This window comes from Anomalospiza imberbis, chromosome 4 (genome assembly GCF_031753505.1).
Source record: "Anomalospiza imberbis isolate Cuckoo-Finch-1a 21T00152 chromosome 4, ASM3175350v1, whole genome shotgun sequence".
NCBI lineage: Eukaryota > Metazoa > Chordata > Aves > Passeriformes > Viduidae > Anomalospiza > Anomalospiza imberbis.
Window position 1 is genome coordinate 46,687,792 of NC_089684.1, and position 72,089 is coordinate 46,759,880.

Below are 72,089 nucleotides of genomic sequence, written 5' to 3' on the forward strand. Positions count from 1 at the left end.
GAGGCAGCAATTCAAGATTAATGTGCAACTAAGGAAGAAAAAGGCCTGCAATTAATCAGATGCTTCAGTAATTCCTAAACACTTTTTCTTTGATTCTGCTTTCCTCAAGAATATGTAAATGAGACTTTAAAAATACACTTAATATTTTTTTTCTTTTTAATGAAGATAAAGATTCTGCTGCTAAAATGGGAGACACACCTGTAAGGAAATGAAAATGCAGCTGGAAGGTGTGCTGGCATTTGCTGTCTGCTGTGTCACCATGCATTTATCAGCATGGCAGCTGCCACTCATCAAACTGAGGAAGAAACTGAGTAAAAAACATCTGTTGATTCCATCACTCATTTAATACTTTGATAAGAACTCAGAGTTACTGCCCAGTAACTCTGCTTATAAAACACGACTTATGGAGAGACTTATAGGAATAACACTAGATTAGAAAAGCTCTTTGCAGGCTTTGTTAAACTTAAACAAAATACAAGGTAGGGCACTGCACATAAAACACATTATTTCACAAGAAAAGAGAGGCTGGAGAACTGGACATTTCCTCCAAGACAGTATAAAAACATAAATGGAAACATGAACTTGCAAAATTAGGACCTGAAACACACTAAGCTGACAGATGTAAATTCAAGCATTCACACAGATGTCACAAATAGTGAAAATAGGGTTTGTTCTCCAGCACCAGCAAAGGTTCTAACTGAGAGAAACCCTGAGACAAAGCCCATCAAGTGACAAATGCCAACTGCTTATTTGCCTTTGAGGGTTTCAAACACGACCTGCCACATCATCTCAAAATGCCCATGGCTTTGTGTTATGCCCCTGGAAGAGCAGCAAGGCCCAGGCTCCAGAGCAGTGTGAACAGAGACACTCACCTGAAGCAGCTGCTCTTCTGGCCCCCACCTGAACCAGGCTGTAGTGGCAAAGGCCATTTTAGTCCACAATGAGTCAGAAACAACCTTGCTAAGGCTTACAGAGCCAAGGATTTGGCTCTCTGGCAGGTGTGTTTTGCAGCCAAGCAGTGCACTCCTGCCTGTGGACAAGTGCAGAAGCTTGTCCCATTGCCACTGCTCTGGATGGAACTAAACAGCTCTGTCATTGGCTCCATCTAAGGGTCATTCCCATCAAGGAGCTCCATTTTGTTGTACCAGCAGTGCAAACACCTCCCAGACAGCTCCAGAAAGTCACCTGGTGAGCACACAGCAGCCTGGACTGGGCATGGAGCAGCTCTCACCAAGGGGAAGTGCTCACTTTAAACCCTCAGAGGAGCTGACCAAATGCCCACACCCCAGGAAGGAACTCCTTGAGTAAAGATCTAGGACAAGAAGCACATTTTGTCATTATCTTCCAAGAACTTGGAATAAACTGCTCCTGGTTCCCAGGCTGCCCCTCCCCAAAAAAACCCTATCCCTCCATGTAGTATGAAATACTTGGGTTCTCTAGTGGGACATAAAACGTAGAACATTTCTGTAGATAAACAAGTGAAAGTACTTCACAGGTTAGGGAAAAAAGAGAAATTCATTTCTGCAGGTGATACAGACTCTCAGGGTGACAAAGACAATTACTTTTTACAGAGTTTTTCTCTGCAGTTTCAGAAGTGGAACAGAAGGAATTTTCCATTGGGGTATGAGCATCTTATCATATATCATTATCTCAAGCTTATTTCCTCATGTGGAAAAGTTACTTTTCTGTTACAGGCTCTTCAGAAATAGAATTAAGATGAGCAAATATATATTATGAAATCAATTATAGCCTTAATGATGTTTTCCAATGGCAGACTAGAGAACAGCATTGTTTTGCTTGTCTGTTATACTAACTTATTTGAACACATAAAATACACTGTACACTGCAAGAAATAAACAAGATGGATGGATGGATGGATGGATGGATGGGAGGGAGTGACATATTTTCCTTGTTCCCTAAAAAAATTGCCCATCTCTTAGTAAGTATAATCCCTGTTTTTCCACAGACTTCTGGTGAGATTGTAGCTATTAGTCCTTTTAGGATGAAATCCACAATAAGTGCTACACACACAAACTGATTTGTAGCTGACATTCAGATACATACAGCACCAAAATAACAAGGCCCAGTTAGCTCAGTTCACATGAATCCACTAAAAAACAGTGACTTGGGGGAACTGACCCACACATCCAGGGGGATTTAGCACATGCTCCACCTTTTCAGAACAAAGTGCAGTCCCCTGATGCATACCTCTAGTTGATTTTTCTCTGACATGACACAAATTATATTAATGGACTCAATACAGCCCTACTGTATTAGACTGCCCTACATAATTACTCTGAATAACCTTTATTTTACATCCACCATGTCATTTATGACAAGTCCTCATGTATATCCTTCAAGGTATTCAAGTGCTGCTGAAAGGGGCTTCACTTCTTAAATTATGGGAATGTATTTTTTCTTTCTGTTCAGAAGATCCTCCTTACCTCATTAAAACAGACATAAATCTACATTGCTGACTCATCTCCATGGCTTGTACTAATTCAGATTTCATGTACATGCATGAGTGGTCATATATTTTAATGAAGTCTTTTGCAGTAAATACAGCCCATGACAGAAACTTTTTAAAAACAAAAGTATAAAATAGAACTGGATTTTTACATATGATTGGGAATATTAATTCATCAGGTTACTACCCATTTACTCAGGAGCCTTAAACTAGTTTTCCAACTCCTGCTCTGCGTTGTGAGGGGTCATGGTTGGACAGAGAGCTGTGGAATGTTCACTCAAATAAGTTAACGTGTGCTGGGACCTTAGAAAGGTCCAGCTGTAAATACTGCTCCAGCTGTAAATACTGCTCCAGCTGTAAACACTGATCCAGCTGTAAGCACTGCTCAACCTAATCACACACGCAGCAGTTTGGCTCTTAATGACTAACATCAAACCTCACCTTCTGCCTCACCAGTGCCTTTGGGAAGGCTCCAAGCAGCTTCCACTTGGCAGGGAAAGCAGTCCATGGTAAGCTCTTTGGCAGAACAGATAATGCTTGCCCAGTGATGTCACATTATAAACAGCAGGGGGAAAAGTGCTGATTTTTCCATCACAAACACAACAAAAGAGTCTTCCTCTGAAATACCTCTGTCTGACATCCCAAAACCAAAAACACCATGGCAAATGACTAACTGAAGTGCAAAGAGAGGAATAATAATTTCCCAGAACAGCAGACATGGTTCTTACCCTTTGTTCAATGCTCTCAATAGATGTTGTTCCCCGAGCTGGACTCCCCCACTCTTCTGGATCTGTGGTTTCACTGGAAGAGCTGAGTCCCACAGGATGACTGTGTTGATTGAATTGAAAGGTGAGCGGTGATCTGAACTGAATCTGTTAAATCAGCTGATGATATCCTGGGCTTCAAAATAAAGAATAGAAAAAATATTGGTGAAGGTAGGTTTTCATTAAAACCCTTTTGGAATGAAACGTCAAATTCAAGCTTCGTACAATTTGTAGAACTGATCTATAAATTGAACCTTTAGCACTTGCTTTAAAATAGGCCTGTACTAGTGGTTTTTTTCATACTGTGAAATCTTCCAAGAAATCATAAACAAATTATCATTCAGCAAACGTATTGATAACAAATCTGACCTGAGAGCCTGGGGACAGGTTGCCATGGCCAGCTCCACAGGGTGGCAAAACAAGAGGCAGAAGGAAAACAGTCAAAAAGGAGGAGCTTTCCCTATCCTAGGAAAATCCCAACAGGAGAAGCAGCACCCTGCCATAAACTGAAGGCATACCTGTGGTTTATCCTCCTTCATTCCAAGGTCTGTTTTGATCTCCATCTGATGCATGGATCTTAAGGAAGGATGGATCTAGCTGTTGCCTTTACAACAGGGGAGATGAATGCAGCAGCTCCACACAGAGACATTCTCTGAGTTTTGGAAGTGTCTGGGGCCTGACCAGCTGGAAGGGTTTCCTTGCCCTGTGGCTGGATTTCCATGTAGGAAAAGCAGAGAAGAGAATTCACTTAAGAAGAGCTGCTGGTTGGAGAGTCTCCCTTGGAGGTGCACTCAGCAAGGCAGAAGAGGCAGAAGCTGTGATATAAGTAAGCTCCCGTGTCTCTGTGGGCATTCAGCCTCCAGCCTTTACAACCCATCTGTCCCTTCCAGAAGCAAGCTCAATTTTAGGAAATTTGTGTGACAAAAGCCTGCAAGGGAACTCCTGTCTCTTTCCATCTCTCTGTTCCTTCTTCCAGCCCTGCTAGATTTCCCCCATCTAATCTAATACTCTATTAACAAACACCTTTTGTTGACATTCCCCCCAGAGAATTTAGTTCTCAGCCTCTGAGAGCAGCAGCTGATCCCTAAACCTGCCTTCTGTTCCCTGAGAAAAGGCCACTCTGATCCCTCATCCACCTGGTCAGGCTTCCTGTTGTGAAGAGGATCTCCGTGGAGCAGGGAGGAAAGAGCATCTGAGCCTTTGCACCCAGCTGTGACCTTGGGGCTAGGCAGAGTGAACTGACCCAAGAGCAGCTCAGGAGCAGCCTCAGCGGTGCTCTTCATCTCAGGCAGCTGTGGAAAATGGCCATAAAGAAACAAATAAATAAAGCACAAAATGCTTACACTTAGAACTGAGCTGAGGGTCTCAGGTCATTACCCTGTCGCTGATTGCTGTGCCTGATCTCCAGCCTGGAAGCAGCTCCCCCATTCCCCAGCCAGCCAGAAGTCGGGCAGCCCACGCTGCCTGCAGGAAATGCTCTGAGCCCGCTTGCCCTCTGCCACCACCCAAATGTCTAAACCAAACTCCAGGGCTCATCTGGAACCAGAGCCTGCCTTTGGGGCCAGGCTCTGCAAATCCCACAGGAGGTGTGGGATATTTCTGAGTGGTGAAGGGTCCTTGGCAAAGCCAGCTTTTGTACCACTGACTATCAACTGATTTTCCATTAAAACTTCATTTGTTTCCTGTCTAATTCTGCCTAGCATGAACAGTTTTAAACAACCTACTGCAACCACTTCTCCACTTGCTTGCCTTTCATTTTCTCCAGGAATTAAATACATTACAGCAGCAGATCTTTGATGTTTATTATAGAATAAATGACTTATTCAGACATAAAAATATTTTGAGCCCTGCTGTTATATGTACAATGGTATCATAGATAACCCAAAATCACACAGTAAATCTGATGCCAGAAAACAGCAATACATATTTTATTGGGAGAAACTTGTGCTCTTCAGATGTAGCTTTGATTTAGTATCTCTTTGGGCACTGCAGTTTAGCTGATTTAACTTTTAGTCAAGAAGATGAGTAATAAGGATTCAAACTATGTGATTTTCAAACTGCAAATTAGTTATCTGACTGGTTTTCACTTACAACAATGCAAAAGTACTGAAGTATTTAATTTACTAGAATAGCAAACAGTGCCTTAATCAATTTCAATGTCTTCTTCTCTTTTAATGCTTTCAGTAGATTAACAGAGCTGTAGAAGTGGATACAGCTCATACTACTTTGACTGAGCTTTTAGACTGAGGGAAAGGAGGTGACCACTTACAATGTAAATGGGGGGGTCGGAAATTCTTTCACAAATTAGGATCTCTTCACAGATCCTGACCTGATTTGTACTGCTGCTGAAATCAAGCCTTTCTAGACTAAGAACATTGTGATCACAAGATGAACTTTTGAGGAGATACCTAAATTAAAGCATGCATATCAAAAAGAATGAATCAGGTATGTCTTTAGGAACGAAGATAATGGATGAAACCTACACTGATCAGTGGGAAACCTCAGTGAAATAAGAAAACTTTCATATTGGACCAACACATTTCTAATTTGATATTACTCTCTTAGTAACCTTGACTAAGTATTACAGACTGCAGCGTGGACATCCTCCAATATTTGCCTGTAATATGGAGAACAGACTGTGCCCACTGGAGGAGCTCAACCAGTGCAAGATACTTTTCATCAGAAGCACAGCTGTTCATCTGGCATTCCCCATCGGTGCAAAGCAGATGTTTTAAGGAAGGTACTTTAAGCAGGAGTGAGAAGATCCATTCTGGCAATGGGAACCCCTACCCAAAGGGCAGAGAGTGCTGGTGGGCAGCATTGTGCACACACACACTGCTGAGCTCTGCACAGCCAGTGCCCTGCCAAACACTGGCACTACCCGAGGTGAGGGAGCCCCGTGGTCCATCCTGCCCTGGTGATGGATGCATGGACATACAGGGGCAGAGAGGTGAGAGCCAACAGCCCCAGAGCAGCATTCCTCCAACATCCAAGCACAATTCCACTCTGCATTCCCTGCCCTTTTACAGAACTGAACTGCTGTGGGCGTAGATCCATAGCCATGGCTGATTCCCCAGTAACTGCAGTAAAAGGCTGCTCCTTTCTAGCCCTGCTAGGGCTGCAAAGCCCATGGAGTCTGAGAAAAGGGAGCTGCTTTCAATTTTGGCTTACCAGCACTGGCATCAATTCAGCTCTCCCTGCAAAATCTTCAGCACTGATGAGGCAGAAAGCAGGAAAGGCAGAGCTCTGGCTTTCAGACCACAGATGAAGCTTCCAAAGGTTTCTTCTCTTTCTGACAATTAAAAATGTATTAAAGCAGAGTCACTGTAGGCAGCATATCTGCAAGCTCATAACCACCTTTGTGCTGTACACAGGCAGAATCCCACTGTGAGATGGAGCACTGAGACACAGAGTCCCTCCTCAGAGTCTGTGTCCTAAAGCAGAGTCTGCTTTAGAGAGCTCTCTCCACCCCACTGATGGCATTGCTGACATGGCATCAACTGCCACTGCCTGCTTTCCTGCTGCTGTCCCTCTACTGTGTCTGACAGCATTTTTAGCATTTATCTGACCTAAAAATGGCTTCTGCCTGCTCCTGAAAATGCAAAAAAAGGTCCCACTAAAAACAGCACTTAGGGAGAAATTAGGATTAAAGTGCAGCCAGCACTCAAACCCTGCAAACCTGAGTGATGCCAAACTGACTGCAGTGACAGAGCTCAGGAGCAATCTAATGGATGCTTTCTGCTGTTTCAAGTGAAGCATTTAAACACTGCAATGCAAGGCTGTTTAAAATGCATATTGTATGCCACTTTAATTCAAGCTACAGCACTGGATTGATAGATCTCCTACTTCTGACTGGCACACAGAAAAAATCTCCCAAAAAATCTTTTTTTTTTTTTTTTTTTTTTTTTACACTGTGTATCCTGCAACATTTTTGTGTTGGAAAACCTGAAGTTATAAAACCAGTACTTCTAAAATTTTTGCTGTACCCTGCAGCCAGACCATAACATGTTGCACATCTGATGGCCTAAAATTTGCAGCTTTAAAGTTTCTCTGACTGAAAAATTAGATACCGCCTTGGAGCCTGCTACAATGTTTTGCGCATAAATTACTTATAAACCACTGTGAGATTCAAACAAGAATTGACAGCGAAAAACAGGTATTAACTCCTGTAAGTAATTCAGGCATGTCAAAACTATAAACTGTTGCCTTACTTTTTTCTTTTTATGTCTTGTGACACAAGAATGGATTACCTCTGCACTATTTTCTACTTTGGTTATGATTTTTGTCATTCAAATAAAGGCAGAGCAAGAAAGAATGAAAATAAATTATTATGGCTCAGTGTAAACTTTCTGCAGGATGCTGTTAAAAAGGAAATTAATAGAAAATGTATATTCCTAAATTTCAATACTAGTAATGAGAATTGTAGCCTTGGAAAAATGGAAAAATCATGTAAAATTAACTAATGTACATCTAGCTTTGGTGCAATTATTTATTTCTCCATGCTGCAACATCTGACAGCAACTCACATACAATGACCTTGAAGTTCTAAAGATAATGACTAAAACTTTCACCTTTCCTCTCCACTGCTACAGTTCAGTGTCACTACAATTCATCAGCTGGTGCCATTTTCCCAGCTGGCTGTACTTCTTGTCACAGAAATGAATAATTTGAAACCTTTCCCAGACCATTTGTAACTTTCTGCATTTGGTTCCATTGCTAATTCTATCTCCACATTCACTTACAGGCACAATCTCTGGATACATATTCCAAGGGCTCACTGAGCCAACCAAGTGAAATATGGAATATTAACAAGATGAAACTTCTCATTCCTTGCTGAATGGTGTGTTACCACATATCACTAGAAGACATCCCAGTTCTTATAAATCACACTGCACCATGCATAAGAAAGGGGAATGACTCAGGAGAAAAGGAGAAATATCATTGGCATGCTCTTAAAGTTACATCAGTGTCACTCATAGACGCCTACAAGTGAGACTGCACTGTGGCATACAGGTGCATTTCACCAGCTGTGCAAGAGATTCTATCAGTGTACTCTGTTTTAACAGCACAGTGATGCACTGCAGGTAACTCTGCATCCAGTTCTGAGCCTTACTCAAAATTCCATCATAAAGCCAACGTTCCATGAACTCTGTTGTACAAAGGGTCAGCAAGCTCACCGTGCCAGTCACAGAGCCTGTTAAGATTTCCTGAGGTGACTTTTCCTTCAAGTACTGAGAAGTTCCAGGAGGAGGGTCACAGTCCTCTGCTTTGCCAATGGATTTGTCCTTCAGCTCAACCTCTCCCTGCAAAGAGGTTTCCTGCAGCACAGAGCTGCCCCGTGCCCCTCTTGGCCTTGCAGAAGGTGCAAGTCTCCCAAGGCCTACATCTCTCAAGGACAGAATTAACAACAGACGGCCGGGAAGCACCACAAGACAGTTCCCATCCCTCTTCCCTCCAACACACGTACCAAGGTCTGAAACACGCTGCAAACTCAAGCTGAAACGCGGGGAAAATGCAAAACGTGGGTAGCCCGTGCTACCCCTACATACAAATGTAACTGCCCGGGGCAGAACTCTCTGAGAGGGCTTGTGCTCAGCTCAGCCCAGGGAGAGGCCAATGCTCAGATGAATTTCTCTCCAGGCTGCAGAGCTCAGTGCCCCTCCCTGTGTTTAATGGGTGCCCCAGGCTCCCTTTTCTGATATCCTGCCCTGAATGCAGAACCCGAAATGGAATGATTCACGGCCACTCAACCACCTAAACAAACAAGGAGCATAATGACATCTGGGGAAAAAAAACTCTCACAAGTGTCCCTCATCATTTCAAACCAGGGGTTTTCATATGGGAAGCTGCCCTGAGAATTGAGTTCCTTCAAGAATTTTTCTCCTGTTTTAAGATGTTACCTATCTTTTGTGTGCAAGAAGGACCTTTTTAACCCTGTTCATTTCTGGCTTCCTTGGTAACTCTGCTGTGAAGGATTTGTACAACGGTGTAATACTTGCCAACAACCCTGTGGGTCCTAAACCCCACACAATTCTGCAATTTCAAAACATCACGGACTCATTTTAGTATTTTCCCACCACCCCTCTTTACAGAGGTGCAAAACACAGAGCATGTAAGAATTCAGTCACACCAAGAGGTGTCATTTGTGTCACAAACCAGGCTTCCTAGGTGTCTGGAAAGGTTTCAATATTGTTACTATTCCACTTAAAATGCTTCTGGTTTTATGTCTAACATGAGATGTTGCTTCAGTGCTACCAATAAGCCAGAGAAGCATTTGCAGTATCTCTGCTGCATTTTTTGAACTTTTATATGTACACAGATCCGTCCATCCAGTCATCTGCAAACCTGATGTAACAACTCTGTCCTTTGTCATTCCATCAGAGCTCCACTACTTATTCAAAGCAATGTCACAAAGCTGTTCTCTGCTTTTACTCTTACTAGATGGGTAACTGCAGAAGGTAAACAATATGAATTTAACTTGCTTCTTCTAACAGAAATAACATACACTGTTGAACTACAACCTAAAAAACCAGATTTGCTGATATTTGAGATGCACTTATAATTCTATTTTTCTTCTTAGCAAGGACAGAACAGAGCATCATGGGCTGGGAAGTTTGCCTTTCCTTTCCATTCCTATGTATTATCTTTGCAGTTTAAACAAGAGTGTAGTGTTTAAAAAACTCACCATAGTACCTATGCAATATGGTATTGCATCTGGACAACACCCATTTTCAAGAAATGCCACCTACAGGACTGCATTTGGATCTGTTTTGGGGAGAAGCCAGGATTTCCAACACTCAGCTTAAAATTTGGCTATTTTTCTCTCCCTTTGTTTATAAAATCCTGTCGATTTATGGGAAGAACAAGCTCTTCTGAATATGATGTGCTTATAATCAACAAGAAGGTCTAGAGAGATTTGGACTTTCACACATTTGGACTGAATTTCAGCTGTGTCTCAGCACAGGAATTGATTATCTCAAAAATAATTCTACCTTCAGCTCAAGTCTATCAGACCAGACAATTCCAAATGTTTTTAAAAGCCAGGCTCTTTTAACCACTTTGCAGCATGCCAGTCTACCAGATGGAGAAAGCAAGCCCTAGCAAGGAAACAATGGGATTATTACTTTACTTTAGACCGTGGAAGTCTCTTCACAGATAGAAACATCTGCTGTGTCTATGTGTGTGCATGTGTTTAACAAAAAAAGGCTGGCCTGTCTGTGTGCACATGTGTACAAGTCCATACACAGTCTAGCAGCTGAAGGCTTTGCATTTGAGAAAGCTACTTCAGGAAAAAAAACCAAATTTATTTTCATGTTCATGTAGATTTACATGAAATTCAGAATAGGTGTCAGGAGCTCAGTGGAAATGCACCTCTTAAATCTACACTCACATCTGCCCTCTTGCTTTCACAAACCAGCTGTTCACAGGGAAAACTCTTGAATACACATCCCAGAGTCCTGGTCATTTCTCCAACAGACTTCCCAAGAATTTGGATCCATAGAGGCTCTGAATTGGCAGCCACATACAACAGCATCAGGAAGCTCTGCTGGTTTCACCTGGAATGGGTTTAAACATCCCTTTGCAAACAGCAGCCAAAGGAATGGGAGGATGCTTTTAATGAAGAGCTCTACAATTAAGTATCAAACAACACACCCAAGCCTTAGTCTGATCAGGAAGTGATGCTTGGATCTCTCTTGACATCAGCTCTTCCTTCACCTTCTGCCTCTCCTGTCCTTTTCCTGTGCTCAACCACAATTTCCCTCAGCTAATGCTGCAGTGTGCACAAAGGCAAAATGTGTTCCAAAGGAATTCAATAAAAAAGCTGCTCCCCTGCATTAAGCCACCAGTATTAACCTTCTCTAATTCTTTTAATGTACTGCTCTTTGATTAAGGATCTTTTATTGTACTGCAATGTTAAATGCTCCCCATCTGTCCAGGAGGGCAGTGCCATCCTCCAGTGGCACGAATGAACTGAGAGGGATTTGCTCTGGAGGTGACTTTTGGGCCTTTGCTGCTGTTGGCTGATGCTTTCATCACAATCACTGTATAAATATCACCAACTGTTTGTGGCAGCTGGCAACAGATAAAGAAAAGGCGCTGACTGGTCCCCATGGATAATGTGTGAACGACCTGGAATGAGACAGTCTGGTCTGTGTCCCAGAAAGATCCTTCCATTAGTGATGGTCTGATAATTTCCATGACTGTGAGGAGTTCATTGTGCTAAGGCAGTAAAAGCACACCCCCCAGTTTTATTTATTGTCTGCTCTAATTTTATTATTTCAGTTTAACACATTTATGTTCCAAGTGTAATAGTGGTTTGAATTCATGACCAGCTTACATCATAAAAATTCAACTGCTAAAAAGGTTTTCTTTTAGTATCTGCTGTCTTCTGAAAGGACAAGTATAGCTCTGGCATTTTCCTTCTCTAATCATGTCACTAAAATATATAAAAAAGCCCTTTAGAGATTAATGTGATCTGGCTGTGCACATATGATAGAGTTCTTACCACCTAGAACCTTCATTTTAAAATCCACATAATGAAGGAGAACAACAGTTCTCCAAAAATCTAGTTTGATATCTGAAACTTCCATTAAAAAAAAAAATCTATCACTAATAAGCAACAAGAAAAAAACATTTCCACAGTATCTCAGATATTGATTTCATCTATAAAAACCTGTTTAATACAGAAATATTGGTCTGTCATCCTAGCCACTCCTTCAATGTTCATCGTTAAATGCATTTACTATATTCATAACACATAAAATCTATGTCCACACATTACAGGACCCCGCAATTTAAAGCCTCAAACTCTTCCTCTAAAATAACCAAATTCTGTGCATCACCTTCCCTTAAGGGTGGAAGTGCAGCTGACAATGGCAGTGTCTCCCTGACACTAAAGCCAACTGGGGAATTTAGCCCAGCTCTACATTCCCCAGTCACATTTTGTAACCTGGCTGTGAAGTCCTTGCTCTCTTTGGGCTGGAACTCAATGTGCAGATGAGCTGCTCCACCAGAATCAGCTTTTCTCCTCCAGCCTGCACCCCCTTGCTGCCCCTGTGTGATTTCCCTGGCCTGTCTGGATGCAGGGACTGGTGCCCCAGGCTCCACCCTCGGCAGGGACTAAATATCCCAAATATGCCCCTTGTCCCTCTCACCTAGAAGCTCATTGCTCACAGAACAATGCCTGCCCGAGGCCACTTCCCCTCCACAGCAGCCCAAACTCAGCTGTTAACAGAAATTCCTCTTGGCAGGCTGCAGGGACCTTCTCCTTTCCAGGCTCTGATCCATCACTAGATTTCCACCCCCTCTGATCCACCAGTCCCCCTTAACATTTTCCTACCTTATGTATACTTCTTTTCACTCTGCTCCTAGCCTGGCTTCTCTCAGCTCACCTTTGCTTCTTATTCTGTCCATGGCCTGGCTGCTCTTTTAACTCCTCCTTGCAGAGCCTGTCTCATTCCCCTCCAGTTTTCACTGAGGTGCCTCATTAGGCTCAGCCTGCCACTGAGCACCTTCTCCCTCTTCACACCAACAGCACCTGCAATCCCTTTGTCGGCAGTTTTGCACAAGGATGTCAATTCTGACAATTCTAATCCAGGGAGTTCATCTTTGTTGCTCTAAATGAATCTCTAAAGCTGAAATTTGGAAACCAAGCTGTTGGTTCAGAGGAAAGCTGTTACTGCTTCCAAGCAGAAAAAACAACAAACTTAATACAAAAACCAGATTTTTCTCCTAGAGGTAATGTTATCTGTGGCTCTGAGGAAGACCTTTTGAAATGTTAATAAAGTGTATGAGATTAAGGCGCCTTGAAGACACCAGCGTCGACATGAATTCCTGCAGTAAATAATGATAGAGTAAGGAAATGATACTATGAATAAAGATGCTGAGTGAAGTCCAGCCTCAAAGGGCTCAGAGATGAGATACAAAGGTGCCCATTTAAAAGGGAAGCTGAAACATTTAGTTTATCTAGCTAAACATATTATGGTTGTTTTAGCATTATTTTCATAATAGCAGAACCATATTTAGCTAATGCTCCACAAATGGAACTAATTTAGCTGTATTTAAAGTATTTTATTTATAACTGATAGTGGTCTCTTTCCAGAAGATCAGTCGAATAAGGCAAGTACTTAATTTTTGAAGTTATTTTTTAAGAATTTGCATAAACTGGCATGGCTACAGAAACTTAGTACTTACTTGGAAGATCTAGACTGCTCTGTGTTGATAATAAGTTAGAGAGGAGATATGGTAGGGGAGGGGGGCAAGCAAGCCTTTACCACACATTGCTGGTAAATAAAAGTTTTATTTTTACAGTTTCAGGGTTACAATCTATCAAAAGCCTCCCAGACAAAAAGCTAAGTAAACTTGCAGAGAGCAATGGAAACCTAATTTTTCCTTTTACCTTACTTATTTACATGGCTGCTCTTCATCTCTTGAATCTGGTGGGATTTTTTTAATCACAGCTCACGTGCCATTGCTCACTTACTAAACCAAACTCTAACCTGGAGTCTTGATATTACAAATAGAACAAAAAACACTAGCTGAAAGTAACAAACTTAGAGCATTTCTTGGGGAAAAAAAAGGTTACAGAGAAGAGAGAAAACCTTCAGGACACTGGTTCTGCCATCACCCAAGTCTCACACTGACACCTGCTCAGAACATGCAGCTGAATCAGCTCTGCTGCACAGAGGGGCGCTGGGCAATGCCCTGTTCTGTGCTGCTCCCACACTTCTGGGGCAAAGTGAGTGACTGAGTTACAAGGAGCACAAGTCTGGGTAAAAAACCCCTCTGCCATTTCTGATATTCCAGGCCGGTGTCTCCCTTCCCACTTTTCAAGGAAGGGAGATTGATTTTTTTTTTTCCCCCCAAAACTGCTTTTCCTGTCCATAAACACAGGGGAAGCAGGAAAGGCAGGAAAGGCTCAGAGAAGGCATCTGAGCCATCCCAACTCCCTGTCAGCACACACCTGATGTTCAAAAAGCTGCCTCCTGCCTACAGCAGCTGTTCACAAAGCTGTGTTTCTGGTCTGGTGGTTAAAGCCTGCACAAACCTCAGAGGAAGATTAACAATATGCCAAAAGATACATGAAGGCAAATTAATTAAACATGACTAACCTAGCCTGCTAAGTCTGGTTTGCATGGAAATGTCTGGCTGGTATTACAAATTTACAATTTGTATAGCATTACCAATATACTCTTCCTTGCTAATGACTACTTTAAAGAACTCCAATCCTTTTTTAATTAAAATTCAGTAAAACCAAGGAGACCCATTTAAAGCTTGTCAATACTATCCCTGCTTTCAGGCAGCACAGTTTTAGACAACACAGCTACATCAGGTGTCCTCAAGACAAAAACCTCAAATCAAGGTAGTTTGTTTACAGATCACAAACATTTATTCAGAGGCCCTTACTGAATCTCAGAGCAGTTTCAGCAGCTATAAAGCACTTCCTAAGTCCTCAACTAGAGTAGAACACCTTTAAAGAAACATGGCTTAATAAAATTAACAGTTTCTCCAAAAACTCTTGCAGCAGAAATGAAACACAAACACCCATTTGGTGAGACAGAATTATATATATGTATTTATTATTATTTTTTAATAGTTAAAAAGTCTAATTCACTGAAATCAGGACTGATCTTTCCCTAAAAAATAGTGACTCCCATATTGCTTACTATGGAAGATCTGGAATTTCTTCTAAACTGCTTTCAGATACCAGCGCACATTCATCACTGAGTCTCTGCTGGTAAAAAACTTACCAAAATGAAGCCATTTTGAGGAAAAAAACAGCTCCCACTCATCCAATCACACCTTTTGATACACTTGCAGCAATTTTAGCTAACCCTTATTGCTCATGTCAAGAGCGAACATTTTGATTAATTTTGACCACAGCTTGTACAGAGCAAAGTGCTGCAGAATCCTCACACGCTGGTTTTGGAAAGTTTTAAATGTTTTCTGTTTTAAACATACCTCTGTAAAACTGTCATAAAAACCCTGCAAGATCACAGCTAACAGAAATTACAGCTGGTATGCCTCGATCTTAAACACAGGGAGGTTGTTAATTTTGTACGAATTCCATCTTTTCATTGCATTTTTTTCTAATTCTCCAGCAAAGCTTTCCTACAATGTTCAGTCTAAGAAAGAAGTTTAATCTACTTGAGTGCCTGACAATCTGCCAGAACCCTTCTGCTACAGCTTTCATTCAGAACTATACTGGAAAGAGAAGCTGAGTAAAAGAGAACAGAACTGTGAGTGCTTTGAGGCCTTTTCACTGTATTTCTGTGTTTATCCACATCTTCCTTGAGACATAAATCAATGGTAAAAGTGCAGCTACCTGGTGCTATTGTCCAAATGAGCAGGCTCTAACTTTTGATATTACCAGTGAGAAATCTTTCTCACATCTATTTCAAGGAGTCATTAAAAGTTGTCAGTCTGGCAAGGCATCACAAGAGGAAAGAGCAAACATGCTGTGAACAGCACAGTCTGTTTCTCACAGTCAAAAATGAGGGTCAGCTGGAGGGAAAAGAACTGTAAGCTCCAAGGAAAGATCTAGATGGAACTAAGTCAGGCATTTTATCTTTTTTACCCTTTTCTCTGCATGCTTTGAGCTTTGGGGGAATGGAGGTGACAGGCAGAAGTGTCTGAAGATGCTGGTTCAGAGTCAATTTAATCAACTTCACAGTCCCTGAGACTCAAAGCACTCTCAGGTACCAGTTCCAGCTGGATTGATGGTACGAGCCCACACTGATAAAAGACCTGGTGCTAGAACAAGCAGGTCACATCATTTCACCCTCAGTGAGATGCCAAATGTCAGCCCCATCACTGCAGGCCAGAAGAAGCCTGTGAGCACACAGCACACACAAAATTGCCCTTTCCTGCTCTCCAGGAGTCAGTTCAGCCCCCCTGGCTGCAGTCCCAGACACCGCAGGCAGAGCTGACCTGCACAGCCCCGAGCTCCAGAGCCACCGCCGGTCTCTGCTGAGAGAGACCTCGCCGCCTTGCTGAGCCCCGCCCGCCCTTCTGTCCTCTCTTCCCTGCCCTCCAGCAGCTTCTGGTATTTTCCCCAGCCGCTGGAGATTCCTTGCGCCTTCCAAACCCAGACTCTCCTCCGCTGCAGCCTGACACTGCAGCCTTTTAAGGAAAGGCAAAGAAAAGGAATCACTTTTCCTCTCCCATCTTTCTGGCTTAGACCTTTCCATAGATCAAAGAGAGGTGGAAATCCTCGTGTAGAGCAGCATTATCATCCCGATGAGTGAGAGTTGTTCGGGCAGCTTATTTCACAGCTTATTTAACCATGAGTCATTCCCCTAACACATCACAAAAACCCGGAGCCTTGAAAAAGCCTGGAGCAACCAGAGCAATGACACAAACACCGACCAGGGAGTACAGCCCGGATCCGGCCCACTGGAGGTGTGGGGGCCTGAGAAGCTCCCTGACCTGGAAAGCCATTCCAGGAGGCACTGCAGGTCCGGCTGCAGCGTGTGGCAAAGCACCTCACACTGTGGATGGCCTGAAAACAGCAGGGGCAGACACACGGGGAAATAGGGGCTTTTTGGTAACTCTGCTTTATAGACTGAAGAAATCATAATGCTGCTTGCTTCCAGCTGGCCACTAAGACAGCTGAGTTCATAAACAAAAACTTCATCATCTAAGTGTAATAGATTTTGCTTCCTCAGGCAACACAGGGCTATAAAAGTGTTTAAAATGGACTTTTCTCTGTGTAATCAATAAAGCTTCCACAGAGATTGGTTCTGTTCCAAAGGCTTTTTCAGCTGCATGCTCAGGACTCCCAAACACCAAATAAGCCTTCTAGCAATTTCTATTTTATAACCTTCTCATATTTCTTTATAATCCCTCCTCAAAGTACACAGAATGTAATGGTGAAAGATTTATTTAAATCACAAGCTAAAAAAAAAAAAAAAAAAATCAACTCATCATTCGTAACTCAAACTGTCATTATGTGCAACTTCAGTTATAGTGACAGAAAAAGTATTTGTATTTTATAGTCTATTCCACGATACCTGCATTTGAAAACATATGTCCAGGCTCAGAACCTCCTAAGTGCCATTGAGTGGGTATTAACTTTACATGGATTTCCACCAAAAATGGGAGGTTTAAATGGTTAACGTAGCCAAAATCAGGATATTCACATTCTTATCAAAAGCAATCAATTTACAAAGATTCCTCTCTTTTCTTCTCTTTATCAAAAATTTTTTCTTGTCACTGTAATCACATGGCAGAATTTTGACTGGGCACACCACATCTAAAATTGCAAAATATTAATTTGGGCTTTTGTGTACAGTAATTCTGCAGTCAGTTCAGATGGAAATGTATTAGCCCTTCTCCCACAGCAGTGCTTACCCTCCCATCACTGACCACAGGCTCTGGCACATGCCTCAGACATTCAGTGGCTGGGCATTTGCAATAAATAATGAGAAATTTTCTGCATATATTTCAGAAGAGTTCATCTGACTTTCCATGACTTCTCCAGGCTTCTCTTGTGGTTGCAGAAGTCAAAACTCCACCGTGCTGCAGGTCTGAGTACAACAGAACCAACACCAGCTCTCAAGTCACCCATCCCTGCCCATTTTCCCAGTCCACATGGACTTTCTTCCCCACTGGAACCAAGCTGAGCACACTGCTAGGAAGAGCTTTTGTTCTCAAGGCTTCTCTTCCTCTGCCCAAATCATTACTCTGAATTTCACCCAGAGAAAATGGTCCCGTGGAAAACTGAGTGGATGCCTTACCCTTCATCCCACAATGCTGAAAACTGCCACGCAAAGCTGCCTTCACCACTTCTGCAGTGAAAAAGCAAGGGAAGCTGGGTAGTGCTAAGACTACTGAACGTGTTCATGTAACATTTGGCTCTCCTCACTTCCCAGCCATTTTCCCTAACGGAATTACAGCAACAGGAACCCTGAGCATCCATTTTTCAAGAACTGAAGACTTGTCTGATTGTGAAGGAGAAACAAGTGCCTTGAGGCTCAATCCTGCAGTGCTAAGTGCTCCCAGCTCTCAGAGAAACCACCCAGATTCTGAGATTTTAACCTGCTCTCATTCTTCTCTTGACTTCCCTTGCAGGAGTTTGCACAAATGAGCCATGAGGAACGAGACCAGATTGTCTGCAGATGGAAGCCACGGTGGGATAAATCAGGGAGGGAATTTCAAGTCTAGTGGTTGCTCTCCACTACCCCCGTGTGTGGCCACATTTAGTCCACACAAAAATATTCCTGGTGTGGAAATTACTGTGCCCACAGCGGAGCTACTGCAGAATTGCCACACAATGGGAACTGGGGCTGCTCGGCATATCTTACAGCTGGACCCATGCACTAATTCCCTTTTATTCTAGATAACCTGTTTCTTTAACATGATGCATCTCCAAGTAAACATTAGGGTTTTTTCATTAGTAGCAGTCAATGAGTGGTTACCTCAATGTGGTGGTTTCAGTACAGTGAGGTACAAAACCATAACACTCATATTTCTGATCTGACATTTTTAACATCTGACCACAGAATGCCTTATTACCTTCCCCTGCCAAGCACAAACTCTTGATCTACCACTTTGAACCCTGAGGGTCTCAGAAAAGAGGCATTTTTTCTCTATCTATGGAGAAACTACTAAAATTATATATAATCTGCTCTGAGAGGTGCCAGGGACTTGAAGAGCTCGAGTATTCTTTTTCCCTCTGAGAAGATGTGGCCAATGTGGTTACAGGAGAGAAAACAGGAGCTGGACCGTGGCATCTGTAAAACTTTTATATTAAGAAGACAGAATATTTGGCAGTGAAAAAGTAAAGTGACCTACAGTAGCAGTTTCCATTTATTTCAGCTACTGATTTCCACATCCATTTCAACACTCAGGAGGTGCTAACTGGAGCTGTGACATCTTGGTAGCACATTTCTGTACTCTACCATAAAGTACCCACTGTCCCTCCTGTTTCAAATGTCAGCATTGCTGTGCTCCTCTCCCCTGAATTAACAGCAAAGGCCTTGAGCCCTGTGCAGTCTGTCAGGGTGAATAAAATGCTGCACTCAGGGCTGGCTCTATTCCCCATGACAATCCAGTTACTTCAGATTCATTAAACAACCATGAAAAAATACCTTTGGATTGCTGGGCTGCCACAAAAAAGCCCTGTGATTCTGTGATATTCCCTGTGACATTCCCTGTGATGTTCCCTGCCACAGAGAGCCATTTTGTCTGTCTTCCATTGCCTAATGCATTTTATATGAACTCTTTAAAATAGATTTTTTTTTTTACAGTCCAGAAGATTGCAGCAATGCCAGTGACTACTGAACCCAAAGCCAATATTTATGAGAAGTGTGGGCCAAGGAACACTCCTACCAAGACACAGTTATTAGAAGTTAAATCATAAACTGCTTGCAGTTCACATCTAAGATGCTTACACAGAAAAGGACAAATGCCACAAATGATTACATTAACAATAACAGTTTGTCTCAAACCAGCACAATAATCATTCTGCTCTGCTCAGCAATGCTCAGGCTTCAGTAGCAGCACTGATGGGATTCAGTTTGGGACATGACATTTTAAAAAGACAAACTGAAATCCAAGCAGATGAGAACAACAGAAATGACAAAATGGCTTAGAAAACATCATTCAGAGGGGTTTATGCTTTGCATTCTTTCCACATGTAAAAAGAAACCGGGACCTGAGAAATAGCCCTCAGAGAAAGACAGAGTGAGAAAAAATGGCAGTTTCCCTGAATGCTGAAATTGCTCTGTTTATCACTTTCTGCTTAATAATGTGGGTGAAGACAGGAAAAATGAATGGGCAGAAAAGTGTGGTTATCCTACCATTTGCTATGGCACAACGTCATAGAAAGGTGTCACAGCTGTGCAATATGAAGAGGTGCATACTGAAGGTCCTCTGACTGCAGGAGCATTTTCATGTCCATGTCCTGTGGTGCTCAGCGAGCACTTATTCCCTGTTTAATTACCTGCCCTCACCCTGTGGCTAGACACAGGGCTGAACAAAAGGCCTTGTATTCCCTGAAAGGGCACCATTTCTTTCCTAGTAATTCCAAGCTTTTCCATAACGGTCAACACTACAATTAAAGTGGTAGAGAAAATAAATTTCCTTAAAAATAAAAGACAATAGAGCCAGAACACACTTTAGTTCTCCTCTTCCTTTCCCTAGAAACGTTTTGCAGAAGAAAAATAAAAAATAAAGGCATCCAGCACTACCCAAACTAGACCCTGAATGCTTCATCTTGTAGTTAAGAACTGGTGGCAGCAGGAACAGCCACGGTCGGTCACGGCCCCCACGGTCCCAATCCCTGCAAGAAAACAGCTGCAGTGGGGAGGAGGGATAACAGCAGCAGCTCACTCAGAAGCTGCATTTCTGGAGCAGGTTTAGAAATGCCCAGGGCATTTTCAGAGACTTCACCCACCAAAATCCACATGGTTCTAGTAAATGTCTGTAAAATGGGATTTTTCAGAGACTGGTGACTTGACAGGCAAATTTCACAGAGACAGAAAGAACTCATCCCAGCAAAAGATTGTTCCTCTGACCTCAAGCCTCTGCTCCACCACGCAGAGGATGTGAGATCATGTGGATTAAATGCTCATGTGATTTTATTAGCATGGCTAGCAGGAATTTTTCCTCAATTCAGGTTCAGAAATTGGCTATTTTAGCTGCAATAGCAGGAAGAAGTTATCTGAAAGGAGACAGTGGCAGGGGAAGGAGGGAAGGTCACTGCAGTGGAAGCTACAAACATACCTGAAAATAAGGTCTTCCAGTAAAATGTGATGGGGGATGGTGACAAAGGAGCACTAACAAGCCCACCTTCCCTATCTATGGAATACCAATTACCTCATGTAAATATATAACCCCTCACAGTCTTTTCAAACTCAAAGGATTAAAGAAAACAGCTTAAGCTGACTGCAGTTTAGGAAGCATTGACCCAAGGCAGCAATATTCACTCCTGTGTTATTGGGAGGGTTGCTTGGGGTTTTTTTACAAATATACTTATGCAAAACTAATAGATGCATTTCTAAATAATTTTTAAAATATTAGACTGTTGTTTAAATTCCAATTTTCACATTATTTATATGTGAACTCCCATGGAAAAGACGTTTTCAGGAAGAGCATTCAGACCTAATTCTGTGATCACACATGGTCCCCCCACCCCGTCCTCACCCGGGTCCCTCCACAATGACACTTGAGTGATGTTCCCTTATTTCCCTTTGGCTGCCATAGGGGACGAGAGCATTATGGGCTGCAAATGCTCAGAGTAACGGCTGCAACAAATGCTTACTGCCTCCGAGGAGTCTGATCCCCCAGCACTAAATTAAGTGCCCTAAAGCAAACAGGTAATAAACCAGGAACACCAGGCCATAGATCTGTCATACCTAAAACACTGTAACCACCTGGTAATTGCTGCATGCTTATTCAGGGCTGACACTGTAAACAGCCCGATGGTGAACACTTGTACTCAACGGTATCCAAGGGCAGACAAGTAGCTCTGATGCAGCAGAGTTTAATGAATAAATGTCTGCCTGCAGGGCCTGAAAACGAGTCTCACAAGATGAAAAGCTTTATTTTTGAGTCACTACTCATAAAAGGTTAAATATATGTAGTGAGAGAAGCTAAACCAAGAAATTGACAATTACTTAGCAAAATATAAAACCTTTCAGTTGCTGTGAACTTCAGACCTGGACAATTTCTGCAATTATTTCACTGCTCTTTTTTGAGGACTCCTGCAAACTTTGCCACATTTAATGACTAGGAACCCACTTCTAATTTTCAGAGTGGATTTACACATAATTAGTTGAAGAACTCTTGTTTGTTCTAGTTGTTGAAAAACTAGTGTTTGCACTTCTGCCTCTAGTACCCACACTCCTGATGCTGTTTTAGTACGTACATATAATACTGTCTGTCTCGCCTGTGTCCAGCCCATCCAACACTGTTCTGCTCCTCATTTTCCATTCCCTCCTAGGCCCTCTGCATCTCTCCAGCCCCATCCTTCCTGTGTGGGGGACTCAGACTGGACACGGCTTCCCAAGTGAGATGCCACCATTCTTTCCCAATAGTATCAATACTTTTCTGTTGGAATTACCTTGCTGGAAGTGCTCTACAACCACATCTGCCTTTTCCCCACTGTTCTGGTGTGTACCTTCTGGTATTTATAGCTGGTCCTCCTCCATCTCTATCACTTCCTCCAGATCATGTCTTCAGTTCATGATGTAAATTCTTGTTACCTGCCATCAAGAAAATATTGCCTCGTTTTATAAATCCCAGTATTTTAGTTTTGAAGATAATCAGTTCTTGCTGAATGATATGCTGATTTTCTATTTGATCATGTTCCAGATATTATTCTCTTTTTATTTTATGTAGATTAAAATATACTTGTGTCTCACTTTTGAGACAAACATAACAGAGGGCACTCTGCAATGAGTACTCTTCTCTAAAGAGTTTCAATAATTCCCCTCCACCAACAGAAAATTAATGCTAATAAAGTAGGGGAAAAAACCCAAAACTAACAGTTTATTAACAACAGAATGCCCACAAGGCAAGGAAGAAAAGCAAACAATTGCTGAACAGCAAATCCCCAGAACTCAGCCCCTGCCCCACACACAGAAGGACAAAGATCCAAAAATGCCGAAGAACGCGGCAGATGTTGAAGGAATCTCCCTTCCTGACTCGTGGTGCACCGGCTTTCACTGAGGGAAGTGGAGCTTCCACGGAGCTTCCTTTGTCCCTCTGAAGGAAATGGAGCTTCCACAGAGCTTCCCTTGTCCCTCTGAGGGAAATGGAGCTTCCACAGAGCTTCCCTTGTCCCTCTGAGGGAAATGGAGCTTCCACGGAGCTTCCCTTGTCCCTCTGAGGGAAATGGAGCTTCCACGGAGCTTCCCTTGTCACCCCGAGGGACATGGAGCTCCCACAGAGCTTCCCTTGTCACCCCAAGGGACATGGAGCTCCCACGGAGCTTCCCTTGTCCCTCTGAAGGAAATGGAGCTCCCACAGAGCTTCCCTTGTCCCTCTGAGGGAAATGGAGCTCCCACGGAGTTTCCCTTTTCACCCCGAGGGAAATGGAGCTCCCACGGAGCTTCCCTTGTCCCTCTGAAGGAAATGGAGCTCCCACAGAGCTTCCCTTGTCCCTCTGAGGGAAATGGAGCTCCCACGGAGTTTCCCTTTTCACCCCAAGGGAAATGGAGCTCCCACGGAGCTTCCCTTGTCCCTCTGAGGGAAGCGGCGCTTCTCCGGCGGAGCTCCAGCCCAAGGCCAGCACGTGCCGGGACTCTCTGGCACCGAGCTCCTCTCTGCAGCAGCCAGGGTGGGCGGAGCAGTGGGGCCAGAGCCTCTCTCTGTCTCTCTCTCCCCCTGTGCGTTCCCTGCCCGGCTCAGCCTCCCGAGGCTCGGGGCCGGACCGGGCTGCGCTCCCGCCGGTGCCGCTGCTCCGGCCTCAACTCCCCTGGAGGCAGCTGGAGGATTGCTACTGCAGCTCCTCCGAGCCAGGGAAGGGAAGAGCTTTTTGCTTGGGTCCAGAAAACCGAGCTGGCCAAGCCAAACCAAATCGAACGGCACCACTGGGCCCTGAGGCTTCCAAAATTCCCGGCGAAAGAGCCCAAAGGGCCCGGGCCCAGCCCCTCACACACGGCCCAGGCCTTGAAGCTCTAGCAACCAGGTGGGGCAGAAAGCTGAGGATCGTGGAGTAGGCTGTGTTATGAATAAGAAACTACTCAGAAGTTACAGAGTGTTTATTTATCGGCCAGTGTTAAGTGGCTGTTAATTACCCATTGTTCACCCCAGTTAACTACCTCATGTTCAGCCCTTGTTAACTACCCCACGTTCATTCCCTGCTAACTACCTATTGTTCATCTCTTGTTGGAAATCCTTTTTTCCCTGTCGGGTCGGGTCTCACCCCTGCTGCTTCCTAGAAAATGGCACCCGGACCGTGAAGAGGAAGTGACATCAGGAGCAACATGCAAATGCAGAAATACACCGAATGCAACACTAAAAACCCCTAAAACAGCGAGCCGCAATGGGATGGAAGGACTCAAACTACAGAAAAGGGTGAGCAATCAGTCCTAGTGTCCGCGGGAACCCCTCTAATGTCTCATTACAACCAACAGAGATACATGCTAGTATGAGGACCCCTGACCAGAACTCCAACTTTGGAATCCTGCCGCTCCCGTGAGCTCGGAATCCCCAGCTCTGACTGCGTGTCAAGCGGACAAAGCTGTGCTCCTCCTCCTCCGTGCCACTCCAGGAAGCAGCAGCAGCGTGTGCACGACCCATCGGGCCCCCACCTGAGCTGATCACTCTAATAAAGGCATTTTTAAGGAGAACGATCTCCTGCCCTTTTTATATCATGTGGGGGCTCGTCCGGGATAGGCCACGCCCAGAAGAGGACCCCAAGACTGGCCATCTTGGACCTCGGGGACAGCTGGCCATTCCGGACTGGAGGATTGACTCAGGACCTGCGGCACTGAGGAGTGCTGGATTGATGAGAAATATCCGGTGGCAGGAGAAGGAGGCGAGCGAGTGGGGAGTGAGTGAGACGAGGGCCGGCAGCTCGGACCCTCGAGGCAAGTGTGGACCCCTAGTACTGCATTTTTGGACTCCCGTGAGGGGTCCGGCCGGGAATGGGGGGAAGCGAGTGGAGCCAGAGAGAGTGAGGCATCTCCTTAGGGGGGTAAAGAGGGCCCCCCTCTCCGGGTGTGCAGAGGAAATAGTGTGTGAGTGGCACGCAAACCCCCGAAAAGTCCTGATAGGTAAGCCCTAACAAGGGGGGTTAGGCAACCTTAGCAGATCAGGCAATTTTATGTTAAGTCCTGGCTAACAGGAGTCAGGCACTAGCCTTGGCAAAGGAGGCCGGGGTCTAGTTGTTTTTAAGTCCTGATGCCTAGGCCTTGGTAAAGGAGACCGGGCAAAACTACAAATCAGGCAGTCTTTTTGCTTTGAGCCCTTACCAGTCGGGGTCAGGCACGAGCTTCGGCAGAGGAGGTTGGGGTCTCGAGTCTTCTGTGGCAGATCTGTCAGTTGATTTTCTTTTGGAAAGAGGCGCCTTGGGATTTTTTTGTTGGTTTGAAAAATGGGAGGGTGTGGCAGTAAGAGAATGAGCTCCATTAAAACCAAGGGAAAGGGGAAGGGAAAAAAAGAATATTCCCCCGAGCAGCCCTCTAGGTGAGTTGCTAGAGGAATGGGACTCCATAGAAGCTATGGGGACATTAGATAAAATCAAGATGATCCACTACTGTGTGGAGATTTGGCCAAACTTAGAAATACCTGGAGGATGGCCACGGTGTGGCACAAAGGACCAATGGATGTGCCAACAATTAACCAACTATTTGAAAGCTCAAGAGGATACTGACCCCGAGCAATTATTATATGCCACTTGCTGCGAAAGGGTTGTAACTGAGGGTAAAAACATACGAGTATGTAAAGTACAGAAGAAAGGGGAGAGCGAGCAGGAAGAAGGGGCAGGGGAGGAAAGTAGTAAAAAGTGGGACCCCTTAGATTGTCTGCCTCCTCCTATTGCTCTTCCCCTGCCTGCAGCACTTCAAGCAGCAGATCCAGCTCCTCCCCCAGCTGTTATTCCTTTACCACCCTCTCCGATGTATCCATCTGCTCCTGCCCCTCCCCTGCAGGAGCTTCCTCCACCTGCTGCATTCCCTATACCAGCCCCTCCCCTGGCTGTTACCCCTTTACCACTTTCCCAGGCTTGTTCACCTACTCCTGTCACTCCACTACAGGGACTCCCTTCATCTAATGCATGTTCTACACCTCCATCTGCTATGTATCCAGGTCCTTCTCCTTCTATCCCATCCTCTTCTCCCGATTCGGGCACGAGAGCCCTTCTACCCGGTGACCTCTTAACCAATACCAATCCTCCTCAGGCCCCCACTAACACTAACAATCCTCAAGTGGGAAATGTGGCGTCTGAGGAAGGGCCCTACTGCTGTACTTGCTCCAAGACCTTGAAGTTAGAGAAGTTGTTTCCCCTTAGAGAGGTTCCTATGGGTGGAGTACAGGGAGGGGTGGGTTTTGTAAATGTGCCATTAACAGCCTCTGAGGTGAGAGGGTTTAAAAAGGAGTTGGGGAACGTTGTTGAGGACCCTGTGGGCATTGCTAACCAGGTGGATCAATTTTTAGGACCAAATATCTACACCTGGGGGGAGATGAATTCCATTTTGAGCATACTGTTTTCCCCAGAGGAGATTAGGATGATTCGGGTGGCAAGCATAAGAATTTGGGAAAAGGATAATTGGCCCGGACCTCAGGTACCCACCGGGGAGCAAAAACTGCCTCTAGCGGACCCTAATTGGAATCCTAACCAAGAGGCAGGAAGGAAGGCGATGATGGAGTATAGGTCATTGGTCATCCGGGGAATTCGAGAATCAGTTCCCAAAGGAACGAATACAAAACTTGCATTTGAGAGTGCACAGGAGAAGGATGAGACCCCAGCTAACTGGCTAAACCGCTTACGGCGGAACTTCCAATTGTATTCTAAGATAGATCCAGATAGCACGGAGGGTAAGGTGCTCTTGAAAGTCCAGTTTGTTAGCAAATCTTGGCCAGATATACAGAGGAAATTAGAGAAGATGGAAGACTGGCAAGAGAAAGACATTAATGAATTGCTGAGGGAAGCATTAAAGGTGTATCTGAAGAGGCAGGAGGAAAAAGCTAAAGCTAAGGCCAGAGTTATGGTGGCTGTGGCTAGAGAAAGTGTGGGGGCAGGTAGTTCTGTACCACCAACCAGGGTAAAGAAAGAGTGGTCTGGTCCGCCATTAGCAGCAAGCAAGGAAAGGTCAGTATCAGCTGGTGGATATAAGGACTTTGGAGGAGCTGCGAAAAGTCTGGTCTCTCTCAGTGAAAGGCACTGCTGTTATTGTGGGAAGACTGGACACTTCAAGAGGTTTTGTAAAAAAACTCAGCACCGATGAGGCCATAGCCAGAGAACACAAAGTTTTGGAAAAAGTCTTTAGAGGTGATGATTAGGGGTGTCAGGGGCTTTATATTCTAGGGGACCTGATGAAACATCTTGAGGAGCCCTTGGTAAATTTTGAAGTGGGACCCCTAAATGAGGAATTTGAGTTTCTAGTTGACATGGGGGCAGATAAGTCCTGTCTTAATAAATTACCAGAGGGAATGGTAATTGGAAAGAAATTTTGTGAGGTATTAGGGGCTGAGGGAAAACCATTCAGAGCATTGATAATCGAGAATGTCAAAATAATGGGAAACTCAAGGCAGTGCAAAGCTAATTTTATCTACCTGCCTAAACTAGAGAAGAGCCTATTAGGGAGGGACTTACAGGTTCATTTGGAGGTTGGAATTATCCCAAGGGAGGGAAAAATAGTAGTGCAAATAATGAAATTGTCCCAAGGGGACATCACTGAAATAGACCCAAAGGTATGGGCTGAGAGAGGAAAACGGGGGCTTCTGGATATCCCACCAATAACCATAACAATGCAAGAAGCAACACCACCTATAAGGGTTAAGCAATACCCCATTTCCCTAGAGGGAAGAAGAGGACTCACTGTGGTAATTGAACAACTGCTGCAGGAGGGGATTTTAGAACCATGCACATCACCGCACAACACTCCTATCCTAGCAGTAAAGAAAGCTGAAGGGAAATATAGACTGGTGCAAGATTTAAGAGAGGTTAACAAGAGAACCATTGCTAGACATCCAGTCATGCCCAACCCATATAGCCTGCTGAGCCGAATTCCAAGAAATCATGCTTGGTTCACTATTATTGACCTAAGAGACGCTTTTTGGGCATGTCCTCTGGCAGAAGAGCGTAGGGATTGGTTCACATTCGAGTGGGAAGACCCAGATACAAAAAGAAAACAACAGCTGAGGTGGACCCGATTACCTCAAGGGTTCACTGAATCCCCCAACCTCTTTAGACAGGCTTTAGAGGGTTTGTTAGAACACTTTGTCCCTGAAGGAGATGTGCAGATCCTACAGTATGTAGATGATTTAATGGTGTCCAGACAGCAGAAGGACCAAGTTAAAGCAGCCAGCATACAACTTTTAAACTTTCTAGGGGAGAAAGGACTGAAGGTTTCTCAGGAGAAGTTGCAATTTGTACAATCAGAGGTAACCTATCTTGGACACATAATCGGGGAGGGATATAAGAAGCTGAGTCCGGAAAGAATCTCCGGTATTCTGTCACTTCCAGCTCCAAAAACAAAAAGAGATGTAAGGAAGCTCTTGGGTCTGTTTGGATACTGCAAATTGTGGTTAGATCAATACACACAGAGTGTGAAATTCCTGTATGGTAAGTTGGTAGCCCCAGATCCTATAACTTGGACAGCACAAGATGAGCAACAGCTAGAAGACCTAAAGGAGAAGTTATCCTCTGCCCCAGTCCTGAGTTTACCAGATCTGAGGAGGGGCTTTGATCTCTTTGTGAGTGCAGAAGGGGGAATAGCTTATGGTGTACTCACTCAAGACTGGGGAGGTTGTAGAAAACCTGTGGCTTATATTTCTAAACTGCTAGATCCTGTGGCATGAGGTTGGCCAGTTTGCATACAGGTAGTGGCGGCTACAGCCATTCTGATTGAGGAGGCTCAAAAATTGACACTACAGGGAAAAATCAAAGTACATACTCCACATGACCTCAAAACAATTTTGAGTCAAAGAGCCCAACAATGGCTAACTGATGCTAGAATATTAAAATATGAAATAATAATAATGAGCACCGATAACTTAGAATTGGTTACGTCAAGTGCTCTTAATCCAGCACAATTCCTTGTGGGAGAACCCATTGAAAATTTAGAACATGACTGCCTGGAATTGATTAATCTTCAGACAAAAGTAAGAGAAGATTTAGGAGATCAGCCTTTGGTAGGTGGAAAAATTCTGTTTATAGATGGCTCCTCGAGAGTTATCGATGGAAAAAGAGCCTCAGGATATGCTATCATAGACAGAGAGACCTTACAAATCCAAGAAAAAGGGAAACTACCCTCAAACTGGTCAGCCCAAAGTTGTGAAATATATGCCTTAAAAAGAGGATTAAATTTGCTAGAAGGGGCACGAGGAACTATTTACACAGATTCCCAGTATGCCTTTGGAATAGTCCATACATTTGGAAAAATTTGGGAGGAGTGGGGTTATCTCAGCTCAAAGGGAAGAAGTCTGGCCCATGAGAGCTTGGTAAAGTCTGTATTAGAATCTCTAAGAAAACCAACCGAAATAGCTGTAGTCCATGTGAAAGGACACCAAAAGGGGAACAACTTTGAAGCCAGAGGAAACCGACTGGCTGACCAGGCTGCGAAGGAAGCAGCTCTGGAGTCGGGGGACTCAGTGAAAATTCTTCAGATAGAAACCACACCTGAAGAGGAGAGAGGGAAAGAGGAACCGATTTTTAGTGAAAAGGAATGGAAAGCAATAAAAGAATTAAGTTTGCATCAAGGACAACAAAGGGAATGGTTAACTTCAGATGGGCAGGTATTTTTAAACAAAGCACTTGCTCGAACAGTGCTGACAGAACTACACAAATTAACCCATTGCGGGGTTCAGGGACTTTGTGACCACTTCTTAAGAAGCAACCTATGTATAGCTGCGTATGATCTAGCAAAGGCTATTACCAGAGGTTGTTTAATTTGCCAAAAAGTAAATCAAAAGGTCATGAGAAAAGCTGTACCTGGAGGAAGGGAATTGGCCCTAAGACCTTTCCAGAGAATACAGGTAGACTTTACTGAGATGCCACAGGTACAGGGATACAAACACCTACTGGTTATAGTAGACTATCTAACCCACTGGGTAGAAGCCTTTCCTACCAAAAGAGAAACTGCCCAGGTCACGGCAAAGATAATCCTAGAAAACATTATCCCTAGGTGTGGAATAGTAAATACTATAGATTCAGACCGAGGCCCACATTTTGTAGCTCAAACATTGCAGAATGTAATCAAGGCCCTAGGAATAGAGTGGAGGTTGCACACTCCGTGGCATCCCCAGAGTTCTGGAAGGGTAGAACGGATGAATAAAACTCTCAAGAATGTACTAACTAAATTGATAGAATAAACAAAAATTAATTGGGTAAAGTGTTTACCGTTAGCACTTTTACGGATCAGGACAAGACCTCGATCTGATATAAGGATCTCACCCTATGAGATGATGTTTGGATTACCATTCCTGTTAACACGTTATAGCACTGGAGACTATCTAGAAGGAGAGGAGGCCACTAGATAATATCTAGAGGCTATTGGAAGAACTTTAGAGGGACATAGAAAAAAGGAATACCTACCCCAGACCTCCCTTTTGGACACAAAAGTACATAATATTAACCCCGGAGATTAGGTTTTAATAAAATCTTGGCATAGTGGACCACTCATACCTAAATTTGAAGGCCCTTTTCAGGTGCTCCTCGTCACTAATTCGGCTGTGAGAACCAGAGAGAAGGGTTGGACACACTTCACGAGGGTCAAAGGACCAGTTCTGCCCCCTGGAATTGGACCAGAGTCAGCGTCAGCTCCACTCCCTGACATTGAACCAGAGTCAGCACCAGCCCCACTCCCTGGCATTGGACCAGAGTCAGCGTCAGTTGCACCCCCTGACATCGGACCAACGTCAGTATCAGTTTCACCCCCTGACATTGGACCAGATTCACCACCACCTTCACCCCCTAACCCAGGACAGGATTTACCTGAGTATGTTATTGTAAAAGGACCAACAGACTTAAAGTTGACTCTCAAAAGAAGAAGTCCAAAAAGACTGATAAACTAAAGAGAAAAACTGTGTTTAGAACTATAAGAGGGTTTTAAATTGGTTGGGTATATTCAAAAGAGTTCTAAGTAGTTAAGTGTTGAGTAATTCTAAGTGTTAAAAGTTTGTACAGTAGTTAAATCCCCCCAACTAAATTTCAAAAAGCCACAGGTTAATCTTATACTGAGCACTCTCCTAGGTGAGCACAAATTGATAGGAGGACGAGTTGAGAGGTTTAACCAGAGAAAGGGGCAGAAAAGACTCTACTGGACTCTGAACATCCCCAAGAGGCAAGGCCGGGTGGGCAGACTGTGAGGATGTCTCATACCAGACTCTTGGGAAGGGTGGTAGTCATGGCTATGATCGCTAGTGGGGTTCTGGGGAACCCAAGAGAGCCATGTAGTAAATGTTACCAACCTCTGTATGAAGAAGAGGAAGTAACCTCTTTACTAAGAGTCCATACTAACTTGAACCCTAGCTGTGTTGACCTCTCACAATTAATTACTTGTCAAGAGGATGGAAGAACATACTGGATGGCTCGAAGCACTGCTAATTTTAGGCAGCAACTCCTAGGGGAGTGCCTGGTTGGAGAAACCTGGCTGTGCTTTGAACAAAGTACCACTCAAGCAGGTCTGGTAGACTTGATAAAAGAAAAAGACATAGTGAAAACCATAAAGGAACAAAATGATTGGGAAATTCCCACAGGCAAGAATTTATTTATAGACCTAGTCGAAGGAATTAGCCACAAGCTAAACTTAACTAACTGCTGGGTCTGCGGTAACACACAAATGTCTGAGGTTTGGCCATGGGAACGGGTTAGCCTGAGGCCATTAGAGATCCTAACGTGGAAGCAAAATAACACCGAAGCAAACATCCTCAAGAAAAGAGGAGAAGGGCAGTGGAATTTGAAAACCAGAATAATAGGGGAAGAATGTATCTCCAGAAGGGGGAGAGAATACAACACTCAGGTGGGAAGGATGGCTTGCAAAAGGTATTTAAAGGTAAAAAGCTCACTCACTCGAAGGATCCCAAAGGACCCAAATAGGTTCTGGTCTATAGAGAAAAAGGAAGGGTTTAAGTGTATCTATAATCAGGCATATGATTTGCATGAATGTGCTAAAGAAGGAGTAAACCCATTTTTGGGGATAAGAGAAATTGCAAAATATTGGGAACATCCGGCTAAAATTGATAATACCTTTTGGGAAGCCCCTCAACATCTGTTCTGGATCTGTGGGACTACAGCATATACTAAGCTTCCAGGAGATTGGTCAGGAAGCTGTACCATTGGGATAATAAAACCAGCCTTCTTTTTGTTACCAAAAGAATTGGGATCGAGTCTGGGAAATCCCATATATGATGATTTAAGAAAAGCTGGAAGAGAAAAAAGAAGTGTAATTCAAATTGGGGGAGCACAAAAATGGAAAAGCGAAGTTTGGACCCCGAAAAAGATTATTGATTATTGAAACCTATGGCCCAGCCACTTGGGCTCAAGACGGGTCCTGGGGCTATCGGACCCCGATATATATGCTAAATAGAATTATCAGACTCCAAGCAGTATTAGAGATGGTATCTAATAGAACTTCCCTAGCTCTGGATCATATTAATGACCAACTTACCCAAACCAGGACTGTAATTTATCAAATCAGATTGGCTGTAGATTACCTACTTGCTGATGAGGGAGGGATCTGTGGTAAGTTTAACTCATCTGAATGCTGCTTGGAAATCGATGATAGAAGTGAAGTTACTAGAAACATCTCAAACGAAATCAGAAAGTTAGCATATGTAGGAAATCAGGAATGGACTCCCATACTCAATTCCAGTTGGTGGGATAATCTATGGTCCTTTAAGGGGAACTGGTGGAAGAAGGCAGCCTTCTTCACTGTATGCATCATTGCTGGCCTCATCTTCTTACCTTGCCTACTTCCATGTTTAATTAAGACGGTGACCTCGGCCATACAGACCAACATAGAGGCTGCATTAAAGAAACCAGAAAAGATAATGAACTTAAATAACCAGGAACACAAGAACGCACGAGAAATCTATGACCAATTTCAGAAACTAAGAAAAATTTATGCTGAGGAACCAGAAACTGCAAATTGATGCGGACTTGTGATCCAAGCCTGATCAAAGAAAAATGGGGGGACTGTTATGAATAAGAAACTACTCAGAAGTTACAGAGTGTTTATTTATCGGCCAGTGTTAAGTGGCTGTTAATTACCCATTGTTCACCCCAGTTAACTACCTCATGTTCAGCCCTTGTTAACTACCCCACGTTCATTCCCTGCTAACTACCTATTGTTCATCTCTTGTTGGAAATCCTTTTTTCCCTGTCGGGTCGGGTCTCACCCCTGCTGCTTCCTAGAAAATGGCACCCGGACCGTGAAGAGGAAGTGACATCAGGAGCAACATGCAAATGCAGAAATACACCAAATGCAACACTAAAAACCCCTAAAACAGCGAGCCGCAACGGGATGGAAGGACTCAAACTACAGAAAAGGGTGAGCAATCAGTCCTAGTGTCCACGGGAACCCCTCTAATGTCTCATTCTAACCAACAGAGATACATGCTAGTATGAGGACCCCTGACCAGAACTCCAACTTTGGAATCCTGCCGCTCCCGTGAGCTCGGAATCCCCAGCTCTGACTGCGTGTCAAGCGGACAAAGCTGCGCTCCTCCTCCTCCGTGCCACTCCGGGAAGCAGCAGCGGCATGCGTGTGACCCACCGGGCCCCCACCTGAGCTGATCACTCTAATAAAGGCATTTTTAAGGAGCACGACCTCCTGCCCTTTTCATATCAGGCTGTCATCAGGATCATTCCAAGACAACTTGAAAACATGTTGTAGTCATCCTTGTAAAATCCGACTTGGTTTAATTTTTGTCAGATCTGGTTTTAGCCCTGTGTTTCTTGATCTCCAAAACATGACTGTTTTCTTCACCAATACATTCATTCTAATCTTTGGGGGTTCCTATTCAATCCTACACTTTTCTGGAAATAATCTTCTCATTATTTTTACAGTTCTTCATACACTTTCCCTCCCCTTTCCCACACTTTTTATATACATTGTGATAGATTTTCCTCTTTTATCTCAAAGTCTTTCCCCGTTTATTTCCACACAGCTGACTTCACACTAAGAGCTCCTGTGAATCAAAACATGTCCTCTTAAAAGTGACAACTTCAGTCACAGATATGTTCTTGCCTATAGCTCTCACTTATAATGAGCCAACTCATACTTCATCTGGATTCTATAGACTTTTCTGACTGCCATTTTCCTTCCCTGTACCATGCAAAACCTTCAAGACGTGTTGTGGATGTCATTCCACCGTGTTGCTTTTTGCAGTAGTATAAATAAAGAAGTCCTTTTCATCAGTTTACAGGGTGCCTCCATTTTGCTCCCTGAATTAAAAAGCAGCCACTTTTTCCTGGTTACCCTGCTGGGACTATTTATCCAAGTGCCCTTCTCACCATTAACAGGCTGTTCTGGCTCCATGTTGCTCTTTCTGCCATCCAGGACTATTTCATTTCCTAGTGCCATAAACAAGCATAAAAATCAGTGACACCTTTTCCCCTTACCAGCCTTTATCTCTGAACAGGGCACACACCCCTCGGCCCCTGCATGGCCAGGGCGTTTCTCACAGCTGACATCCAGTCACACAAACAGGGACCTGGGGTGCTGCAGGAGCACAGAGCTGGAGGCTCAGCAGTGCATCGATCCGGCCAAAGTCACAGCCCAAAGTGGCATTTACAAATAAACCAACAAACTTCAGGCTATTTTATATAGAAAAAACCCTGCTTTCGCTTACAGCTGAAAAATAATTTTATCTGTGAAAGAAAAAAGTTGATTTTTCACTAGCATTTAGAAAGCCAGTAAGAAGAGCAGAGGAAAAGATATCAGCAACAAAGCAAAATTATACTGCAATAAGAGAATTTTAATGGCCTTTCCTGTGAACACACTGATCTCTCTGCACAATTTTTCTGTTACCAGAGAAACAGCACTGTTAGGTTCCCTTACCACTAAGTTCAGCTTAGACTGATTCCTTTCTTAGCAATGTTGACAATAGAGTCTGGTCTGACTACTCAGTAAAACCTAACTTTTCCCCTTTAAAGAAAACAATTATATTCTTTAAAAATTGGTACAAGACAATCCAGATAAAATATTGACTATTTTTTTACACAAACGTTTAACACAAGCAAAGGAAATTTCTGCCAGTGCTAGATACTCTATTTTCATACACACACTGGGTGAAGAGAATTAAATAAAATTAGAACAGCAACAGCTGGAAAATATCCATAGATTTGCTTTCCTCCTTGATATCCCCATGGTTTGAACTGTGTGTGCTGGTAGTTTTCTCCGGTACTTTTTATTTCTCTCCTCATCATTATTCAGCTCCTTACTCATTCCTGTGTGTTGTCTCTTAGCAGCTGCCTGCTGTGATGATCATCTTTGCAATATCCATCTCTGCCATTTCCATCTTGACATTATTGCAGCAAAGCATGCAATAAAATATACAAAACTGACCAAAGCAGCAAACAGGAGTGAGACTGATGCTAGAACCGCAGACTCGTGAAAGAACAGGCATGATTTGGTGGAAATCTGTTTTCTCTGACTCACAGAAAGCTACAAAGACGTGGTCACTTCTGTGTTCATTGTCCTCTGGGAGAGGTGTGACTTGTTTTAACAACACAACCTCCCCATTTCTGGACCTGGCATATCACCAGCCCCACCCTGCACTCCAGTCTGACTCCAGTTCTGTTCTTTGCTCATTTCCCATCTCCCGTTCCCCTCAATGTCAGTACAAGTCTTTTCACATAGACACATATCCATGTCCTACACACAAAGGAGAAACTCTTCCCTACTTCTGATGCACTTCTCGAGATAAAGAAACTGGAACTGCACACATGGTTCTAGACGTGGACATGTATTTCCATAATCTCTGTTCCTTCCCAAATGACCTTTAGTGATTGATTTGCATTTTTACCTTTAATCAAAGGAAACAAAAATCAAATTGCATTGAAGGATTTTGTAATGGAACATTTAAGAGAAGTGGGAAGCAATCATTTGAAAATTGAATTCCTTAATTAAAATTCAAGACTCCAGAGCTATCAGCAGTCACAAATGTTTTTGCAATGGATGACAAGATGGTATACTATCGCACAGATACTCTCCTATATTGCAAAAACAAGTGTCATTTATTTCAGAGTGGCACAGCCAGCAGCCTGAGGAAAGCTATTAAATACTCAAGGCAAAAGAAGCCAAGTGTGCTTTCCTTGCTTGCTTTCAGTTTAGCAGATTTTAAATTCTTTTGACAACAGAAGAGAGGCTGAGAATAGAACTCAACTTGTGGAGCTGACTGTAGAATTATTTACAAGCAAAGAAATAACGTTGACTGTTTTTCTGTATGTTGTCCCATAAATTTTTCAGCCCAGTTGGGATACTGAAAGAGGGCAGAGCTTCTTTGATTTAGCTTTAAAATCTTCAGTATCCCAGGGATGATGACCGATGCTGTTTCCACAGAGAATAGTCCAGAACTTTCTCCAGCTCTAATTCCCTGTATAATGTTAAATTTTAAGGCAGCAGTACAGTTTTAGGGATTTAGACTGAATATTGCTTCACGGGTTAAGTAAGAAAATAGTGTGACTTTCTGTTATTCAAATGGATGTGAATAGGTAATGTCTTCATACATATCCAGGTAAATTTTCTGGCAGATTAGAATAATTTGACTGCAAAAACCCTTAAGATTAACCTACAGTTACTTCTGCACTAATGAAAGAACTTCTTCTGCAGGGAAAGAGATTTCAATGAAATTCTCATCTCATATAAATGAAGAAACACATTTTCCAACACAGCATGAGAGCCTCAGTGCCAAGAAATCTCGCTCAGGTTGATTATAAGGAATACTTCCTAAAGATGTACCCTTGATTCTTGCTACAACTATCCAGATTTTTCACTGACTCGAATGGTAGCTCTTTTGCCACTCTGAGAATTGACAATAATGTACATGTCAGAAGATTCTAAATGCTTAGTTTCTTATGACAACTTCCCTGTGAGATAAGAAATATCCACAACCGAGAAGCTTTGCCTGCCGCTTATCTTGTGTGTACAGAACCCCGGTTAAAACCTGGAACTTCATTCCAGGCAATGGAAACTTCTCATCTCTTTTAACAGGGCAAAGATTCCACCCACACACTTTCCCTTCACAGACATTCTGCAGAGTCCTCCAAATAAACCTGATTACATTCCACACATGGAATATGCCAGGACAGAATGGTTAAGAATCACAAGAGCCACTGTCATACTTAAAATGCACAAGGGATTGGTAAAAAACCTTCCTGATGTCACGTCCCTGACGGAAAAGAACAATTAATGCTCTGTCCTAAAATCGCTTGTGGGACCTATTCATCACCACAGAAGTCAGTTGGATTTAGGTGGATGCTCTTAGCTACAAATATTTCCCTAATAATGCTGCCATTATGGAACTTCACTGTAGCAAAGAGAGGGAATTTATGGGTAAGTTCTAGAAAAAAATTTAAAATATGACAAAGCATGGGCAACTGTTTCATATACAGAAGAAAAATACCGTTGATGACCACAGTTGAATAAACCCCAAACACCACTGGATAATACCACAAAATGCACTGGACTTTCTCAGGATACAGGTGGGTCAGTCTAAGGCAGCACAAACACTGTGTGCTAGGGCAGGAAGGGCAATCACAGATGGAGCCAGTTTTGTGGGGGCTTGCCAGCTTAGACAGAGATGGGAAAATGGCTCATTCTCTCTGGAGTCCACTGGCTGTGCAAACTCTGGGCTTGATAACACTGCCCGTTTCTCTTGCTTTAGGCACATTAACTTCCAATCCACAAAGCTTGGAATGTTCTCATTTGTCTTCCAAGGGAAAATTCATCAGAAATCCTGTTGTCCTCTCCTTTGAAGAAAAGGAAGCAAGATCAGCCATTGCCTTCTTTTCTTTTAGTTCTTCCCCCCTGCAAGTTGTTCAAGAGTAAATTAGAGAAACTCACATTCTTTTATGGAAAGGAAGATGTGGTATGGTTGGAGTTGGCTGCTGGTGGTTGGTTATGATTTAGGTTTTGTTTTTTTTTTTTAATTGCGAGAAATGTAGAGTTCATTGCAGAATTCACTGATTTCAGTTAAAAATGTGACAATGGAATAAGGACAAAAAAAATTATAAAAAGAAGGAAATGTGGCAGGAGCAAAAAAGGCACCAAAAGCAGCCAAGTTATTGTACCAGAACTCCTAAAGACTTGTTTAATGAGTCTTCAAATATATTTTAAAGTTGAAAACACAGAAAGCTGTCCTCAAGCATGAAGAAGTTTTTCATAGTAACCTAAATTGTAATCTGGTAGTGAAAGCAACAGTGAATAAATAGAATTCCAAAGGTACGAATCATGGCTCAGCTGAAACCATTAGGGATGTCACTGAGATCAGGGTTCAGAGCAGCAATTTGTAAAATACTAACATGCATTAGCTTGCAGCTTACTGCACAGTGTGGCTTTTTTCTTTTCTTGGATACCTGAATTACAATAGTCTATCAAATACTTCACCAGATGAAGCTACGAGAGCTAAAATATTCATCAGGAAAGACAAGGAAGGGAAGAACTTTTGGGCTAAGCACCTGATGCTTGAACCAAGTTATTTGGGTCTGAATCATTTGGCCCACAATTCTTTCAATGTCATTTTGACAGAGTTTTAAGAAAATCCTAATCACTCAAACTCTTCAGTAAAATATCTTCATTTAAATATAGCAAACATATTTTTGCTACCAGCCTACAGAACACAGTGATTCATTCTTTCAGGCTGTGAGCACCATCTGGCCATCGTGATTGTTGCTATTTGACTTCTCAGCGTGTTTTAACAAATTTTCTTTTGACCATGTAGTCTTTGACAGAGTCTTTGTGACTGAGAACAGGGGCACTTGGCATTCTCAGCACATCATGGTGCCCACGGCAGGCGCTGGAACCTGTCCAGAGAGATGGAGAATGCACGGGCGAGTTTTGTGTGGGGAAACAATTTCAGATGGTGCTTCCTTGGAAGGAAGGGAGATCCTTCCAGTTCAGAAGGGGAGGGCTCTTTGTGTAGGTGCTGGGGTAGCCCCTGAATGATTCTCAGAAGGTATTCCTCCTCCCTGAATAAATCCTGCATTGAACCAAAACCAAAAAAGCTTTGGAACAGGTGGGAACACCCGTGTCAGAGAAGTCATTTGTGCTTAGGAGATCCCCAAGTTGGAGAAATAATAAGAGGACTCTGGGAAATTAATTTTTAGGAAGAAAGACCACCCATCTGAAATACAAGTAGGTGAGGAAGGAGAACTTAAGATAACATGAAGTTGCAGAGGAATGCCCCATTAAAACAAGGAAACTTGCTGTTGAGGATGGAGATGATCTCTGCCTTGAACTAATATCTACCAGCAAGAGTCTGTGTCTACCACAGATCATGCTTAAATTACATGTTTCAGGGAAAAGCTCCATACAACCAGCCATCACCTACTGTTACCAAGCCACTTGCCATCAACAGGGAGAATTCAGAAAACAGTGAAGAACAGTCTAGAAAACACAGAACGAGTGCTGCGCTTAAACCTCTCAAGCAATTTACTTTTTCAGCATCATGAGGCTTTGCAGCAAGATTTCAGAGTTTTCCTGAAGCACTGTCTTAAAGGTGCTGTGAAATAAAAGCTGTTGTTTTAAACCTGTTTGATGACTTCGTTAATCTCTTCCTGTTTTTAAGATCAGTTCGGCAGCAGAACAATTCCCCCATTATCTATAATCCCACATTATCAGAGGAGCATGAGCCTCTTGTGGAGGATAGATCATAAAGATGCATTGATAAAAAGCAGAGTTTGGATTTCCTTTTGCTTTTAAATTTACCTGAGCTTTGTGTCAAAACTGAATTCTCTCAGGCTCCAAGTGAACCAGGTCAAAGTGGTTCAAACCAAAAAAAATTAACACATGGCTATGATTTAACCCAACACCACCAGGAGAATGCCATTGGATTCATTCAAACGCACAGGGACTTCAGTGCTTCAGAGCATTTGTGTGATCTTTTTGAAGAGCATACTGCTTTACAAGGGAACTGGAAAAATGATAGCTTTTTACAGTTCTGATTGGAAAAAAAATTACATTTCAACTAGATTAAATCAACAGGTGTAGATCTGCTGGGGAAAAAATGAACTGATTAAGAAAAATAATGTATGCACATATTTGTTATGTGAATATAGTCACCCATCATGAAGCTGATTCAGCAGAATTTGATTCTGTATTTCAGAACATAAAAACTCAAGAACATAAAAATTCTCTACTGCCCTTCTGTTGCTCTCAGCTGTGCTCAGACAATCTGTGTGACATCCAGCCAGAATGGCCAAACACAACAGCCCCGGGTGTTCAGTAAGACATCTTTGCCCAAAACCCAGAGGAAGAAATATTTCCCTTCAGACTGGAACATTTTATATAAAAACTTTCTAACTTACCTGCCTGCACACCACTTCTAGAAAACCAAGAGAATAACTCTTAATATCAAATTACTGATTCTGATGGCATATTCCTTCCACCAAATACATCTTGGAAAACAGCCTTCTTAAGAACATAGTTTAAAAGATAAAAGACTAGGGCTTTCAGTGATACATACACCAGATACTGAAATATCACTTATATTCAAAGGTCAATAAGCAGTGTTTAAAAAGCCTCATGTAATCCCATACTTCTAATGCACAGGCACCTTCTTTGGGCTGTGCTGGAATGTGGTTTTAATGAACACCTGGAATAAGCAGTTGCCTTGTACTTTCAGGACTCAGAATTTTACCTACTGAACTTTTCTTTGTTTTACAAGCTGGAAATCACAGGTGTCCCCACTCATAGCTGCCTGAGGATTAACATAAAAATTGACTTCAATCATTTGCATGCTGATTTTTTTCTCAAAAACATGTTAGGAGCTAAAACCAGAACTGTGTTGATGATACAGATTATCCAGGATTCCAGTCCTGAGCAAAAGTACCTCCTGTGGCTCATGAAAAGGAATTTAGAAGATAATTGCTATCCTATTTCTCACTGTACATTGAACTTTTAACTGCCTGAACATAATCAGCTTGATTATGCTTGAGCATTCAGCTGGGCAGACAATTAACTGCTTAAAAACATCTGACCCAAACACTGCACACTGTTATAGCCACAGACTGCAAACACTATCAAATAATGCAATTCTCCATCAATTTAATTGCTCTTCTACAAAAGAAACACCATAGGCTGCTTAAAATTATTTCAACCAAACAGAACAAAAACCACAAACAATGGCAAAAAAAAACCCCTCAAACTGCTTGAAACACCCAGAAGGTTTCAGCAGTGTATGGTGAAGAGAGAAAGGGCTGAGGAATATTCAGGTGAACAGATGTCCCTAGAAAACAGGGAAGTGTACACATGCATTGCAAGTGCTTGATGCAAGACTTCAAAACTGCACTGCTCACAGGCATCTCTGGGAATGGAGATCCAGATTTGCCTGCAGTTAACCAGCCTGAAATACTGCAACATGTCATCTACAAAAGCTTTTCTTTCTTGCTTCTCTGCTGAAGTTATAACTTAAGGCACGTACAGTGGCCCTGTATTGTGAGCCTGGTGCTATGAGCAAGGAGGAACAAAGACCCAGTAAATGTATTACAAGCCTTACAGAAGATGTGTCTCTTCATATATCCAGCTTCCCATCCTTTATGCTATGCTTTAGCAATGAGTTATGATGAAAAAGCAGTTAAATATTCAGTTTTATCTGAGGAATAAAGTCTTAGAGAGATTAATTACTGTTAATGACACAGTCAACATTTTACTAACATCAACACAATAATCCAGATCTTTTTGACTGTTTCCTTTGAACTTCATTTAACCTTTCTGAAGATCCTTTCTTCATCCACTTACCCTCTCTATTTATTTCTAGTTGAAGATACAATGAAGTCTGTAGGATTCCTGTTTTTGAGGAGGGTTCATATTATTTCCATACTTTTTAAGTGGAAAGGTAACATTTCAACAAAGAAACAACTACAACACATTCTCAGAATATCTTGCTTTGGGTTTTGGGCTTTGTTTCTTTCTTTGCATGGCACTTTTGAGAGGAGTGTTTGTTTTTAAAAGGTAAGCTTTTCTAATGGACACTTTGACTTCCACTACACATGTAGTGGGATTAAAAAAAAAAGAAAATCATGCTTAGAAATAAGGCTGGCATCCTGCTGCACAAGACTTCTCAATCTCTTCTGGCCTTGCGTTCCAGCCACGTTGTAGTTGGAATGCCTCCCAATGAATCAGAGCATCTACACAGAAATACATACACAGCCAGATGCCCAGGATGACAGGAATTTTACAGGCAACCAGCTGGGAAATTGTCCTCAAAGTCAGGTAGGAAAAAAGTGAACTTCTTCAGCCTGCTAAGGCATAAGGGCTACAGGGAGAAGATTAATAACTGGCCTCACTAGATTATCACTTCTCTGGCTCAGTCTAAGACAGGATCTCCTTCCCTCTATGCCAAATGTCCTTTTCCTGGAGTTAGGAATGAGAAAGATGTTTTTTTTTTCTTTCTGGTCCCAAATGATGAGGACTTTTCAGCATGAAGCTGTCAACAACTAATAGGAAATTGAAGATGCTGCATTAATTGAAGCAGATCATCCCAGTTCCCTTCAGAACTCAGACTAGCACCCTGAGAAGCTTTATCATTAAAATTCACAGAAAATCAATTAAGAGAGGCCTGAAGCAGACTGGAGTTCCCACAGGGCCTCTTTGCATTACCTCAAAAGGCAACAAATGTCAAGGGACAGAAGACGTCAGTCCCAGTAAGCTGGCTCTGTTTGCCTGGGAAAAGTTCATTAGAGAAATTACAGACTCACACCAAGGAGTGGAGGACCAAGGTAATGGGATTTTGATAGCCAGTTGGTTCAATATTGAATCATAAAAATAACTGACATAGTGATTTGTTAGAGGTTTCTAGTAATTTTGGCTAATTGGAGGCTGAATCAGAAATAAAAATACAAACCGAACACAATGAAACCTTTCTCAGTAGTATAACAACTATACTCTGTGTGGATAAACTTCTTAAAACAGAGCTCTTCATCTGTTGCAAAAGCTAGGCACCAGTAGCAAGAATGGACTTTGTTAATTTTCATGAATAAATCAATTTTGGAGGAGCAAGTGAGACAGATAAATTGTAGCTGGAGCAAGATTTTGCTACCCCTTGGTCTGAGGCAATGTCGTGGAACAGCAGTGGTGAAAAAGCAGATGCTGACCTTGGTACTCACCAAGCACTGAAAGAAGAGGCTTTGTCCAGTTGTCCATGGGACTTTGATGAAGAGAACATCTGTTGTGATGAGACAAGGCTGTTTTGGTCCACATAAGAAATTGGGGTGAGAGCTGTGAAAGGTTTTCTTGTCCATGTGTTGGGGTGAAAAGAATGAGTTGTGCTTCTGTCCTGCTGGAACCTCTTTGAGAGGGGTAAGCTGTGCTGCTGGCTGCAGGAAAATCAAAAGCCACCACTCATTTGTTAGGGTTACTAATCTACCTGAGGAAAATAGAAACAGTGAGTTAATCTGAAAGAATGCTGCTGTGTTAAAGGACTCATTCAGGTACCATGAAATTGTGCCAAAGCCAGTGTCCTTGGGTGTGAGAGACACTAAACATTTCCCTCCTCAGCGTAAGAAATTAAATTCTCTCCCAGAAAAGGGAGCTCATCACTAGATTTCATGAAAGCACCCAGGAAAAGCAAGTGTTCTGAAAACCTTAACAACTCTGCTAATGACTTTTCTGAGATGGATGTGCCCTCATCCCAAATTGGCATCACCATAACAAGGGGCTGTAAGAGCCATGTGCATAAATGGGGAGGTCAGGGCTGAACTGGCCATTCCTGCATGCCCCAGCAGGGCAACAGGAAGCTGCAGGAATTGCTTGGCCACATCAGATGGCCGAGTGTTCTTCCACAGTTGTGAGGGAAAAAAGGAACTAAGCATTACAAGCACAGGTACCAATTAGTATAATCAGGCACACTGTCCCACAGGCTCAATTTAGTATTTTTCCTAGCAGTGCAGCAGTAACTGTTCCTCCTAACATAATTATGTTATGTTCAGAACAGCATTTCCATCTACATTTGCTACCTTAGGTATGAGCCAGCACCAGTAATCTGCCAAAGATAAAAGGGCAAAGTTTTAAAATTTAAAATTAAAAATTGCCATGACGTTTTAGTGAAGTAAATTAGATAAGGCCATATTTTCTATTTCAGTGATTCCATCTGACAAGAAAGCAAAGGTGAGCAGCAGAAGGCAGGTGAGGTGGTGCAGGCAGGGCTAAGGACCAAAATGAACTGTGGTGGTTATATACCCAGTGTAGGAAAAGCAGGCAGGACAGAGGAATCCTCTCTGAAATTAAGATGGAAGCTCAGCTTCTTCCTTTTCTGTTAAGATTGCCTATAGGGTTGTCTAGCAGGTTTTCAGACTATTTATTTCATTTTACAGACCTTACTTAGATGCATATTTATCAGCTGAGCCTCTGCTGCCATCAAAATCGAGGGAAATAACATTTTTTAGCACTGCTTAGAAACAGAGCAGATAAAACTAAGCTGTGCAGTCCCAGTGAGAAAAGGAATTATGTCCTATTCACCTTCAGTAAGTCACAAAGACCAAAATCTCTTTAGAGCATCTCATTTACTTTCAGCCTTGCACAGTGAGCCCTCAAGCTCATCATGGATCAAAAGATGCCTCACTAAATGACAAGAGAAATGACTGCATTCTGTTTAGTGGCAGTCCTTTTAGTCATAACAAACCTTGTGTACATCAGCTGAGCTCCAGGAGAATCGTGTGCAGCAGCAGCACCCTCTCCAGGGGCTGTTCCAGGACCTTCTCTAATCACTGCTCCAGCACTGTAGAGGACTTTTCCTCCCTCACACCTCCAGCAACAAACCTACTCATCTTCCAAATCCTTACCGAATTCCAGACCCCTCCTGTGTAAAACCAGGGCTGTCCACTGGACAAAGGCCCAGGCTCACAAGCTGCTTCTCCTCCACAGAAACCCCTCACACATCCGAGGCTGGATCTTCAGCAGCAGAACTTGTCAGGAGCGCCGTCACACTGCTAATCAGGGAAACAACTCCTTCTGCTGTGTTAGGTTTGAAACAGTGCAAGGTACAGGAATTACTGATCATTCATCCTCATGGAATGTCCCTGCCCCTCAGAGCTCCAGCACTACTGTGCAAAGCCTCTCACAGAGCCAAACAGAAATGACTGCTGTCCCAAAAAATGAGTCTGGGAGAAATTCCCAGTGTCCTTTATGCCTTGAGAAAACAAACGAGCAGTCATGCTGGGGTGTAGGGTACAAATTCAGTTCTGACGAAAAGTTTTTCAGGATTATCCCCCTCCTCTTTATGTTGTAACACAGCTACAGACAAGCAGAATGAGAGATTTTAGAAGGAACAAGGGATGTTTAAAAACAAATCTCTGAACTAAGCTTGGGCTGCCCACCCAGCAGTTAAACACAGGAAGGCAGGCACTGTTCACTACCTATTTCATGTTAAGAGGTTTCTAAACTCTACCTAATTCAGTTAAGAAATTAAACAGACAGCAATACAACCATCGTTTAATTAATTTAAAGGTACATAAGAACACAGAATGCTTTCCATGAAACCAGAGGACTTTTTTCCTTATTTAGCACCTGAGTGGGATTAGCAATTGGAAAGATCCACTGAAACTGTAAATGCACTTTGCTCCAGGACAGAAACAAAAGGTAAATATTTAAAAACTAGGAAAAAACCCAATCAGAAACATAAAATATTATGGACCACGTATTATTTTTATCCCCAAGAATTCCCCATAGAAAAGGCACAGAGAACACCGTAATTCAGAAGTGGGAAAACAGAGGGACTGTAAAAGTGAAATGGAGTTCTGACAAATGACACTGTGTAGAACATGGATTCACAGACCAACAAAACCAAACACCCCAGCAGCAGCAAGCTCCAGTAGTGCATGCTCCAGCTGAGGCACGGGTGATTCTGTACATTCATCCTGTGAACTGGCACACTCTCTTGTCAAGGCTGCTGAACTTCTTCTTTCCCATCTTCAGCCACAAAACCTCCCAGTCCTTTCACAGGAATCACTTAACCAAAGGAAGGCAGGCCAGAAATGTTATTTTCACAGTTCACACTAACATCAAGGTACGTGCCTAAGGTACACCATCGTTAAGCATAAAGAAGAAGCCAGCAAGTGCAAAAACCTGGGATTTGAAGAAGTGATAAGAAGACAGGAAACTCAAGCCCATGGTTAACACAAAACCTCATGATTAATATAACACAAATGCAGACGGTCAAGGACACATCTTGCCAGTTTGGGGATGTAATAGGCTGGCATTATTAGAGCAAAAATGATTTCTAGCAAAAACTGTGTTTCCCAGAATTGAATACCACTTGGGGTGGCCACTCTACATAATATTTCTCACAATATCTCTACATAATATTTCAGGAGTTCAATTGGCACCAACCCCTGTTTTTCTAGATACATGCAGGGAAGAAGTTCAGTTCCTAATAATGTGCAGTTCTGCAACTTCATTAGGAACCTTTCATCTTTCAATATTTTAATAAAAGCTAGAAAAGCACCTGTTCTGACACCAACTCTCCTTAGCAGCAACATTTTGCAGCACACAATCTGAAAAGGTCAGCCTGCCAGACAACACTACATAAAGTCAAATTTAAAGTGAGGGCAAGGAAAATCATCTTCAGGTGAAACTGCTCTCCTGCAAAAGCAAAGTGATATTAAGACTCAGCCTGGGAACAACACATTCCTCAGCTATAAGAGAAAACATGATTCTTAAAAACCTGTTCTCTAGAGACAGACAGTCAATGACAAATCAGGTGTTAGCTTGGTTAGTACTCAGACATCAGAACTATTACCACAATATTAGCATAACAATCAAATAAACACATTCCAGAGATGCATTTTGATCCATTTACTAGCACCAGCCATGCTCTGCTTTGATTCTATCAAAACATTCCGCTGCAGAAAGGTCAAATTGTGTTTTCAACATCAAGTAAAATCAGCTCTGGGAATCACAGCTCACCACAGACCTCTAAACAGGAGGCAAAGACCGACACCAGTTTGCCTGTCAGAACTTCTCACACATCTGTTACCTTTCTGTGGGCAGCTTCAGAAAATGGGGGGGGAAACCATTCCAAAGAACAGTACCAAGGAAACCACACAGCACCATGGACTTTTTCCAGGCGTGAAATTTTCAATGGATTATGTGAAATAACACAGAGGCAATTCCTGTCCACAGAAAAGATTTAAAATGTTTTTGTTTCAAGAACAATCACTGGATGTTTAAAATTTCTGGCGCCGAAAGCTGCATTAGAGCTCCTGAACATTGGGCAATTGATATCCCCACAACCTAAACTGTGAAATTACTATCTCCCCAAGGAGAAAATTTTTGGGATTTGCAACTCATCTCAAAATCTCAGTAAAATGACACCAGCAGAACTTCCCTGAGATGACATTGTGTTCTATTACCCTTCAAACACTCATGAAAACAGACTTGCTTTCACTAGGACAGCTGTCCATGAAAATCTGGGGTAAAACCTCTAAGAAATGGCAACGTGCACAAACGTTCCTTTCCACAGCAGGCACAATCCAGCGCTCCTTTGAGTGGCTGAAAGCTGAGCAGCACTGGCTGGCACAGCCTCTTCTCCCACGCCCAGCGAGTGCCCAACACGGCAGCGCCAGCCCTTCAGAGATGGGCCAGGACGCGAGAGAGCAGATGCCAACAAGGGTCCGAAGCTGTGCCAAAGGAGGTTTACATTGGACATCAAGAAGAACTGTGGCCCAGAAAGAGCCATTAGATGTGGGAATGCTCTGCCCTGGGGGAGCTTGTGGAGTCACCACTGTGGAAGGAGTTCAAGGGAAACCCGGCCATAGCACTCCGGGCTCCGGCCTGCTTGCCATGGTGGCCACGGGTCACAGGTTGGACTCGACCTCGCAGGGCCCTCCCAAGCCAGTGCATTCCGTGATTTGTGACATCACAGCCTCTGGGGACAGCACGGTGGCTGGCAGCTGTCCCCAGCCGTTCCGTGCCCAGAGCCCGGGCAGACCTCGGCGTGGAGCGACGTCCAGAGCCGGCGTGGTGGCGGCAGCTCCTCGTGCAGAGCACCATGGCCGGCCAGGGCTTCTCCTGGACGCTGCAGTTGTACCTGCTGATGCTCCTGCTCCATCCCCTCGACCCCTCCAGCCGTCCTGAGCGGGACACGGGCACCTCGGGTCTGCTTCCCGAGGAGCTGGAGCTGCAGGACATGGACCCCGAGGCCGCCCCGTGGGGGGAACCTGGCGCTGGCGTCCTGGACGGGACCTGCCTGGGGGAGCTGCTGCTCACGGGCCTCGTCCTGGGCTGCTACCTTTGCAGAAGGCTCTGGAGACACCGCAGCGAGGCGAGGGAAGGAGGCTCTGGAGACACCGCAGGCAGGCAGAACGGGGCAGAGCCCGAGGCCGCCGAGCCTCCTGGGCAGCCCCTGGGCCAAGGCCCGGTGGCAGAGGAGAGGGGAGCGGAGCCTCTGGGCGGGCATCGGGCCCGAGGCCGGGCCCAGGGGCAGCGCCAAGGCAGAGGCGGCCGAGCGCTGCTTGCTGCCGCCTCTGCCCCGGGCAGCCCAGGCAGGCCCGGGGCTCTCTCGCAGAGGCCTCGGCCCCGCTCCGCCGCTCCCACGGGGATCCCTGCGCTTGGCCTTGCAGGAGGAGCGCCGGGGCCGCTCGGGCCGTGCCGGGCCCCGCTGCTGCTGCCGGGGACGCGGCTGCCCCAGGAAGCTGCTCCAGCTGCTGAGGCACGACCGCGCCCCGCTGCGGCTGTGCCTGCGCCACCGCTCCCAGCAGAGGCCCGGAGCCGAGAGAGCGGCCCCAGGGCCCGGCTGAGAGAGGAGGAGACCCCCGGCCTCCCTCGGCGCTGAGCTCCGGCCCCAGCGCCCAGAGCCTTGCGGGGACGCGAGACCAGCGCCCGGCGCGGGCGCTGCGACATCCCCATCCTAGGAGTGAGAGACACCCCATCCTCGGTCAGAGCATTCCCGACACCTTTTCTACAAGAAGCCGACATCGCCCTCGGTGTTCCCTTTCTAAAAGTAGAAGTATTTTAGGCATAAGATTCTTACCCCGTAGTCTTCTAGTCGCCCTGTATGGTAGATTTTGGGAGCAGACAAGTGAATAAAGCTCACGTTCTCTCCGCAGTGCTGTGCCTTTTTCTGGACACTCCATGCCAGAGGGGACACGGCGAGCGATGGGTTTGCACGGGAGCTCCAGCAACCCGGCTAAGACCACCAGCACAAGGCTCTGGGGGAGAAGGGGAGATGTGGGACAAAGCGCTTGGTGCGACACGATGTACTCCCAGCTTAAATGACTTCTCTCGGACTTACTCTGCATGCTGCTCCTTTACAGCACCATCGACACCTCTGTTAAGCTCAGATCCCTCACTGCAAGGAGGACGCTGTTGCTATTGTCTGAAGAACGTGAACTTTGGTGCCGTACCCATTCTTACAAATGCAATAGGAAAACACCCTACAGATCAGCTTGACAATTTCAAAAGCTGGTTCCTCAACTCTTCCACACCAGTTTCCTTATTGGTGACATTCAGCAGATACCAAACGAGCAGAGAAAACAAATGGAAGAAGAAATGCAGACAGTTAGCAGCCACCACCTACTAAAATACATTTTCAATATAGTTCAAAGGCCTCTAAGAGCAAGTTCGAGGTGTAAATGGAGACACTCACACAGAAGTACCGCCAGCTGGTAGTTCTGGCATTTCCTCCAAGTTTCCTCTTCATTTTTTTATCTCTCACCTAAATGAGAGGAAAAAACCCAAACAAATGTCATCTTCCAGGCAGAGAAAAGATGTGGTTGGTCCTTAAGAAAGCATTTTATTCTTCCTGTATAATAACCTGTGGGGGAAAACAGGAGCTTTTAGCAAAATGTCCCTGTGCTGTTGCAGTTGTTCTGCCACTGTGAGAAATCACAGGCAGGGCTGCAAGGCTCCTGCAGCTCGCCCTGGGCAGGGGTCAGGGACCACTTATCCCTGCAGGGATCACTGGGAATAATGACAGGGGAAATGTGGAGGGAGCTGCATAAATAAATACTTGCCATTTCCTTAGCAAAAAACCCTCAAAACAAAGCTGTGAAAATAGTTGGCCTCTGAAGTAGGAGAATTTAAATTAACTATTTTAGGTCTGCTTTTGGTTCAACATTCATCAACCTGAACTTGAATATGCATAGAGTAAGTAATTTAAGGTAGCTGAAACTTTAAAATAAATGTCTATTCCCTTGTGCAGAACCCACAGAGAAGCACATTAAAAACCAGTGTTTTGCTTTAGATCTGCTTGGTATTGACTTCATTCAGTTTTATACTCATTAGGTTAATAAATACACGGGGAAGTACATTCTTTGTTTCATTAAGCATGTATTATTAATTAGAAAGGCATAGCTTTATCAGAGTCACTGCTGATACCAACATTACTTGGCCAAGTTCCAAGTACTGACACAAGAACATTATAACAGAAGCAGTGTTCAACAGAGCCTCAAAAATACACAGTTCAGAGTTTTTCAGATGTCCTACAGTTGCTAGGGTATCTCCTTAGAGGAGCAAACTGAAAATTGCTCAGGAAATCTTAAACCCATTTCTCTTTTTTTCCCTTAACTTTCTTGTGGGCAACAGCAAACTCCTAATGCAGGGAATGAAATGTAGTTTTTATACCTGAGTCGTGAGTCGTCCCCTCAGTTTCAACCAGATCCCGTGCTCAGTGGAATCTTGGAAAGGTCAAATCATCAGTATGAAATTTAAATTGTATTCAAGAAAGGAGGTAGTTTTTCTCCATTCCCCTCCCTCCCCAACACCAAGTGAGAAAGGCTCAATCTGAAAGGTAATTATTACAAAATTATAGTTGGGCATAATAAGTTCGCTACAAGTTCCACCAGAAAGAGAAAGGAGAGCAGAATCAGAGGTTATCAAACTCAATAAAAAGTTCAGCTCAAGCTTTCCCCAAAAGCCTCATTTAATTTCTCCAGGATTAAAAAAAAAAAAATCACATAATAAAAATTTCGCATGGTAAGTACTATAATTTCTCTCTGAAATCTTCATCATTACTATGCTTTTCAGAAGCAAATTAGAAAGTCTTCTGCACCCATCTTCCCAAAATTTGCTTCTAAGTGCTTGCCAGTTTAATCCCTTAGGAAGCAAAAGCAGCCCCATGTGTCTCAGGATCAATAGAAACTAAACAACAAAGTATATTAAATTGTCAGTAAAGTCAATAAATATTTCCCACTGTAGAGATAGCCATCACCAGCCTGTGAATTTTGCTGGTGCAGGTTCAGTGAAGAAAAAACTAGGTCTTGATTGCCAATCAGTTAGGAGTTGTTCTACTCTCCTGCTGGTATGATGTGAGTATAAACACCACATTCTTCAAGCCCCATCCACAAAGAACTCCTCTTTACAATGAAGGCTGTTCTAGAGTTTGACCAAACAGATGGAAATTCACTGTTCTAGCACAGTGATGGCAGCAGGGCCAGTCTCTGCAGTGAAAAGCTGAGCAGCAGCAGCAGCAGATTCCTGATCAGATCTCCAAGGCTGAGTGTGCAGGGTGATTGTGGTGGCCTGGCCCTTGCCAGCCGCACACTTCCAGCCCCCATCCCTTCCTCTCAGAAGGACAGGGGAGAAAATAAGAAAGGCAGGAACTAGAAAGCTCAGGCTAAAGTCAGGGAGGTCACTGATGAAACAGATTTCACTTGAAAACTCTTATTTATCATCAGTTCAAATGAATACTTAATTACATTATTATGCACTGTGATTAGACAGTTGGAGACAGCCAGCCTGACCTCAAGCATGCTGAAGCATCAGGGCCAGGCAGTGCCCATCTTCCCAGGAGCTCATTTACCCATCGCTCTCAAGTGAATTTTCCTGCACTGAGTTCCACAGTAGAACTGCCAGGCTGCCAATAAAAACCATCTCTGGCTAAGAATCAAACCCTAATACAGAAACCATATTAAAGGCAGAGTGAAACGTGCAGCATTTGATTGACCTTCAATGCCCAGAGAAGATTACCAATTTCCCAAGACTAAGGAGTTCCCAAAACACAAAGCAAAGGACTGATTTTTATGGATCAAATGTTACATAGGCCTGTAAAGTTGGAGTTCTTAGATTGCACATGAAGAAATGGAAAAAAAAAAAAAACCCACCACGACCCTCAAATGCAATTTTAGATCCTTCTTTGAAAATCTGGTTTAAAAAGAGAGGAATGGATACAATCTTCCCCTTACCAGGAGATTTTAATGAATTGAAACCATTTCAAGTCTGTGAAGAAAACCCTACCACAGTCCCTGTCAAATAACATTTTCTTTCCTTTTTTCTTCTCATTACTACCTCAGAGCAGTCTAAATAACAGCAAAGAAGGAAATTAAAATTGCAATTCCAACACTAAGCTCTGGAGTCCTGCGATGCCTTCAAACAACTGCATGAAACAGAAACTTTATGCTTAATATTCTCCAACACATATGAGCCATTGATTCGCACATCCTCTGGCTGCTGAAGCTGTAGCTTGCATTTCCATTAGCAGGCGGGCCTGACTCTTGCCTTCCCGTGAGAGAGGTCAGCAGTGTGGACCCTCAGTGTCTGGTGGCTCATGCTCAGCTCATTAAAACTCTTGGCTTTCCTCTCTGTAACACTGCCCTTCCTGAACCCAGCCTGAGGTACTGAGCAGCCACACACCCTCCGCAGTTTGCATTCTTGATATCTGCCTCTCCAATAAGATGCTTTGCAAAAACAATTCGGACCAAATACTGCCTTATGTCTGCCTCAAAGAGCAGCTCTCTGGGCTTTTTGCTCCTATTTTTAGAACATTTCTCTTTCTAATGCCATGACAGCTGTGTACAAATACAGAGAAACACCTCGAAGCATTAATAAACAGAAGCAACAGAAAACAAAAGCTGCCACATTTCCTGTGGCCATTTGAGGGTGAAATTGCATGTGTGAATATATTGCAGTTATGGAATACAGTGGTATGTACATGTCCCAAAGTAAATACATTACATTAAAAGCCCATTATGCAGTACATATTTGTTACCCATTTAAAATTGTTACTGGAAGCCAAAGATTTATTTGATAGCCTCACAGGTTTATCTTCGTAATTTGCAATGGAGCAACTCCTTTGCTTTAAATGTAAGTGGTTTCTTGTTCATGACAGATTCATCAACCTGGTCACCAAGCTGATACAGAACAGAGGAGCACAGACAGTGTGGGAACTGATTTTTTAATTACATAAATGGACCTACCATGTGGCTATAGCTGAGGTTTCCAAGTCCTTTTGGACTGTGGGCTAACAGAATCCATCCAGTGTCCTGCCATTCACCACTTCCTTATGGCACTGGCAGCCACTGCTTCCACAGAGATCAGAACAAAGCACTTTTACTTGGATGTCATGTGGCTGCTGGAAGGGCAACAACACAGCCACCAACTTGTATTTCCTAGGTCAGGATTACCCACACGTTTAAAAACTGTAATAAGAGGCAAAGACTCTCCAGTCCTGCTGTAAACAAGAATGTTTAAGAACCCAACTCTTCCCACTTCATAGTACTGACTTTTTTTAGATAATAAAGGATGGTCTGTAGATATTGTGGATTAAAATTATAACCACAGGCCTGCATATTGACCCCAAGTCTGATGGTATGAGCAAGTTGATGCTCTTCTTATCCATCCCTGGACTCATCATGATGCAATTCCTCCAAGAGGTATTTTTCTTCAACCTAAGTAAACTATTTTATAAAGTTGGTATCACGGAGAACAGCTGCCTTGCATACAAACCACAGTGGCTCAATTCTAAAGTGATTAGAACTCTTATCAGTCTTCAGACCCAAATATGCGTGGCCTCTGTGTAATACAGAAGCCCTTATAAAAGGCTCACTCTGAAGGTGCAAGAAAAACCTTCATTCCCTAGCACCTGAGTAAAATCTCACTCACTTTACAGTGGAAGGAAAATATTCCAGTGGTGGAGCCAGGGACAAGGCAAGGATGTACAGTACCAGGAAGGATTCTGCACTTACACATGCCAAGTATCCAGCTCAGAGACAGAAATCCATAATGGAAGAAGCTGCTACAATCTGAAAATGTGCTTGGCTGAGGTAGGTTTCAGTCAACAACTTTGTTCCTCTACAGGCAAAAGTGAAGAGCAGTTCAGTCCTTCCTCCTGCCCATCTCCTTCCTGGGTCCACTCCTCCCCAGTCTGTACAGAGAGAGGAAGTGTCTCACAGAGAACAAGGACATAGGAGCTTTTCTCCCTGTTGCAATTAAAAAAAAAAAGTGAAACAAAAATACTCACTCTGCATCTTGTGCAAACCTGCCATTTTAAACCACATTCTGAGTTAATCTGTTCTCTGAGGTACTTACTTTCTAAACTTCACTTTTATTTCTTGGGTCAAAACAGTGTTAGCACAAGTAAACTTCCCCCTGAACAGTCTGTCAGAGAGGAAGCAGCAGCAGTGGTCACTATCTGCCACCAACTTGTACATCCTGTGCTATAATCTTATTTACAGAGGCTAAAGGATCCTTGGAGAAGGCTGAGAGAGGTCTCCATGTGTGCATCCTGGCAGGATTCTGCACTGGTCAGCACCTCTACTGGTGTTCTTGGGTTAGAGGATCAACATGACTCGATACTACTGAGGGTCTGCCCTCACTTGTACTAAAGGGATGTAAGGACATGGCCACCAGGTGAGAAATACACATTCACAAACAGATTGCCCCACAGGCTTGTGTCAGCAGCCTTATTTTAGGAGCATTATCAGATTACAGGGCTGAAGATATCCCATGGTGTCTGTGTTATGAGCACATTCCTACACCCCTTCAATAGAGTTCCTAGCAATAAAATGTTTTGCATGCCACATGCAATGGTGGCCAAAAAGAAACTCAGCAATGTCATCAAAGCTAAGGGACCTTGTCAGCATTTTCAGAGAAGCCTTATTAAGATGAAATTCTCTATTTCAGCTCATGGTGAAGTTATTTGACATTTCAGTGTCACATCTAACACTCCCGATCAACAACATGATGCTCTGTACACAGATTTCAGTGAGTGGGAAGATGGGTTTCTATACATCAGTTTTCTACTGGAGTTACCATTGTGAGAAACTCTGCTGTTAACCTGTCTTTGGATTGATGTGTCTTTTCTCTGCTTTTGATCAAATCTGTGATAATTTTTATAAGACAAAACAGACAGGCTGGAAGAATAGCTCATCTGAATGCAAATGAGCTCTTTCTCCCCCCTACATCTATCTCAAGGCTTATCTTTTTATTGCTCTCACAGAAAGCAGGACAGTCTGGTTAGAGGCAAGAGCTAAATCAGAAATGACTTGACAATCCACTGATAACATGGCATTTCTAGAATATATTCCCTAAGCTCCAGTGACTAAGGGTGAATCAGAAAATTGTCCAAGTCCATCAGCTTAACATCGGTTTTTTACATGAAGACTTATGAAAATTGAAGTGTACTTTATCACCTGGGACAAGCTTTATCTTGAACATATACAACACACTACAGTCATAGGCCAGAAATATGACTGCAAGGGAATATAAATGAAAAAGCATTTTTGCTCACTAGATCTGGGGGGTTTTGGCTTGCTTTGATAATTTGAGGTCTGCTGTGGTGCCAGTGGTGCAGTAGTAACAGCTGGGTTTCCCCAGAGCCCTGTGATGTTTATTTAGGTTCCCAGAGACAATGTGAGTGAAGAGCTAAACCAATCTGTCACACACCATAAAGCCTGGGATGCACATGAGCACACACCGCACACGCTGAAGCTTCCCAAAGCAGCAGCTCCTGCCCCACCTCCCGACCCTAAAGGAACACCCACGCAGGACACCAAAAGGAGCTGATGGTGGCAGCTCCTGTCTCTTTGAAGCCTGCACCAAGTTGTTCCTAATTCCACCTAAAATGCATTCTGCATCTCCTGTCAACTGACAGCTGTTCACCTCTGGAGTTCTGCTGCTACCTAACAGAGCCCAGCAACAATTTCACTGCAAAAAGGACTGATCTCACAGTTAGCTTCACAACAGCACATGGGCTGGCTTCTTTTCAGAGCCTGTCCAGTTTTTAATTAAAAATAGAAGAAGACTCTTCACAAGTATCATTTCTGTTAAACCTTGTCTATGTTTTCAGCTCCTCTTATTTAACTTTTAGGACAATGAAGCTCATTGAAATGGGATTTCAAGGCAGGTGGTAGACAAGGTATGGGAAGGTATGTGTTGTATGAGAAACCTCAGTATCAGCAGACAATTTGCTGAAGCTCAACTACTTTTTTCCAAGCAAAATAACCACATAGTGCCCTTATCTTCCCTGGTGTTTCCAGGGAGACCACCATTAGCTTTGTAAGAATACAGTTACTGGCTATTTGAACATATACTTTTAGCCAAGTGCGTCATTTTTAGGACACTCTGATGAGCAGTATTTTATTTTCTAAGGTATTTTAATGAAATACTTTCTTTATGAAGGAAAAGTGTTTCAAGTCACAATTTTGCCCTCCTTTATCCTTATTAAACAGCATTGATTTTCTCGTGTATGGGAAGTGGTTAAACTGAAGGTGGCACAGATTTGCTGTTACTGCTGAATCTATCTCCTGCCATAATCAAAAGATGCTGTTAAGAAAAATAACAAACATTATTCCTTCTTGACCCCTGAGTGCTTAGGTTACCCTTCATGTTTTCTGCTATTCCTCAGTCTCAGAACAGAGCAAGCCTGGTCCTGTTATATCTAATCCAACTCCAAGTGCCATTTTTTTCCAATTCATTTTCACAACTCACACCTCTTACAGTTGTCAAGTTTTATTCATTTGTAGGTTTTGTTTATTTGTTTCCCTTCAGGCATAGGTAACAAAAGTTACTTCATGTGAAATATAAATCAGACAGAGTGCATTAGCTGTGGGGGTTTGGGTCTCTTTTCCTTTTCTGGATAGTTACCATAGTTAACAGCACTTTCCTTACTTCTCCCACACAGAAATCAGCACAAGCTTCCCAAAATGCAGTTTTTGAAAAGGCATGCATGTTGGACCATAATTACATGTAGAGCAGTGGAACTGCTTCACTGAAGGGGAAAATTAAAGGAGACTAACTAACCAACAGGTTAGCAAAAGGTGAGCACCAATGGATCAATAGATCAGTTCAAGTGCCAAGTGTCCAGAGCAGCTTTCAAGGGTGATCATGGATTTTAGTACCCCTGCAGGGACAGATTTTAATTGGGCACTATAGCAGTGCTGTGTGAGCCATTATATGACTGAATTATTACCATTTCTGTAACAACTCGGACGTAAAACTTGACTCTGGGCTGCATTGGGTCCCTTAAGGGACTTCAGGAGGAAATTATTTCACACAGCCAATGAAATTTCAATCTATTTTGCATTCCTGGCATCACCATTTGCCAACCTCACACAAATTCTGTGCCAAGCCTGTTGTACAAAACCCATGCACTGGCACAGCCTGTGGTATCTTCCAGACAAGGAGAGAGCCAGAAGGACGCTTCAGTGTGTCCTAAGAGGTCCAGACCCATGTGTTCAGCAAGAGAGAGCAGAGAACAAATGAATCAAGGAAATAAACAGGAAGAGACAGAGGCAGGCTGACATAAACACTTTGCATAACTCCAGTCATGCCTGGTTATGCCTCCCCAAATCCATATGCAGACATAGGAATTCTATGAGCAAATCCTAACTCCTCCCTGCCCCTCCCAAGTAAATCAGTAGATCTAAACTTTAGAACCAAGACAGAAATCTCCCAAGGTTTAATGGCTTCATCTGTCATATAGTGACTGTACCCCTGACACACAGAGTTCCTGAATCAATATTTACTTCTCCTATTTCTGTTTAAAATTAGAATGCAAGCACCATATCCATAATGCAATGTTTCTGAAATCTAAGTCTCTCATCCCAATTAAAATGCAGCAAGCAGATGGGTTTTAACACTCAGTGGCATTCTTTTCATGGACTCTTATTCCTTCATAGACCACAGAGTTATAAATGATCCGTGCACAGAGCAATTAGGCCTTTTGCTTGTTTTATGGGTTACAGACTCTATGCCTGTGCAAGTGCCATAAAGTATTCTAAAGCACTGCAATGCAACAAAACACATTTAAATCCCTACAGTAAGAGAAATTCAATAATTCTGTATTTAATTGCTCTTCTTCTGTCATATGATTGCAGCCTTTTGAGTGAATCACACAATAACCGAGTCCAGAGCAAAGGATGAGTGCTACACAAAGCCAGTTTAGAAAAGGGCTTCTTTGGCAACTGCAAATGATAAATGTGATGTTGAAATAGGACACTGACCAATTTGAGGACCTGCAGTTTTCACACAAACAAGTCAGAACTGAAACAACAAAGTGACTTCCACACTTTTTATGGTAGAGAAGCAGTAGCTTTGACTTATTTTGAAAGACTGATGTTCTGTGCTTAGAGGATCCTGTGAATGGCAAGGTGACTGAAACCAGAGAGGGAACTCTGCTTCAGTGGCCTCACACCAAGACTCACACGGTTCCTTTATTCTATTCTGTGCAGAACCTGGAATTCAACTGAGGCAGAGGGGAACCTTCAAATGAGAGACGCACGCTTGGCTTTGCCTTCATTATTTAAAGCTAAAATTTCTACTGTGCTGCCTCTGCTCTTGCAGAAATGCTGTTTATGACCTTTATACTTTAAACATGCAGTAGGTTACACAGAGCTGTACACGCTCTGTGGAGATGCTTCAGGAGGCTTTGCAGCAACAACTGAAATTTTCACCCTCCTCTATGCAGAAAAGATTCAATTTAGCCTGGGGAATTATACTCAAGGACAGAAATAGAATGAGAAAACCTTTCTTAATTCCCCAAAATAAATTTAGACTGTGAACGACTGGGAACAATATTAATCTGTTTGATTTGTACCCACTCTCTTTTAGGACAAATTAATGATGCAGCAGAAGCACTTAGCATAAAGACACAAGATTTGAAATGTGAATGCGAAGTGTAGTACTGGGAAATGAAACTGAGAGAAGGAGATTGAAAGAGGCTAATCAGAAAATGTCTGGAAGACCATAACCTTTTGAAAAAAAGTACATAAAATAAAGCACTGTGGCCTTCAGCAGATTATTAATAATGGTTTGCAAGACTTAGTATCCAATCCCCTTTGAGATCAGATTTTTTTCCCCACCCAATTTCGTTTCATCTACAAAAATACAAAACAGTAAATGCAAGTGTTGGTTATAATGAGGTCACATGCTAATTGTGTTCTTATTTCTAATTTCATAGTAACAGCCCTAAGAATATAATGTCTTAAAATAAACACTAGTTCAACAAGCTACAACTAGAAACTGGAAAACTGACCACATTCTCATCTCTCTTGGTTTCTCACAACAGGTGAGCATAAACCTTTGTCCTGTGGGCCTCAAGCCCACTGAAGGTATTAATGCTCTGGGAGGAATTCCCTTTAGTAGGTCCAAGCAGATTCCATTACTGCAATGATTTTTTCCCCAGGGAAAAACAGAATAGATCATGTTTAACTCCAGCAGGCACTCATTTATTCACGTGGCTGAGGAGTATTCCTGCTCTCTGTGGGCAAGGTTCTGACACCAGACCCATAAGAAGAGTGACTTGAGACCTCACTACCAATTCTCAGTGGAACTGATGTAATAGCAAAGCCTTTAGAAATTTTGCAGCAATTTTATGCAAAACTTGAAGATGTAAAATCATTAGTTTCTTCATCAAAAGGAAACAATATTTTGAATATTTGGGGGTAGATGGAAAAGGTGAGTTCTGCATCCCCTGGCCCCATATTTTGCCTATTAATCAATGTTAATAAGCAGGAGGAAGTTATTGACATTACACATTAGAACAGGGAGTCAAGTAGGAGTGGATGTAAATTACAGACCTACTGAATAAATCTGCAGTGCTCTGCTACTCCTGTGAGCCAGGGCTTCTGACTTACCTGAGGGACTGACACTCCAGAAAATTAGTAGAAGTGTGTTCTCTCACATTTTCAAGCCCACTGGTTTACTGTTGCTCACAACACAGCCTTTGCTAGTATTTGTTAATAATCACACTCTGGGCTTACCACAGAATTACAATCATCCAGCAAGAAGCCCAAATGCAGTTGGATACAATATACAGATGCATTTGTGTTAATGATTCAGATGTAAATAAAAAAGCAAAGGGACTAGAGTTGTATGAAAGCTTGTGTTTTACATACTCAAACAGTGGCAGGGTGCCACTGGGAATATCCAAAGTAGGCAACTGTACTTCTGGAACTACAGCCCTACACCTGTGAGAACTCTCAAGTGCACGGGTCTGATTTCTCTAGGCAAGTATTAACCATTCACAAAAACCCACTTGGACAGAACACTCACAGCAGGAGATTCTGTGTAACAGCAATGTGATGTTCACTTGCTGAAACACCTGAAACATTTAGGCACTTCATGCAATAACTGACTGAAACACACAACAGCATTCAAGCCTTTTTGCAAAGCGACCCAAAGGTCGCAGTTCTTTCATACAATGACTGGTTTCAGAATATGACCAACATAAATATCATTTGTCCTGCTTGTTCCAAAAATCTGCAGGAGCACAGCAGGCAATCAGACCCACGCTGTGCCATGGCATGACCTTGCAAACAGAAACCAAATACTGGCACTGCAACTACTGGTGTTTTGTTGGTCGTGGATAGTGTTTGCAGTAATTTAAAGCATTTAATTATTTACAATAATTAAAAGACTGCTTGGAAAAAGAATGGAGGCCAAGGAAGATAAAACACGGGGGTGTTTCCTGTGAGAAGTCCAAGAGCTCCAGCAGCAACCTCAAGTTAATCAAGTTCTGCAAGCACTGGTTTTTCTGGAAGATGGAGTGAATTCATGTCCAATAATGCAAAACTTCCCAAGGAGTTCTTAATAAAACAATGAGGATTTTGTGCCAAAATCAATGACAGAGTATACTACTTTTAAAGCAAAATATTGAAATGGGACTCCTTTTCAGAGTGCTTTTTAAACATTCAAGATTTGTCTGGAAAACAGAAAAGACCCTACTGATTTTCATGTGGTATTTACAGTGAGTGGATAAAGTGACAGCAACATTATGGATGGATTTGCAACTGTTGCTATTTAAAGAAGGAAATGATGAAGTTTGGTTTCAACCCTTCTCTAAGGTTATTTTTGCAGGGTTAGTTAGATCCCTAGTGCCTGCAATATTAGTGAGAGGGAGAGGGGGAGGTTGCCATGTTCGTGACTGATCAGGATTCTTGTTAAAAATGTCTCCATCTGCATTGATAAAATGCACATGCTTTTATTGTGCTTAGAAACCCTGAAAATGGCAGTCATGTGGGCATGTCTTATGGCTCTGTAAGGTATAAAAACAGTTTGCCAGGTACTGATCCTCAGTGCCATCCATCAGAGGATCCAAACATGCATTAGCTCTTCCAACTAATTGGTGTTGGGCATCTTGCTTAAAAATTCCACAGCAACAGTTTCTATAAAGGTCTGCCTGTGACAAAGTTTGCAGAATCATATCCCTTGCTTTGCATAATTCAATAAAAGTGCTATGACTCAGCTATGAATGATCTTACATTAATAACCACATGGAGCTTTTCCTTTGAGACTTTCTCACACTGGAATTTAAAATTAATCTGTAAGTATTTGTTAGGTAAAAATCAGTTCTGCCTGACCTTATGGATGTTTGCCACTGAAACCTGTCTTTGTTCCTTAACTGCTTAAATTGATTTGACTTAGGTTCTGCTTCTATTCTTGGATTTAGCCTGTTTTAATGGTTACATGGCTATTAAATTGTGAAGTAGCTGTGATCTCAGTTTTCCTTTTTAGATCTCATCCATGGAGATCACAAAAGTCAGGTCAGCACTACTAAAAGAATGTCGATCCTGCTGAGATCCTGAATCCAGGCTCTCCTGCTCCATCTTCTGGTACAGAAGTACCTAAGGAAACAGTACTCCCACAGCTGATTTTACCAGCCATCATGTCAATGTCTTGAATAGATAATGAGATTCCAGCAAAAATGAGATTATTATTCCTAATGTATGACAACATCTGGGTTGGTAGTTACTTTATTGCAAGACAATTTTCTCTCCCCAGTTCTCACATATTTTTTCCATTTCCTCTAATCCCCAACACATAATGCAATTAGTCTCAAAAATGCTCCAGTCTACAAGGACTAGATAGAAATAATTTTGGGATTATATTCAAGATTGAAACAGACTCAAAATCAGTCCTAAAATCTTCTGGGATTCACTTACTACAGATGTCACGTAAGATGGACAGAGTTTGAACAAATCATTCCAGTCTGCACCAGAATAACAGAACCCACTGAAAACTTAATCCTTGACTCCTTAGAATTTAAAATTTCAAGGCAGTTCTATGGGTTGAGCCACGTAAGTCATAATGAACAACAGAAGAACAAAACTCTAGAAACCTCATTCTTACTTCCTCTGGTAAACTGTATATGTAAGTCCTGAATACTCTAAACTACTCCACTGCTACAACAATTCAGTGTTAAGCAAAATGAAAACTACAACACAGGAAAAGGCAAATCACTTGGCTAGACCTGCCTCAAACCCACCTCGTTACAGCAGTGTGTCACTCATGTTCTCTATAAGATTAGAAGTGCTTTAAGCTGCTGCTGTTCACACTAATAGGGCTTGAAGAACTGGAGCTCAAGGCACTGTTGTGCCCTCAGTGCACAAACAGCTCCACTGTGTGTGGCTTTCTGACACAAAACCAAAGGAAATATTCATCCCCAGGTTTTTCAGGACCTGTAAAACCTGAGCCCTTAAAAGCTGCCATCTTGGAGGTTAACTTTGGGATTCAGTCATTCTGTTAGTCATTTTCATTATTTGTGATATTTCAAAGTATTTCTAATAGGCACCAGTATTGCAGTGTTTCACTATTGCTGCAGCTACATTTATTTCTGCTATTTAAAGTCATTCATAAGAGGCACCAGCATCATAATATTCCAGTGTTGCTGCTACTGCCAGCTTAGTTTTAGCAAATTGGTCATGCTGTCAAAGCACTGAACTGTGCTGAATTTCACCATTTGGCTGAGAGTCTTCCAAGATGCACAGCAAGAGACATCTGAAGCCAAGTTCACCCCATCCTTTCACCCCTCGTGCTCCTGCCCAAACCATTGTCACATGAGCTACAGGAGCAGCTGCTGGACTGGAAGAGAAAATGCAAGTGGCTCTCTTACCTGCCTCACTAAAATGATTTGTGCTTGGAGGTTTTGAGTGAAGAACATCATTGAAGATCACAAAGAACAGCCATTTCTAGATCTGTCCAGGTAGATGTCATTTTCTTGATGGAGGGCATTTTTCTGTAATAAAGAGTGCAGAGTTCTATAACTTTAAAACAGTATTTCAAGGGGGGGATGGAGAGGAGAGTTGGGAATATTTTCTATTTAAATAAAGCTCCCATTATTTTTCAATTACAGAAAAACTACAATTTTTTAGTTATGGCTTCTTACTGTGTTGCAATGGAAGAAGGTAGCTCAGTAAACCATTTTCAGTCAAAAAAAACCTAACAGGGAAAAATTACTGAGAGCAACAATAAAAGCACATTAAACAGTGGGTGAATGCTTCAATAGAACTTAAAGGAAGACAACTTTTAAAAATTGTCTTCCAATATTTGCTGTACAGTCACACCAAACCTGAAGCTCTAATGCGTTAAGGAGTTTCATTGCTCCCTGCCTTCCTCTAGTTTACCACACAGTGAATTATTTACATAAACCAGAATTTCTTCCACAGGAAAGGCTTGCATGGTACTTCAAAGCCTGAATAAACCAGGGACTTCAGCTTGGACCTATGAAAAGTCATCCAAAAAATCCTTTCAACATCTGGATTGTATTACCTTGTCATTCCACCTGTCCAGCTGAGTTATTCGGGTATCCACAGCAGAAATGCGTGACAATGTCTCTCTGTGAAGATGTGATCTTTTCTCAAATGAAGAAAATTTAGAATTCCAAATTTGGCACAGATTATCTCTGCATACAAATTATGATGCACTACACCCTAATCCTTGCTATAGCAGGATGCTCACTCCAGCCTGGAAGTCTTCATGTGGCACCCTGCAGGAATCAGCTCATTTCCTGTCAAGGGCTGGAAAGCCTTACAAGAACTGGTTTTGGTGGAAGAGCTGCTCCAGTGTACTCACTTGTGGGCTTATCCAGGTCAGGGATCTTAGTTCCCTCTTCTTTGAGGTTCAGCGTCCAACCACTTGTACTGCTCTAAGAAGAACGGGAAAAACATCTGCCTACAGCAGGGACTCTTCTGGTGGGCAAAGCCCAAATTCTGTTCTTCAGGGGAAAAAAATTGAGCAATTAATGTCTGTTCAAAATTTCATCCTCGACTACTAAAAGCATTGCAAGAGTATGTAGACATTTAAAAATTGAATTGTCCTAAATTAGAAACAAAAATAAATTGACTCCATCACCATTTTTCTTCGCCCAACCCTGAACTGGAGATCCAAGCAGCTAGGAAAGCATGGAATAATTTGGTGTGCTGCATTAAAGTGAGAGAATCTCCTGTATCTTCCTAAGGTAATAAATCACACAGAAAGGCATTCTAAGAAAAAAAAAAAAAAAGTTGTTAGAGGAACACAGGAGACCCCTATTATCCAGCAAGGTGGGTAATATGCACTTGGCTATTTGCAAAAAAAAAAGAAGGCTGGTTTTATACAAGATTTTACTCATATATTAACTATCACATATTTTGCAAAACAAAAAAAGATGGCAGAAAAGTAAAATCCCAAATATTTCCAAGATTTAAACAATGGTACAATTTCTAAAATGGGAATCTAGAGCCCCACCAGGTGAATATCACCATCTTCCTTTCTTTACTTTGATCAGGGAATTTGCCACATCCACTTCTTCTGGGTGCATTCAGTTGGAGCTTCTGTTTGTACAGTGATTGCTCTTCAATAGTCTGGGATTTACACCAGCCCCTCAAGAGAGAACTGAGAAAAAAGTGATGTCAGTTTTTAAATGCTTTCTCATTATCTCTACCCTCACCCAGTACCTGCAAACATCTGATCTCCTTTACTATGCTCCAAACTCATTAAAATTGGAACACTAAATAACAATATTCAAAAGATTGCATTTCACATTGCTAAAGGCACCACTACGGGTACTTGACTCGTACTTCAGACTCTAAGTAAACAAATCAATAAATGAAGTCTGGCACAGGTCAAATAAAGACACTATGGCTTGTTGCTGGTTTTTATTTTCAGCAAGGCATAGATTTGGAACAGGCTTTTTGTTAAGGGAGAGTTTCTAGGGGAACTGACTAACAAAGTATTTACTGCTTGGCAGTGCATCTCATTGATTGCAGTTCTTTTTTTACAAAGGTAAACCAACATTTTCACTACCACATGTGCTGGTTGGTCATGTTGAGACTGAAGAACACTGCAAGGCTAATTTCTCCTCCAGCCTCCGTTATTTTTATGTAGCTCGGCACTTCCTCATCCTTACTGAGAATTGCTGCAAATTTAAAATCCCCTAAATAGAGCTGAGAGAGCATTGCAGCAGTGTTTATCTGCTCTAGCACTGGGCTTCTCGTTACCCTAATTCCACAGTGCTGAGCAACAACTCTCATCTTATGGGCAGGTAATTGAGCTCTATGATACATTCATTGATTTGCAGGGGAAATACAGTCAAAGCTGGTTGGAAAAGCAACTTATTCAGGATCTTCACTCTGCTTGCCTTTCAGAGCTACCACTCTAGGACCACTGAAAGCCTTTGCCTTAGCTCATGTCAGTGAAGCTACAATTTAGTGAGCAATTTAGAATGTTCACATTCTACAATGAGAGTGAGGTTACTGTGGTTTCATCAGTTATAAAGGCATAATTAAAGATTCCTGTTGATTCTTAGATCAGGATCACTCCTCAGCTCAAGGACTATTTAGTGGCAAGAGCTAAGGCAAAAGGCAAAATTCAAGGAAGTGTTGCTGATAAAGTGAGTTGTGAGTTATACATGAAAATGTTCACAAGGGTGATCCAGTCAAAGCTCTTGCCTGCCTGTGATGCAGTGCTGCAGCTGGAAACACCCAGAGTGCCAGAGATCCAATCACTCCTGGGGGTCAAGGTCTTTAAAACAAGCACTGTTGTTGCAGGATCAGTGAAAGACAGGACAGAGACAAAACTGATGGCACTGCCTCGGTGCAAACAGAACTTTCCCAGTGATGAATTTGCCCCTATCTGGTCCTACTTTTAATAGTCCTGGTTTAAAACTCCTATTTTTATCAGCTTCTTATAAAAGGCATTCCTACTCCAAGGAGTGAATGTCAGAAGTGTTTGCTTGAATGAAACAAGCAATTGAGCAACATCTTCCCTCAACTGATTTTGTAAAAGTTGTGGTTTTCTTTCCAATCGCATGGGAAGACAGGATCAGGGAAGGAAAGGGAAAGGGCTGGCTGAAAGGAGGCAGCTGATGGTCCCCTGCAGTAACCTCCTGACCTGCTGGAGCTCCCAGGGAAGAGGACAAGTGCTGCATTTGCCATCAAGTCCATACAAACCATAAAGAGGCAGAAGGACAAACATGATGCACCAAGGCAGCAGTCCGTGGCCAGGAGCAGTGGAATCAGCAGCCAACATCTCACTGCTGGTGACAGCTCACCTGCAAATTTCCACTTGAGCAGCTGCTGGGGAGCAGAGCTTGTTCTTCATTGCCATGTCAAACCATAATAGCCACGCTCCTGCTGCTACTCAAAGAACGGGGATCAGCTCTGGGGGTTGTTAGGTTTACATAGTTTCCAAAGTCAGCCCTAATAGAAGCCAAAATGGAAAATATCACAGGTAATAGGACTTTAAAATAGAAATATGTAAAAACACAGAGTTATACTCATGTTACCTATTGCTTTTTTTACAGCAGAACAAAGTCTTTACAAACACAGAAATACATCTCTTTCCCCTTCCCCCAATGAAGAAAAAAAACCAAAACTGTCTTTTAACCTGTAAGAGAAGTCATAAAAGCAAAGCAAACTGCTTCCTGTAAACACAAAATGTTCTTGGAAAAATTCAGTTTGGGAAGCATAAATATTTAATTGCCCTGAGCATGTCTTAGAAGCTCAGATTTACTCAAAGCAGTGTCAAGAGCAAACAAAACTGCAAAACAATCTCTTTTAGTGAGAAATACCTTGAGAAAAAGAAGTAGTTTCTTATCATCTTTCACTGTTTCACTTTATGTCTGAATCCTGTAACTCCAACTCCTGTAACAGCACCAGTGGGGAGAGAGGCAGTGAGCACTCCTCTTGTTATTTGACTGACTGCAAGAGTTTGACATGTATAATACCAACATAAATAATTTAATCTCACAGGGTTCTGTTAGAGTAACAAGCTGGTAGCTTGGTATATGCTTAAACAACAACAACAAAAAAAATTCAAGTAGTAGGACAAAAACCTTCATAAAAAAGGTGTATATCTACTGTTAAATACCAGATATACACATATATATACGTATACATTGGATATATATCTCCAATTCCCCAATGTCTTGCTCTAAGTATCAGACAACTGACTACAAAACTTAGATTTATTCGGTTATTTATTGTCTGTTAAGTGAATCCTGTTTGATAATTAGTGTCACTGGGGACTATTAGTTATTAAATATACATTGCCCAATCTTTAGTAAGTCACCTTTAATAAGAACAGTTTTAAATGTAAAATTAAAAACAATTTCTAGGGCATTTATTTTAAGTAATTGCACCACTAAACAGTAAGACCTTATATGCAGTTCAAGGACTAGCATTTAACTTGCATAATCATAGTAACAGCAACATCTATGTACTGCATTTCCAGGTGTTATGAGTTCAAGAGCTGATCTGACTTTCCATTACCTGCTAAGTAACACAAAATCATTTGTCTGATGAAGTCTTGCTTTAAGAAAACATGCAGTGGGCATAACTAAGAGCTGGAATCAATGGCACATGTCAGCTTGGAAAGACAGAAACTTACTGCTGACAAGTAGGACACACAATAGATTCCTATAGGTAACACATAGCACAGACATCATTTTTAGTAAATATATCTCAGATAAAAATTGACAAATGTGAAATGCTCTGCTAAACACATTTTTTTCAAGCGACCATTGTTCTGTCTGACAACACAGACTAGAAACTCCCTCTCAGAAATATTATTCTGTTTCTACTTAGAGTTTTAGAAGAATGTAGGACAAAAACAAGGCTTGCATTGCATTTCCCCTTTTGTGGCGCCAAGCAACAGTTGCTATTATTAATAGCAATTGTTATTTATTTACTTTGAATTACCTCCACCTAATTTGGGTCAATTCCTGGAAAAGCAAACTGGAAGATTTCAAATCCCTTCTTTTAAACTATGATATTCCAGATAGTTCAGCTCTGTGCAGCCCCTCAGGGTTAATTCTCACGTATATTTGCTGGGGTCAGAACAAATTTGTGACCTGTTTAGCTGAGTTGAAGTAGGCATAGGAGAACTAAGTCACCCTCCAAATCCACACCCAGATTCTCAGAAATGAGAATTGGATTTTCCTGCACAGGTTATTTCCATTCTAGCAGCACAAACCTGTTGGAACAGTGAATCACTTGGTGCTGCTCCCCAGGCACCGCTGATCACGGTAATCTGAGCTGCTCCAATTAACCCCGTGCCGCAGTTCCACAGGCAATCAACATTTGTACTGCCGTGGGCTGTGCAAATCAAATCCCAGCCCATCACCAGCACCTCCTGCATGCTCTGCACATTGCTCCAGCAGCCACAAGTGCTCAGCATGATCCTCCTTTTCCATGATCACTCCTGAGATTTGAATCATGTCTGGGTGAAATTCTGAGGAAAAGAGACACCCCCAAATCCATCCATCATCTCAACACATCCCAGTGCCATTCCCAGGTCAGCTCCATGGGTGTGCCAGGGAAGCAGCCCCGTGTCCTGGTGTGCAAGGACAGGCTGGGATGTGAGGATGTTTTCCTGGAGCAGTGTGACACGGCTGAGGACAAAATCCTCTCCCCACAGCTCCTTTAGCAGTGGCTGACATTGCTTGTGCTTCGTGGCCTATTAGGGGCACTACAGGAAACACCTGAAGTTGTTTGCAGATGAATTGACCACGAGACAGACTGCTAAATTTCCTGACAATTACTTTGACTTCCTCAGGACTGAGCTGACTGAAAATTCACTGCCCTGTGTCCACTACTCATGGCTTTGTCCAAGACAGTATGAAATCAGAGAAAAGAGAATTTCTTCCAGGTCAAAGTTTGTAGCATATCTGTGTGTTGTCTCAGACCCCTGGTTTGGAGAAGGATGTAAACTGGATTTGTTTACACAAATACCTGAACTGAAAAACAACAGGTAATAAAATCCCCTCTAAGAGCCCATGTTTTGTCCTCTGGTGAGTTTTCCTGACACTGGGTCAAGCTTGCAGAGCCATGAGAGAGAACTTCCCCAGGTAAGAGATAACAGAGGGCAGAACAAGACTCCAAAGAAAGGCTCTGGAAAAGGGGACAAAAGACACGTTTCATATGTGGTGAAATGAATATTGATCATCCTTGGTGGCCAAGAGACATCCTGATGAGCTGAATTACAGGTGGCCATAGAGCATGCATGCCAAGGGTCGGGATGTTGGCATCTCCTTGAGTACCTGTGTGATCCTCAGGTACTGATTTATCACACAAGCAGATATAAAGCTGACAGTAGCCATACACAGTTGGAGATTTTATGACAGATACAGGAACCCAGAGACACATTGGAGGCTGTGGACTGCTTACAAATAGCTCACAAAAAATACCTCTAACATTAGCTACCATAAATTACATGGCAAAAATCCTTGAACTCATGTTCTTGTGTACATAAAACAGAAATTATTTCTTTTGAACTAGTCATTCAAAAAACTGAATTTCCTGAATGTTAAAAGCATATTTTGCAGGTAAACTCTGATCCTTGGTTAAATTAGCAAGGCTCATGGAACCAGATTTGTTAAACTGCATTTAAAGCCTATCAGATGTTATTTACAGAGAATAATCATACAACCACAGACCAGTTCATTTAAACTCTTGAGGGGCATTCATGTATCTTTCTTGCACTACACTGTGCTGACAACATTTTCATTGAGTACAAGACACAGAGTTACCAAAGGGATACCCACCAAGCCCTGCACCCAGCAGCAGCAGGGAATTCAGGAAGCAGGGGTTGTTAGAGCACACGGAGGAGCCCCTTGCACTGCAGCTTAGAGGGGCTGGGATGCACTCTTCTAAGGCACATCCAGAAATGGATGGGAAAACACCAATTACATTTCAACAACCATTTCCTGTGCTGCACTTCCATGGGCCAATGCAATGATTAGCTCTGCCATGCTTGGAGTGACTTCAAAGTCATCAGCAGTTGACAGAAAATAACCAGAATACTGCTTAAAATACAAAATAGTTATCAACATATTCCGAGTGTTTTTAATGGAACAGACGATTTGAAGAGCACAGGATAATGGCTGAGGCCCTGGATGATTTTTCCATCTGACAGAGCAGCCCCACACTTTGTGGTCTGACACACAACTCAGCTTCACGCTGCATTATCAACCCTTTTGTGGCAGCAGAGATAGTAAACCAGTCTGAACACACTGATGTGCAGGTTCACTGTCCCTCACGCTCCCTTCAGCCATTCCTTGAAATTAGAAGCATTCACCATTCTGCCATATACAGGGGGGAGTTTGTGGTGTCTTGCTGAGAGGTTTAAGAAATCTCTCTCTGCAGGGAGCAGTGGACTGCCAACACAGACATAGAGAAAAGCTCAGATGTTTGAGAACAGCAGAAAGTCTGCTTGTCTCACTGCATTTGGCCTGGGACAGAGATAAGCCCCAAACCTCTTGAATTACCAACCTAAAAGGAAGAAGTAATGGGACAAGAAATGGAACCAATGCAACAGCCTTTTAACCTATTCTATCCAAGGGTTATCACTCTTCCATCACATTATTCTGAGTTCAACTTGAGTATTAAGTTGACCTTTTGGATACCAAAGGATAAAAAAAGCATTAAAACTTCTTGTCTTTCAATCACAAAGACACATCCAGTTCTTTGCCTTTCATCAGGGACAGTTCCTTAAGCCGTATGCAGTGTTATCTAATGGCACCACAGCTCCTTCTGTCATTAAAGATTGGATATTAGGAAAAAGTTCTTCATCAAAAGGGTTGTCCAAACATTTTCAGTTGCAGAAACTTTTAAAAGCAATACAAACCATTTGTTAAAGCAGTGAAGTTATCTGTGATGGGTCATGCAAATCTTATCCAGGTACAAGACATTTCCACTAAGATTTAGGAAAAACTAACTCTGAACTGCCTTAGCACCCAGGCTCTCAAAGGCCATTATATTTACCAGAGTCTCTCATGAAAACTCTGACAGTGTCAGACCAACAAATTAGCTCTCTGAAACTTGAGGGGGAAAAAGTGTTAAGAACTCAGCAAGTTTTTTCCTTTCTACTTCTTGAACCTCATTCATTTCACTTGGGGTTAAAGGACAAACACTGTCATTTTTTAGTCTTTCAAACAGTACTTCAAAGGAAACCTTTTTTTAAACAATAAAAAATAAAATAATATAAATCCTATAATATTGATTTATTTTCTTTTTGTGACTCAATATTTAAAAACTACTGATGTAAACAGAGGTTTTATCACTCCATATTATGAAAACTCATGTATATTTACCATTAAAAATGAATTGCAATAATCAGTGTCTGAGAACAGTTGCTGTCCCTGTTACCATAAAAGAACAAGTATAATTTTTTCTCCAAATAGAAGTTTAGTGGCTATTTTCCAGTTTGATTTCTGCTGACCACAGATGCAGAATAAACCCAGGCAGCAGGATAAATAATTGTGGCTGTTTCTCCAGACAAAGACTCATGATCATTAAGAGTAAACAATAACTGCCAACAATAAGCATTTAATGATACTCATAAAAACAACTGGCCATTGTGAAGCTCAACAAATTTAAGACGGCTTTGCACTAAATTGGTGGTTGTGCATTTAAGAAGACAGAATTTCACTGAAGGACAGCAAGTGATAAAGCAGCCACTATCTCCTGATTCTGGCTGTGTAAAAAGATCTTTCCGGAATCTGAGCATTCTGTTTTTTTCCTCCTGCATATTCTCCAAGGGATCGCCTTGCCTTGCTCAAAAATATAATGGGGGCTACACTGGCAGAAACATCCTGCAAATAAAGCAAAACAA

The 72,089-nt window shown here is 42.7% G+C and overlaps 2 long non-coding RNA genes across 3 annotated transcripts; one reads left to right on the plus strand and one right to left on the minus strand.

Annotated features, from left to right (window-relative positions):
• Nucleotides 1-3,034: 3,034 nt before the first annotated feature.
• LOC137472876 (uncharacterized) lies at nucleotides 3,035-44,044 on the minus strand. Its single transcript, XR_010998461.1, has 6 exons — nucleotides 43,175-44,044; nucleotides 22,298-22,439; nucleotides 4,368-4,523; nucleotides 3,750-3,940; nucleotides 3,196-3,295; nucleotides 3,035-3,100 (listed from the first exon to the last, which is right to left on the minus strand). It is a non-coding gene; the product is annotated as an uncharacterized lncRNA (long non-coding RNA).
• On the plus strand, nucleotides 41,570-44,511 carry LOC137472877 (uncharacterized). 2 transcript variants are annotated; one of them, XR_010998463.1, is made up of 3 exons: nucleotides 41,570-41,642; nucleotides 42,157-42,281; nucleotides 44,149-44,511. It is a non-coding gene; the product is annotated as an uncharacterized lncRNA (long non-coding RNA). The 2 variants fall into 2 exon arrangements; XR_010998462.1 differs by lacking the exon at nucleotides 41,570-41,642 and having other exon boundaries at nucleotides 41,766-42,281.
• Nucleotides 44,512-72,089: the final 27,578 nt, after the last annotated feature.